The sequence below is a fragment of the Osmerus mordax genome, chromosome 8 (assembly GCF_038355195.1).
Source record: "Osmerus mordax isolate fOsmMor3 chromosome 8, fOsmMor3.pri, whole genome shotgun sequence".
In the NCBI taxonomy this organism is placed as follows: domain Eukaryota; kingdom Metazoa; phylum Chordata; class Actinopteri; order Osmeriformes; family Osmeridae; genus Osmerus; species Osmerus mordax.
Window position 1 is genome coordinate 4,298,230 of NC_090057.1, and position 67,673 is coordinate 4,365,902.

At 48.4% G+C, this 67,673-nt stretch overlaps 7 protein-coding genes across 11 annotated transcripts in view; 3 read left to right on the top strand and 4 right to left on the bottom strand.

Moving 5' to 3' along the window:
* Positions 1 to 3,627: 3,627 nt before the first annotated feature.
* On the top strand, positions 3,628 to 5,060 carry chac1 (ChaC, cation transport regulator homolog 1 (E. coli)). Its single transcript, XM_067241248.1, has 3 exons — positions 3,628 to 4,257; positions 4,363 to 4,398; positions 4,568 to 5,060. Exons 1-3 carry the CDS (start codon positions 4,087 to 4,089, stop codon positions 4,949 to 4,951), a joined length of 591 nt encoding a protein of 196 aa, XP_067097349.1. The 5' UTR covers positions 3,628 to 4,086; the 3' UTR covers positions 4,952 to 5,060.
* Positions 5,061 to 6,383: 1,323 nt separating this feature from the next.
* Positions 6,384 to 35,540, bottom strand: ino80 (INO80 complex ATPase subunit). Of its 3 annotated transcripts, none has more exons than XM_067241246.1 (38): positions 35,482 to 35,540; positions 34,114 to 34,180; positions 33,786 to 33,976; positions 33,289 to 33,446; positions 33,053 to 33,120; positions 32,782 to 32,928; positions 32,457 to 32,577; positions 32,145 to 32,338; positions 32,004 to 32,057; positions 31,681 to 31,884; positions 31,313 to 31,508; positions 30,685 to 30,752; positions 30,399 to 30,602; positions 29,970 to 30,050; positions 29,225 to 29,320; positions 27,802 to 27,861; positions 27,484 to 27,626; positions 26,847 to 26,931; positions 26,610 to 26,727; positions 26,310 to 26,395; positions 25,868 to 26,035; positions 25,588 to 25,727; positions 25,389 to 25,456; positions 24,950 to 25,043; positions 24,442 to 24,649; positions 22,725 to 22,865; positions 21,948 to 22,173; positions 14,183 to 14,310; positions 10,976 to 11,070; positions 10,233 to 10,305; positions 9,938 to 10,096; positions 9,674 to 9,776; positions 9,460 to 9,548; positions 9,074 to 9,232; positions 8,442 to 8,649; positions 8,073 to 8,288; positions 7,703 to 7,873; positions 6,384 to 7,506 (listed from the first exon to the last, which is right to left on the bottom strand). In XM_067241246.1, the coding sequence occupies exons 3-38, from the start codon at positions 33,932 to 33,934 to the stop codon at positions 7,472 to 7,474; spliced, it is 4,713 nt and encodes a 1,570-aa protein (XP_067097347.1). In that variant the 5' UTR covers positions 33,935 to 33,976; positions 34,114 to 34,180; positions 35,482 to 35,540; the 3' UTR covers positions 6,384 to 7,471. The 3 variants fall into 3 exon arrangements, with proteins under 3 accessions (XP_067097347.1, XP_067097346.1, XP_067097348.1); XM_067241245.1 differs by having other exon boundaries at positions 6,384 to 7,509; XM_067241247.1 differs by lacking the exon at positions 6,384 to 7,506 and having other exon boundaries at positions 7,654 to 7,873; positions 8,442 to 8,613.
* A 728-nt stretch (positions 35,541 to 36,268) lies between these two features.
* vps18 (VPS18 core subunit of CORVET and HOPS complexes) lies at positions 36,269 to 41,919 on the bottom strand. Its single transcript, XM_067242322.1, has 9 exons — positions 41,537 to 41,919; positions 41,214 to 41,355; positions 40,931 to 41,022; positions 40,345 to 40,595; positions 39,683 to 40,036; positions 38,304 to 39,566; positions 37,872 to 38,081; positions 37,327 to 37,563; positions 36,269 to 37,170 (listed from the first exon to the last, which is right to left on the bottom strand). Exons 1-9 carry the CDS (start codon positions 41,637 to 41,639, stop codon positions 36,874 to 36,876), a joined length of 2,949 nt encoding a protein of 982 aa, XP_067098423.1. The 5' UTR covers positions 41,640 to 41,919; the 3' UTR covers positions 36,269 to 36,873.
* A 429-nt stretch (positions 41,920 to 42,348) lies between these two features.
* rhov (ras homolog family member V) lies at positions 42,349 to 45,219 on the top strand. The gene is made up of 3 exons (XM_067242147.1): positions 42,349 to 42,651; positions 42,748 to 42,806; positions 43,393 to 45,219. Exons 1-3 carry the CDS (start codon positions 42,447 to 42,449, stop codon positions 43,837 to 43,839), a joined length of 711 nt encoding a protein of 236 aa, XP_067098248.1. The 5' UTR covers positions 42,349 to 42,446; the 3' UTR covers positions 43,840 to 45,219.
* A 9,998-nt stretch (positions 45,220 to 55,217) lies between these two features.
* Positions 55,218 to 57,213, bottom strand: pigh (phosphatidylinositol glycan anchor biosynthesis, class H). The gene is made up of 4 exons (XM_067242395.1): positions 56,773 to 57,213; positions 56,335 to 56,544; positions 56,118 to 56,201; positions 55,218 to 55,776 (listed from the first exon to the last, which is right to left on the bottom strand). Exons 1-4 carry the CDS (start codon positions 56,947 to 56,949, stop codon positions 55,681 to 55,683), a joined length of 567 nt encoding a protein of 188 aa, XP_067098496.1. The 5' UTR covers positions 56,950 to 57,213; the 3' UTR covers positions 55,218 to 55,680.
* Positions 57,214 to 57,497: 284 nt separating this feature from the next.
* On the top strand, positions 57,498 to 64,925 carry zfyve1 (zinc finger, FYVE domain containing 1). 2 transcript variants are annotated; one of them, XM_067242388.1, is made up of 13 exons: positions 57,498 to 57,621; positions 58,274 to 58,828; positions 58,932 to 59,175; positions 59,279 to 59,539; positions 59,794 to 60,008; positions 60,153 to 60,259; positions 60,449 to 60,557; positions 60,858 to 60,955; positions 61,097 to 61,214; positions 61,596 to 61,766; positions 62,015 to 62,195; positions 62,621 to 62,734; positions 62,857 to 64,925. In XM_067242388.1, the coding sequence occupies exons 2-13, from the start codon at positions 58,340 to 58,342 to the stop codon at positions 63,087 to 63,089; spliced, it is 2,340 nt and encodes a 779-aa protein (XP_067098489.1). In that variant the 5' UTR covers positions 57,498 to 57,621; positions 58,274 to 58,339; the 3' UTR covers positions 63,090 to 64,925. The 2 variants fall into 2 exon arrangements, with proteins under 2 accessions (XP_067098489.1, XP_067098488.1); XM_067242387.1 differs by having other exon boundaries at positions 57,498 to 58,828.
* A 53-nt stretch (positions 64,926 to 64,978) lies between these two features.
* The window catches only part of wdr21 (WD repeat domain 21), a 5,261-nt gene continuing 2,566 nt past the window's right edge, over positions 64,979 to 67,673 (bottom strand). For both annotated transcript variants that reach the window (XM_067242389.1, XM_067242390.1), the window contains exons 11-14: positions 67,501 to 67,598; positions 67,070 to 67,246; positions 66,575 to 66,689; positions 64,979 to 65,783 (exon numbers count right to left, since the gene is read on the bottom strand). In XM_067242389.1, coding sequence (XP_067098490.1) covers positions 65,509 to 65,783; positions 66,575 to 66,689; positions 67,070 to 67,246; positions 67,501 to 67,598 — 665 coding nt within the window. In that variant the 3' untranslated portion in view covers positions 64,979 to 65,508. The remainder of the gene's footprint in view (positions 65,784 to 66,574; positions 66,690 to 67,069; positions 67,247 to 67,500; positions 67,599 to 67,673) is intronic.

Consider the following 67,673-nt stretch of genomic DNA (forward strand, 5'->3'; position numbering starts at 1 on the left):
GGCACTGGGGCTGTTACTGGAGGAAGGGGAGGCCAGATGGAAGGCTACGGGTCCTCTATTAAGCCAAATCATGAAATATCACCGTTGGCACTATTGTGTGGGGGGGAAAGGTTTATGGACTTGTGAGAGCCAGTCACTTGGCCAGTCAAAACGGAAGTTGAGGGTGGACCACAAACAAAGTGTTGTATAAGTATAACTTATAAGTATAATAGTTAAGTATAATATAATTTTATTTAATTGGCCTTTGCTCACTACAACAAACCTCCGGCTATAGTTTCAGATCCTCAACGGAAAACCGGATCACATGAGTCAGAGCTCAGAAAACCCTTCTTGTTGTGCATCCAATCAACACGATTCAATCTAGTCAGCCTCTCCCAATCAACACCGAGCTGCAGATCTGGAGGTCTCTTCCTCGCACACATCCTGTTCATCTGGTCATCCCTGTCAACCCCCTCAGCCTTGGGGCTGTGTGCACGTGTGAAAAAGGGATGCACCAGGAAGTGAGCAGATCACAAGGTTTGGAGAGAAGGCTTCCGGCCTTGTCGACCAGGGAGAAAAACACACTTGTTATCTCAGCTCTTAGTCATCTGGTTAAACCCTTCGACTTCAACCTGTTACCCAACCACACCCAGCAGGCCATTTCAGCATCAAACACAGACACACACACAAAGACATACATGCAAACCATGAATAACCATGTATTCTTATACACACTGAGACAGAAACAAATACTAATATGTGAATAACTCCTACAACTCATCATAACTTAAACTCAATTACAAAAGCATTACAAACTGTCTCCTCATTCTCTCTCTCAAACCCACACAGACTCAAACAAACACACACACACTAAGGCCCTGTCCTTTGGACCCTAGGTCTCCATAGTATGGCCAAGCATTCTCATTGTGTTATAATCACAGCATCCTGTTTGTGACCTAGTGACATCAGTTCCTGTTTCCTCTCTGATTAAAAAATGCAGAACATGCCTGTGCAGGCCAACTGCTTTCTCACGCATCTCTTCCAGTGTACTGCTCCTGCTAACATGGATTCCTCAGCCAGTCAGGAAACAACCACAAAACAAGCAACGGGAGAGACAAACGTCTCAATCAAGTCTATTTACACTGTTATGAAATAAGGAAATGTGTGGATTGATGTCACGGCTTGGGAATGAAGAATGCGGAAAACACACTTATACCCGTGTGTTTTGTATTTTGTATAGTTGGGTGTGCTAGCCTTCGTCAAGGCGCAAAGTTCCTTTTTAAGGTTTAGGCAGGATATATTTGTTGTGGTAAAAAGTGAAGGTAATGGTGCCACAACTAGCTAGCCAGTCACAAACGTCACTAACATCAAAATGTCACGAAATTACCGATAGTACATCAGTTCAGTTAGCTTCAGATAGATAGCTAGTCTAGCTAAAAGTCTAGCTGCAAATAGTCAGCTGCAGAAACGTCACAAGTACGGGCCATGATGTTAGCATTGTGTAGCTAGCTATGTTTCCAGGCTGTGATACCAAGACCCAGTGTTTTCGCCCTTCGTACTGGTTAGCTCTAGCAATCCAACACAGCAGTAGGCTAGTTAGTTCAGCTACAAGTTACTTACCGGTCCGAGGGTCAGGTCTGATGATCATAAGTCCTGTAGAGCAATCGATGTCAATCAATATCTGATAGATTGGAGTGGATAACACTAAAAGCGAAACGCAGTTGTCCATACTTACAACGCGGATAGCCGGTCACATGACCCCGAGTCTTCAGACAGTGAAGTCGTTATGGACACTAGATGACGCTCCTTGGTTTGGAGGTGAAATTGTAACACACCTCACAATTTCCACAGAAATGGTACCCTTTCTAGTTCTAGATAGATGCAATCACCATCAACCGTTGAGATAATATTCACAAAATATTTTAGTTTTTACAAGTTAAACGTTTTTCAGCAACAGGATCTCAATTAGAATGTAGGTTTAAAAAATAAGAAACACCTGTGCATTGCACCCAACAAGTGAATTTGCATCCTTCTCACCATACAAGGTTTTCTTATTAATTAACACTAGGGGTCAGTAAATAGCCCAAACACTGGTCAGCACAGTTAAAAAACTGGACAGAGGTACCATGTCCACCGACTGATTACAGAATTCTTCAGTTCTATTTTTGGATTTCACTCATGTGCACACTAGGATCAGTGGTAGGCTTTATGAGATGGGCATTAAACTATCTGGCGTGACTGGGTTATATGACGCCAAGCAGAACAGGGGTTATGCACCATGTAGATCCTAAGAAGCTTATGTAAACACTTCTTGTCAACATCTTATCATACCAGCTAATGCCACTATTTATAGATCATCTTGTATTACTTATGGATGAGGCTTGAACTTAGCACAGATGCTGTAGAAAAACAGCTCTAGGACTGGGCTTGCAGGAAAGAGGATTGTATATTTTGAAATGACATACTAGCATATCTGACAGCACGTGTCAGGGCAAGTTTCAAGTATAACATGTGGTGGACATGCATAGCTCCACATGGGTTAGATGAGGGGGAGGGAAGAGGGGAGGAACATCCAGATGAAGGGAGAGGTCTTGCGAGACTTCTGGATTCACAAGATCACGGCCGTGCATGAATCCCTCTTGCCCAGCTTCAAGTTATTTGTTTGTACTCAAACCACAGTGGTGCTGACCAATCAGCCACTTTAGGATCTACTGGCAGCTATGGGTGTGGTCGAAGTTAGCTCATGATGGATGGCGATAGACCGATGGTTCATCCAATCACCTGGCAAGTGTATGTATTTTTTAAGACGCCTGCCCTTTTCCAAAGAAGTTTCCATGGATGACTTCCCAGATGGTTGCGTGTACCAAACCATCTGGAAAGTCAAATTAGAGCAAATGAATGGGAGCTGAAAAACATGACATGGTTGTTTGTGCCACTGGATCTTTGAACTTTCACTGCATCACACACGTAACAAATGTTGCTTTGAACAAAAAATAATAGCCTAAATTAACACAGGCAGATATGCACCACACTTTATCTAGTACGCTGTACATGTGCACTCACACAAATACAATAAGTCACACTATATACTTTTTATGCAACTTACACAAATTAACTTTTGGTTTGAGATGAATCATCTGGTGGAATATTATGATTACTTGTAGACAACACTTTAATACACACATCAAAAGGCACGAAACACCACCTTCAGACAAGTTGTGTTGTTATTTTCAAGGGAAGATTCAAGGGTCAGATTCAGACTGCCCTTATCCTTTCCTGAGTCTGATGCAATGACTCCGGCCGTTGCTTGAAATGCTGAAGCAGGTTGCATCAGCCAACTGCAATAATGATATGCAACATTCCAAAGAGCGACAACAGGCTTATCCAATCACATATCCTGTCTATGGGAGTGACGTTTTTTAAACGAATCCCTATCAAGAAAAGGCGTGATGATTGATTGGTTTTAAGCCAATAAAATATCACATTTGGTCGTAAATTGCCGCCTATTTTGGCGCACCATAGGTGGATTGGACAGATGGCTTGGACACCAACCTTCTCTCAAATGCCATTGGTCAGAAACGCAGTCATTGAGACACACCTATTTATGCTGGTAGCTACAAAAACGAAACAACATCCACGCCATTTCACCTAGGAAGAACGGAGAAACGTCTGGGAACCTTCTGCTTGTCAAAACATTTCTCAAGGAACGATCCATTTTTGATAATCGTCTATTTTAGACTGTATTGTAACCACTAAGACTATTTTTACCGTCTGGCTAAATAGCTAGCCAGACAGCTTGTTTACCGTTTGTTTAGAAAACGTAAAGGCTAGTAGCCATGGATTTTTAATTCAAGTATGCGGCAGCACTAAGGCATCGGTATGCATCTTGCAAGGCAAAACAGACTCCGTAATTCCACCTTCACAACTGCTAAGCAGTTGGGCTCAAATACCGTTCGCGGTATATCGGTGAGCCAACCTATACCGCTTCTCCTTGACCGACGGAAGCTAATATTAGCCGGCTAATTAGCCTAGCTGCTCAACCTTACATTAAACCTCATCAAAATTCACTACCAATACACTTGAACGTCATCATCAATATCAGTCAAAATGAAACCTCAAGACATCCTTGCTGGTAAGACTAGCTTATGGATCTTCGGTTATGGGTCATTGGTGTGGAAGCCTGACTTCAAATACAAGAGAAGCAAGGTCGGCTACATCCAAGGCTACAAGAGACGTTTCTGGCACGGAGACAACTTCCATCGTGGAAATGATGAGCTGGTAAGATGTCGTGTATACAGTGTATCAGGTTCATTACTGGTTTACTGCCACGTTGCGTTAGTCAAAACCCTTGACGTAAACCATTTCTCTCTGCCTCCCTTGCAGCCCGGAAGAGTGGTGACGCTCATTGAAGAGGATGACGTAAGTGGAACTTTGATAGTGGCATATATGCTGTGGGGAATTTCAGCTTGAAACGTAGAAGTGGGGGAACATTGTAGCTTCCAGGAACATGTATACTAAATGATGGTGTTGCACAGAAATTCTGTTTATTTTTGAGTCTAACCAGCAGCTCGTTCCTTTCCCATGACAGGCATCCACTTGGGGTGTGGCCTTTGAGGTGACTGGCACTCAGGTGGAAGAGTCACTCAAATACCTCAATGTGCGAGAGGCAGTTTGCGGCGGGTATGTCACCAAAGCTGTGGAGTTTGTCCCTGATGGAGAAAATGAGGAGCCCGTCCAGGCTCTAGTGTATATCGCCACCCCCGACAACCCCCTCTACCTGGGGCCAGCCAGCCCTGAGGTGATAGGGTCCCAGATAGCCATGTCCCAGGGCAAGACCGGCCACAACCTAGAGTACCTCCTCCGCCTGGCAGAGTTCATGAGGATGAGCTGCCCCCACGTTGAAGATCATCACCTGTTCTCCATCGAGGCGGCCGCCATGGCCCTAGTGCCGTACCTGTTAGGGGCTCAGTAATCTGTACCCTTCTGTCTCTCTACTGGAAACCTCTGCGTTTTAAAATACACACCAACATACACGTTGCCATCACTCACTTGTTGAAACCATAAAATGAGGTTTAATTGTCCTTGTGTTGTGTATTTGTGACACCTGTGCTTAGTGACACCTGTGCTTAGTGACACCTGTGCTTAGTGACACCTGTGCTTAGTGACACCTGTGCTTAGTGACACCTGTGCTTAATGATAGCTATACAAACAAAGCGGTACAAAGGGAAGCATGATTTTCTTTTTTTACGAGATGGTTGGGATTTTTTTTTTTTTAAGTATACAATCGTGATTACTTGTGCAATATTGTATGGTCAACCTCATGGAGATGTTTTGTGGATTAGTTGTTGGAATTTATACATATTACTGCTCACTAATGTACCCCCCCAATCGGATGCATTAATGGTTAATATTTGCAGTTGCCATCTCGTCCATTTCTTACCCACTGGTCACAATCTGGTGTCACTTCCTCTATCGTGGCTGTGAAGTGTCCTGCACTTCTGTGTACACCTTTGTTATAAAAGGTTGTATTTGGCATGGTTTTCATCTGTAACAGTAAATCCCAATAAAAGGTTAAAAAAAAAAAGTTCAGTTTTGAATTGTTTTCTCCTTATGAGAACAGTAAGGCTTGATGGTAGCAGTTCTGAAGGTGGTAAAGACTTGGGGTACAGATCATTTAGTTGATGCAGTGCTCTCTCACATACACTAGTCCCCCAACCACAAAACAGGTGGCGCGTTAGTATGAGCTGAATGTAAACAAGAACATGTGTCGGCCAGGGACGGCATTGCCGGCCAATCATAAACACGGGCAGGTGTCACCTAGCTTCAGTTCTCCACACCTCAGGTTACTGGCCGTGGACTCCCCATTAGGTCATAGTCACATGTTGATGGCCTGTGACAACACACCTAGAGTCCTGACACGTCATTGGCTGGAGCCGGCTACACTCCTCCCACTCAGCGCCGACCTCCAACTTCACAGGTCTCTGATTGGCCGGGGTACTGCTACCCTTTGACGGGACTCAAGTCAGATGTTTTCTAGGAACACATTCTTATGTAAGTTGTTGCCGGGGGCGACACGGGCCAAGGAAGTCCTGTGTTTATGATCTACCCCATCCAGGTGTCAAAGGTCAACAGGAAGGACATGTTGAAGCCTATATAAAGCACACAAAAAGACACAGCTCAATTATAGGTCCCGTTGCCACTTTTAAGTGTGAAAAATAAGCACAAGCTAAGGTTCAAAGATGTTGTTCAAATGTTGTGTTGTTTCCAGGGGTGGTTGTGCATAAACAAGAAATACAGTCTGAAGTTTGCCTTGGAGAATGAATTTTGCAATTCAGCGATTCAGTATGTAATCTACACTGGTCTGCAGTGGTAGTGTACTGTACATCACTCAAACAACAACACACTGATTTAGCAGTATTTTAATTGGCTTTTCCTGTTAGTAAAATGACCGTTTTTTTTTCCATATGTACACATGACCTATAAAAATAGACAAGCAAACTGGGGAGAAATAAGGAAAATGTCCCCCCTTAATACTATTTACACCAACAGAACAACACCATTAACCATCACAATGTCCAACACAAAACAAACTCATATATATATATATATATATAGTATGTGTAGTGCTAATTTCAGAACGCTGATGTGAACCATATCCAAAATATCAATGTCACAAAATAACGATGCAGACTTTCAGACAGAAAGTATAATTATTTTCTCTTCAAATAAAAATGGCTTCAATACAATTTACAATTTCAACAATTGTCATATATTACCCATTTTAACTTAAGCATTGTACAATCCAAACATTCTAAGTCTGAGAGGACTTATATTTTCACAAACAGATCAGAATCACATTTTTATAAACAGTGCTTTTATCTTGCAATCAATTTACCACAAAATATCCCAAATCTTCCATTTATTTCTCTCGGTTCTCAAAATATATTATTCTGCCTTTATTTCTGACTGTGCTGGGAAATACGTCATAGAGAAAATGTTTTTATTCAAATATGCCATATTGGTATGGATGGGTATTCTCTCTCTTCATACAAAAATAAGAGCTATATTACAAAAGCAGTCCTGTTTTAGTCATTTGGTATGCATTCACATTTTGTTGAAATTCCGTACAGACCAACCATAACGCATTGAACATCTTTATGGAACAATTAAATAATCTTAGCATTCATTTTCCTAAAATCAGAGGCGTTTCAACAGAAAAAATGGCTCAGTGCACGTGGAGAATCCACCTTTGGCTGACTCCATTGGAGAGCACAAGGTTATGAAGCCCTTATAAACACGGTGTTTAGGTTTGATGTAATATCACAACAATCATACAAATCAAAGAGTTTCATCTCACAAACATGTAAAAAGCCTTCGAAATACTCTGTCACAACCCAAACAGTCAAGGCAGGTTTTGTCCAATGACAACAGGTCTGTGGTTGGTGGTGAGATGAGGATGTGTGTGTGTGTGTGATGTACTCTGTCTTCTGGGTTAGCATGGTTCTTCAGTGTGAAACAGGTCTCTCTCTGCTGAGGGGAACAGAGACAGGTCATGGAGGGGTCACAGTGGGAGAAGGTCAGTGCAGTAGCTGATGTCACTTTGAGAACTGACACTGTAAAGAGAGGCCTGGATCCGTTGGACGTGTGTGTGTGTGTGTGTGTGTGTGTGTGTGTGTGTGTGTGTGCTATCGAGCCCCAGGCCCCCCCGGTCCCTTGCCCTTACGGCCTGAGCTGTGGTTGCCGTGGCGGTGGCCGTGGGCCATGTGTTTCTGGGGGCTGGAGGTCACAGCGCCCCCTTTGCCCTGGGGGGAGGAACTGCTGCTGGGGGTGAAGGCCGGGGCGGTCCCAGACCTGCCCAGGGACGGCTGCAGGGGACTGGCTGCAGCAAGCCCCGCTGACGAGTGGGGAGGAAGAGGAGATCAAAATAAACATCCGTACCAGCCAGTGTGAGTGAGTTGCCTGCTCTGTCAATCCAGCTCAAACTAGACACCCTGCTGATGGTTTAGACATGAAACCAGCACCGCAACAAGGCTTCCACCCTGCGTGTAAACACCGGGGTTACCACTGTGTGTGTGTGTGCGCGGAGTGTTTACCTTTTGACACGCTGTAACCGTAGGCAGCGTATGCTGCTGCTGACGCTGCCGCCGCCCCTGCCATCGCTCCTGCCATGGCAGCTGCACTGCCCGCCGTCGACTTGCGGCCACGCCCCTTCCCTGCCGACTTGGCCCCGCCCCCAGAACCTTTGGGCCGCCCTCGACTCCGCCCAGTCCGGCCCCTTCCTGGGCTCGATGTGTCTGGGGCTGAAACACCTGCGGAGGACAGAGGAATGAGTCAGGCAGGGTACTGGAGAGGGACAGGGGGATGTGGGGTGACGGGTGGGGTAGATCTCTGGTCTTTTCATTTCCTGTTTCTCCCGGGACCTGCGACAGAGCCCGGGGTGGCGGGCGTGTCTCCCCTCTCACCGTTCATGTTGTCGGAGACGGAGCCGGACAGCGAGGCGGGGGAGTTGGTGGCCCGCGAGGGCGGTGCCGAGGACACGGGGTCGTCCACGATGACCAGCATGTCACTGCTGCTCTCGTCTGCGTCCGGGTCGGGGGGCAGGGACCCCGGCAGCAGCTCGCTGCTCAGAGAGATCTGCTCAGGGACACGGGCACACACAGAGACACAGGCCTGGGGGTCAGCACCACGAGGGGAGGGGGCCACACAGGGGGGCACAGGGGGGTCGTATAGGGGTCGGGCGGCAGAGTGGGGTCGTAGAGGGGTCGGGGGTTAAATGTTAGGGTCCGAGGGGGGAGAAGTGGAAGAAGGGTGCAGGTGCAGGAGTGGTGAGAGAGAGAGAGAGGAGAACATGGAGAAGTAGGAAAGAATAACGTAAGTGTCAAGTTGGATGAGGTAAATGCAGGCAAGACTGGTTGAATGAAAGACTCCCACCTCCCTCTTTTCCTTTGTCATGCTATCCCTCCCTCCTCCCTCCCTCCCCCTTTCCCTCCTCCTCCTTTCCCTCCTCCCCCTTTCCCTCCTCCTCCTTTCCATCCTCCCCCTTTCCATCCTCCCCCTTTCCATCCTCCCCCCCTCCCCCCCCTCTCTCCCTCACCTCGCTGAAAGGGCTGGGCATGGCAGAGTCCATGTCCACACTGATGAAAGAGTCCTCTCCGTCAGCAGACAGGTTGGAGTTGTCAGCGGAGGGGGCGCAGGGCATGACCAGGGTCCCCTCCTTCCTCCTCTTAGGCTCGCACTCGTCATCCTTCTTCCTCTGGAGGGAGGGGGGTGGTAGGTGGGGGGGGGGGGGGGAACGGAAGCAGTCAAACATCAGAGTCCAGTGTCTCGGACCAGGTGGCTGGTGTAAAAACAGGTGAGGTCGATCCCCTCTGTTTACACTGCTTCTGGAACAGTGTTCAGAGAGTTGAACCTGAACACTTGAATTTACTCCTGGGTTAGTGAAGTGAATCTAACTGAATTCCAAGGGGGAGATGAGGGTACCTTCTCAGCGTACTTCTCCCTCTTCCTCTTCCTGTCCTTCACCTTGCTGCTCTCCTCCTGCTGCCTCTTCTCCTCCTGCCTCACACGCACTGACACACACACACACACCACAGCCAGTCAGGGCACAGCCAGGCCACCACACAGCCTATAACAGCCAGAGAAACCTCTTCAGAGGGGCCAATAAGGAAGTGTGCACGTGAGGTCATCCACTCACGTTTCTTCTCCAGCTCGACGTCGTCGAGCAGCAAGCTAACCACCTCTTTGGGCTTGAGGGTGTCTGGTTTGAAGTTTCCTCCTGAGATGACCATTCTCTGGATCTGAAGGAAGGAACACTGGGTCACCGCATAGCACCTGGAAACCACGTGTGTGTGTCTGTGTGTTGCCGTGAGTGTGTGTGTTGCCGTGAGTGTGTGTTGTGAGAGTGTGTGTTGCCTTGAGTGTGTGTGTTGTCGTGAGAGTGTGTGTGTGTGTCTCTGACCTCGCTCTTCTCCTTGGCGCGCTGCAGGATCCTCTCCTCGATGCTGCCCTGGCAGATCATGCGGTAGACGGTCACCTGCTTGGTCTGGCCCAGCCGGTGGGCCCGGTCCATGGCCTGCTGGTCCACCGTGGGGTTCCAGTCGCTGTCGTAGAAGATCACCTGGCAGGGGAGAGGAGCGCTGGTCAGGCCGGGCTGGTCAGGCCAGGCTGGTCAAGCCGGGCTGGCCCTGCTAACACAGCACCTCAACGTGCTCCCTGCAGGTGTGTTTGTGTTGTACAGGTGTGAAGAGACTTACGGTGTCTGCAGCAGTCAGGTTGATGCCCAGGCCTCCCGCCCTCGTGCTCAGCAGGAACACAAAGATGTCCGTCCTGCATGGGGGAGGGGGGGAGAGAGAGAGAGGGAGAGATAGAGAGAGAGGGAAAGAGAGAGAGAAACAGAGAGAGAGGGAAAAAAAATTGAGAGAGGGAAAGAGAGGGCGGTGGGGGGGCAAAGACAGAGACAGAATGGAAAAAAGGTCAAGTACAGTAAAAGCTCTTTGTATCAGAGCCAAGCCCTACACAGTTCATAGCCAGGGACGTTTGAATACAGTAAGTAAGTAAGTAAGTAAGTAAGACTTTATTTATATAGCACATTTCATACAAGAATTGTAGCTCAAGGTGCTTTACATAAAATCAATAAAAACAATAAGACAAGTGATAAACAATTCAAACTAAAATAAAAATCCCAATAAGATCTCTGTTCAAGAGAGAAAACAACTTTAAAAGTAGGAAAACCAGCACATAGTTCTGAACACGCTCTGTCCTCCATCAGGCCCAGAGCAGCACCGGCCCGTGGAGGCTCTGCTAATGCAAACCAGAACACACACACACACGTCAGACCAAGCCCTCGCTGCTGACTGACAGCACCGCAGGGAAGGGATGATTTACTGGCGGCCGTGTTCTGAAAACATACACACATCTAAACAGACACTCACTGACACACACACTGACACACACACACTCTCGCCCCCTCCTTTAGGGGGGCTGTCTGTGTACCCACCGGCTCTGGAAGTCAGCCACCATGTCTCTGCGCTCCGAGATCTTGGAGGATCCGTCCAGACGCATGTAGGTGTGCTTACGGTACACCATGTACTCCTGGAGAGGAGGGAGGGGGGGAGGGAGGGAGGGAGGGAGGGGAGGGGAGGGGAAGAGAAGAGAAGAAGGAAAGGAGGAAAGGAGGGAGGAAGGAATGAGAAACAGAAAATAAGGATCAGTTTACAGGATATTTCCCTGACGACTGCCCATGAGGCGTTTCTCCTGGACAGATCCTGAGGTTTCACCTCTTCTCTAGCTGGGACACAAATGTTCTCAAAGCATCCAGAGGGTCACGTAGACCAGAGATGTTTAGAGGACTGTTAGTTTCAACTGCACCCATCCAGGTCCCAAGCAGGGACTGAAACTGGATCTGTGTTTCTCAACCTCTGGTGGAGGAGCCGGTCCCACTGCTTAGTGAACCTGACTGTGTCTATCTGTTCCCCCGACACTCGTCAACAGTGACTCCCTGTGGAGGACATCCCAACAGGCCTGTCACTGATGCAGTGGGAGATGGAAAACAGAGGCATTCAAAGAGCTTATCTGGGACTAATCACCTTGTCAGTTTGGAAGCCAGAATCGAGCTTGAAATCAGATGATCCAGATGATGTTGAGAAACGCAACACGTACTATACTCTCCCTTCTGCCAACAGAGGTGATTCAAACAACCTCCATCACGTCTCACACACACCCTACCTCCCTCCTTCCCCTCCTCCCATCACCTAACTCCCCTGGCCCCCCCACACCCCTCTGTGCCACCCAGACAGCCAGACTCCGAGCCTGCCTGCCTGCCCCAGCCCTCCTCTTCTCCTGGTGACTGGCTCTGGTCCCAGCGCTACATCTGCTCCCACTGAAGGCTCCGTTAGGAACATTAGCCTGGCATGCGTGTGTGTGTGCAAGGACCATATTAGGATCATTAGCCTGCTGCCTGCCTGCAACTAACAAGCCTAACCCTAAACCATGTCTTCGATGGACCCCAGGGGCATGAAGAGATCTGACTGACTCATCTAGATCACATATCTGTCACCGATGTACCCGGATCTCATCACAGCCAGCAGAGCACCCATCAGGCTCTGCCCCCCTACTTGACCTCCTCCACCTCCTCCGTCAGTACTCCCCCCCCCCCCCCCCATCTCCCCCACCAGGAGGGTCTCCATAATGCTAGCCAGTTGCCAGTGGCAACATCGGACCTCTCTCTGAATTCGGGCCTGGAGTGCATTTCCCTGCACTCACAAGCATCTGGGACCACGATGGGTTAAGACCATCGAGCATAAATGTTACAACAGGTCTAAATGGACCGTACATATATGTCAGCAGCCCAAAGCTGTTGTAATATTTTGTGTATGGACAAGCACTTTGGGGAGACGACTCCAAGCCAGCATTCACTCTGAATATTGCTGACACTCCCCGCTGACCCGCAAGACCGTTCAGAGTTCTGGAAGACATAACAGTAACTGCTTCTCTTCCTATGGAGTAACCAGAAGCAGACTTGACTGTGCAAATCTCGACAAAGTCCTGTCTTTAATCTGTGTAAATTGCAGAGGTCTTTTCCTTCCTGTATGCTTATTATCCTGGGCCAGCCATGAGCCAGCCATCAGCTAGCACTGGCATGACTGTGCTGTAATGTAACACTGCAGACAGCTAGCACTGGCATGACTGGCGTGGAGATAGGTAAACCCCTCTTGCCGTTAACGAAAGCCAACCGCATTATTGGTCGTCAGATTGCCTGGGGCTCGCAGATCAATCAGTGACGTCACCGTGGGAGGCGGGAGCAGGGAGGGTTAATGACAGAGATTATCATTGGGCGCTCTGCGGCGCGGCGAGGAGGTAGCTGGGAAATCAACCCCGGCTGGAGCACGCTCATGCTAAACCAGCACCGTGTGTGTGTGTGTGTGTGTGTGTGTGTGTGTGTGTGTGAGCACAGAACATAGGGAGGAGAATACTGGAAACAGACTGGCAGAATTAAAACAAATTATAATAATGAAATAAAGATGTTGAATCTTGAACCCATGAATGTTGTTAGGAGTTGATCATAGAAAGCCGGTCTCTCCTGTCTCCTTAGTGACTAAGGGGACGGAGCAGGCCGGTCTCTCTGGTCTCTTTAGTGACTGAGGGGACGGAGCAGGCCGGTCTCTCTGGTCTCCTTAGTGACTAAGGGGACGGAGCAGGACAGGCTGTAGGATGGAAGCCTAGTCACACAACCCAGAGTATTACACAACAGAGATCCTGGTTGAGGGAAAAATCCCGAGCACACTTAGTAACCCTCCACTAGCCTCCCTAACAGTGGGTGTGGCACAGTCCCATTGAAGCCAGACTCCGGTGTGTTCTCATTATGTGAGCCATCAACACAGGCATGCTGTTCCCAGAGCCAGACGCTACCACCCCACGCTGCCTCAAGCATTCCGTGGTTCTCCATACACACAGGAAGAACAGGAAGTCACCTGGGCAGGTTCCCTCTGATCCGCCTTGGAACCTCCGCCATGATGACAGGTCGGGGGAGGAATTCCCGTGTGACGTCACGGAAGAATCTTTCAGAGCGTAGGTGGTGTTTGTGTCAACTCACGGAGCAACAATGCCGATGTTGCTGGGGGCTGCCTGAGTGCCATTGTTGTTGTAAAGGGCTGCTAGAAGCAGGCTGCCAGTTCCCACGCCTGGCTTTCAGCTCAGCCACAGTCCACACGGAGGAAAACATACCCAGCCTTTGTGAACACTCTCTCCCTCCCTCTCTCACTCTATGGGTACGTTGTTCTCCCTTCACCTCCGTTCCTCCATTTTCCTCCCGACACCAAGATCCCATGCCACTCCCATCCCCCTTTCTCCTCCCCTACCTCGCCCTCTCTCCTCCTTTCTCCCCCTTGTTCCCCCATCTGGCAGCCTCGCCTGCAGATGAGGCCCCTCTAATGACCCTGACCTGGTAATTAGTCTCTTAATGTGCTTGCTAACGAGACCCCACGCTGTTTAGAGGCTGTGGGTCTTGACACCCTCTAGTGGAGACAGAGCTCCACAGTTCCACACGGACAAACTGACACCCCAACACAACACCCCTAACAGACAACCAGACCAGAGATCCACCAGCAGACAAGCAGGAGTGTTGAGTGTGTCCGGTCAGAGGAGATACTGCTGTGCTGTCTCGACGATGTGCGCGCGTGTGAGTGTGTGTGTGAGAACGTCTCACCTCCAGCAGGTCGATCATGCGGGTCATCTGGGAGTAGATGAGGACTCGGTGTCCCTGGGCCTTCAGCCTGCACAGCAGCACGTCCAGGGTGTGCAGCTTCCCGCTGTCCGTGATCAGGGTCTCCTTGTCTGGAACACATGGGCAGGGCGGACACAACGTCAGCATTCACATCCAGTCCACTTTCAGGGAACCACAACACCGCTCTGCAACGTGTGAGCTACAGTGATAATCCAACAGTCACAGACTTCTTTTTATTCACTTAGAATTGACATTTTTGCGGCTGTTTTCCCCTCATGACGGGGGCTGTTCCCTCATGACACCCACGCCAGTCCAAAGAGCCTGCGTTTATCCGAACATGAGAAGGGTGGTTATTACGAAATAGAAAACCCAGTTCATCAGGATCAAAGACGATTATCTGTCACCTAATCAATGAGAGTCCTCCCTAAGCCGTGATAGAGCCTGGTAAAGACCAATGTAAATCAGCTTTGGGATCAATCCCTGCTAACTCCATCCCTGGTGGCCAACATGACCCCTTACGCAAAGAGAGCCCCACCCTCTCTGCTCCTCTACATAGGCTGGATGACAAGGAAGGGACGAGGTCCCAGACAATGTGTTACTCAGGAAGCCCTCATTATGAGGGGAGGGCTGAGGGTACACTAATCTGATCTCAGTTCAGTGATTACGAGGCTCACCCTCCATCCCCAGCTGATGAGGTATTAACGTCATTTGTCACCGTAGGACAAAGGGGGAAGGGGTTGTATCTGCCATCGATCCAGCAACGAGGTCACCATGGTGGCTGACCCCCGGGTCACGACCCTGACAGAGAACCAGAGAACGGGGTCAGGGGCAGGGGGAGTCCCGAAGGGGAGGCTGGCTGTTCTGCCCCTCTGGTTCTAAAGCACTGGTTCCCAGGCTAGAGAACATATTGTAGTGTCTCGAATCGGGTGAGCAAAACTATTTTCTACCTCAGACTTGAGCTGAGAATACCACAAAAAAAATCTAAAATCAAAAACCCTCACCATACAATTTAGAACAATAATAATAATAAAACATTTAGACGTTTTGAAGTAGGACCACTTCACGTACAATACAGATATTAACATTATCAACCTCTAGATCTGCAGCCAAATGCACTACTGCTGAGCTATTACCACACCAGATATTAGCTGTTTGGAAGCTCTGTTATAGAGCAAATCCCACCAGATCAACTCAAACAACTGTTAGCTGCCATGCTAATGTGTACCCAGGCTGAACCCCGACCTCTGACCCCGAGGGGTCGGCTGGTGACCCTGGTGAGGTGTTAAAGAGAAACTAATGGAACAGATGAAGGGTGAACACTCCAGGAAGGGGTCACTGTGGTACGAGATTTACAAATCCATTCTGACCTGGTCAAACACAGGAGTATGCTGCACATGTCAGGATGAGGGAGAATGAAGGAGGGAGAGAGAGCGGGAGGTAGGGAGAGAAGGAAGGAGGGAGAGCAGGAGGTAGGGAGAGAAGGAAAGAGGGGGGAGAGCGGGAGGTAGAGAGAGAAGGAAAGAGGGAGGGAGAGAGCGGGAGGTAGGGAGAGAAGAGGGAGGGGAAAGTTGGGAGATGAAGATAAAGGAGAAGGAACAGAAGGGGAGCACAGACAGAGGACGGGAGTGCAGTATGGAAAGAGAGGGAGAGGCAGATGGAGGGGAAGGTCTGCAGTGAGGACAGTTAACTCGCAGCGATGAAGTCTCCGCTTGAAGCATCAGTCATGTGACCACGGTGCCACCCACCAGTGTGTGTGTCTCTCTCGACGGAGGCCCCTGAGGAACCAAATAACCCACAATCACAGACCTGTAATTGGCTGTGGCGTCAGAGAGAGAGAGAGAGAAGTGGAAAGGAGGAGAGCAGGGTGGGTGGGTAGAGAGAGAGAGAGAGAGAGAGAGAGAGAGAGAGAGAGAGAGAGAGAGAGCGAGCGAGAGAGATGGGACGGTGGTGTTTATCTGTGGTTGCTGTTGTGGTACGGAGTTGACAGGCCTCTTCGCTGTGGTGCCAGCCCGGCCCTGGCAGAGCCACAGACATGTACACCAGCCCCACACACACCTAAATATAAGAGCATATTTTGGCACAGATGCAGAAGCTCTCTGAGACTCAGCGTTTCTGCCCACAGTCAAGGCAGCAGTCTGCTCGCTGGTGTACCAGCATTCACAAACCTCGGTGTGATATCCTCCTGCTGGTCCTATTTGGTACTAGCTAGGTACTCCAGTAGCTCACTGAGTAAGAGCATGTACCACTAAGGCTAAGGCCTAACTAATGGGTTAGGGGCATGGGTTCGAATCCCCTCTTCTCTCTCCCTGCATTCCTATCTCTAACACTCTAAAAAATTAAAGCTGAAAAAATATCTTTGGATGAGGCTGAGAACATTTAGTGTCTCAGCCCCAAGGAGGACACCCTGGGGTGCCTTGCTTTGCGTGGAGGCAGGCCGCCACATTGACTCTGCCGACAGAGGCAGCACGAGGCAGCAGCGACCCCTCTCCAGCTCCACAGCACATGATGCCGTCGCTTCTTAAAATTGAGGTTTCAAGCGAGTGAACTGAAAGCAGTTATATATAATATATATAATTAGGATATAGATTTTTATTTTTGAGAGACCTTAGATGGTCCGCTTCATTCCTCCAAGTTTGGCTCATGTAATAAGATACATATGTTTGCAGAGTGAAGAATCATGAGGCTAGTCGTAAAGTTGAACAAATTGGTTCCACAGAGCCAACCCACACAAAACCCAAATATAGAAGGGTTAAGAGGGATTAAACGAATAGTTTATGAAACGAAACTCGCCTTATGGAGACGTAAAAAATGGGTCTTTGTAGGATCACCAATCAAAGTTCAGGGTTTGTTTACTCTGGTTACAGCAACAACAGGAGTGGTTGATGATCCCAGAACAAAACCAGTCATGTTAGACCTCCAGGTCTAGCACAGTGCTGCAGTACACTGTAGGCGCCCTAACTAGCCCTCCACAGTCACACAGCACCCCCACCTCGGCACGGCAGACTCCAAATGTGGCTCGCTTTAACACCGTGGTTTCCATGGAGACCCAGATCGAGCTTCACCACCTGCCATGCCACTCCTTCACCCCCGCCCCCACCCATCCCCCCGTGTCCCTCACACCGACCCCACCCTCTCCTGCTGGTGGATTATACTCCCCCCCCCCCCCCCCCCAAAGCCACACACCCACCCACCTGCACCCTCATCCAGTACACCCCCCTCACTCTAGCCCCGCCCCTCCCCGAGCAGTGTAATCCAATCCCTGTAGGCCAGAGCAGGGGGCTGACCCGGGTCTGACCCAATTAAAAGCCTGCTGTCACTGAGCCCTGGGCCAGCTAATTATCCCAGGCCTGCTGCCTGGCGCCCGCTTACTCCAACTCCGCTGCTAATTTCATTAATACTCCCTCCACTCTCCCCCTTTCACTGCTGCTCTGTCTGCACAAGTGGTGTAGAGAGAGAGGGGGGGGGGGAGAGAGAGAGAGAGATGGAGGGATTGAGGAGAGCAAAAGTGGTAGAGGGTGTGTGAGACAGGGCAGGAAGGGGCTGATGGAGGGACAGGGGGTAGAGAGAGAAATGGAGAGAGACAGACAGAGTGAGATAATGATGGATATATATATATATATATATATATCCATCAGCTCGATCAGGCCTACATGACTCAGAGCGAAAGAGCCCAATGACAGGGGATAATCTTCTGGTTAGGACTGCTGATGCCTGGGTGTTTAACACACACTCAAGCCAAGGAATTTTGGCAAACGCAGAGAAGAGTAAACTATCTTAAAGCCCCTGTGTGTACGTGTGTGTGTGTGTGTGTGTGTGTGTGTGTGTGTTAGACAGCAGCTCCTCTGAGCTCAGAGTCAGTGTGTTTTGAGGGAAGCTCTCCACAGCGGGTCCCACCGCAGAGAGAGACTAAGTCCTGGGCGCCGTGGACGCTGTCATGAAGATAGATTACACTCTGCGGCGGTCTGGCCTCGCACACACCCCACGACCCAGTACGAACACTGGCTCTCACAGACCGGGAGGGGAAGGCAAACTCAACCCAATGATGGGTGCTGTCGCCTCCTTCAGGACGCATACGGTACTGCAGCGTGAGATCCTCCCGCTTCCCGAGCGCCTAAAAAAATATCACACCAACCACATGGAGCTATGGTTGCAAAGCGGACGGCATGTTTCCTACCCCGGGCGGAGCCCCCCCAGGTAAAGGAACCCCTCCAGGAGTGTTGTGGGGGTACCAGACAGTGAGCGGTGACGTGGCAGCGTTCTCCGTGTGGCCTGTCTGGGCTGGTCTCTGTCTGGGCTGGTCTCTGTCTGGGCTGGTCTCTGTCTGGGCTGGTCTCTGTCTGGGCTGGTCTCTGTCTGGGCTGGTCTCTGTCTGGGCTGGTCTCTGTCTGGGCTGGTCTCTGTCTGGGCTGGTCTCTGTCTGGGCTGGTCTCTGTCTGGGCTGGTCTCTGTCTGGGCTGGTCTCTGTCTGGGCTGGTCTCTGTCTGGGCTGGTCTCTGTCTGGGCTGGTCTCTGTCTGGGCTGGTCTCTGTCTGGGCTGGTCTCTGTCTGGGCTGGTCTCTGCCCCTCTATCAGAAGGCTGGGACACTTCCTGCCATTTTGCTGGAGAGCAGGAATTCTTTGAAGGGACAGGAAGACAGAGCGGTGTTTCCCACAGCCTGTGGCTTGGCACAGACACACACACACACATGTATATATACAAACACACACACACACCTCCACAGCAAACTGCACTCTTTCCAACCTCATTTCAGAACACAGAGAAAAGGGGAAAAGGCTAGCTATTGTGAGAAGGCATCATTTTGTGGGCTTGTTCTTCTAATTACGGTAAATGGAGCTGGAGCCACAAACACAGTTAAGTTGTATTTTTGAATTCTGTCGAATTTCCCACGGAACCGTTCGACTTCAGTGGAATTTGCACAAAGCCTCCCAATGATGCACCAGATGAGACGGTCACACAATGTGTATCCCAATAGGCATGATCAGATACAGATATCCATCCAGATTCACTCAGGAGGGGGTGAACTGTCCCCTCACCAGCAGGTGATAGGAGTCAGTTGGCTGAGCGGTGAGGGAATCGGGCTAGTAATCCGAAGGTTGCCAGTTCGATTCCCGGTCATGCCAACTGACGTTGTGTCCTTGGGCAAGGCACTTCACCTATACTTGCCTCGGGGGAATGTCCCTCTACTCACTGTAAGTCGCTCTGGATAAGAGCGTCTGCTAAATGACTAAATGTAAAATGTGATACAGAAAGCAGAGAATCCCTACCCCGCGGAGAGGGCACCACAGCAGCAACAGGGGATGTTTACCAAACAAACAAACTAACCCCAGCTCTCTATTTACCCTCCAAACTCTCCCACAATCAGCCAGGCAGCCGGCAGAACCCCCAGGCCCAGGCCAGTGGCCAGTGCCTCCATTGTTCTCTGCGAGCCTGCCTCCTCCAGCCCCTCAGATTAGATGGCTGGCCTGATTACTGGTGGGCAGTAGCCCTCCTCACGCAGCTCAAACAAACAGCATTCAGCAGCGGCCATTTGTTCTGGAGGTCTGGGGCTCTGGGCCCACAGGGGGGGGGTGGGAAAGCCCAGCGTCATGGCCATGTCGCTGGGCCTTGATGTGGCAACAATACATTTACATTTAGTCATTTAGCAGACACTCTTATCCAGAGCGACTTACAGTAAGTACAGGGACATTCCCCCGAGGAAAGTAGGGTGAAGTGCCTTGCCCAAGGACACAACGTCAGTTGGCATGACCGGGAATCGAACTGGCAACCTTCGGATTACTAGCCCGACTCCCTCACCACTCAACCACCTGACTCCCTGTATACAACAACAATACCGTGGTGGCGTCGGCCCTCCGCTGGCCCACTTCCTTCCGATCGCGCTGAGAAAGTGGGAGAAGGACTAGATCCCAGGTTGTCCCCTAGACTCTGGCTTCAGATCTGTGGTTTACGCCGTCATGGTGGAGGTGAGGATCGGGAGGGGGGGGGGGATGCTGGATCTAGGTCAGCTGTTATAAGGGATTGTCGTCAGAGACAGAGACTAAAGGCCGCAATATTCTTCTGCGTCTCCGTTTACGGATGGGCGGGCGCACGAATACGCACGGATACGGACGGATAGACTGCGTTTATGGTTCTCCGTAGGCTGTGGGTGCTGAAAACAATTCAACGCCAGAAGAGTAGGTGGCGCAACGGTTTTTTGTAAATCGTCGTGGAGTGTTTATTTACCTAGGTTATCGAGAAGTCGGAGCAAATTTACAAATTAGCCGTTTCATCAATAAAATACGCACATTTTCAGCAACTACACTGCCCATTTCTCGTCACATTTTAATTCAGATGCTGATTTACATGTACTGTTTAGCTGAAATATGAATTGTGAAAACTTACAGCAATGGCGGTCAAAGGATTCTGTTCGTCCTGTTTATCCCGGCAACCCCGCCCCCGCCCCTGACGCAAGCGATTCTTAATACTGACCAATCACAGGGGGTTAGTACTACTAGTAATACGGGGGTCTCCGTAGCTCTCCGTCGCTCACGACGGATAGTTAGAAAATTCAGGAGGTGCACGTCGAGCTCTCCGGGGCTCTCCGAGCGCTGACTGAGAGCTCGTAGAGGGCGTTCCTCGGAGAAGAGGGCGTTCCCATGTGTCCGTTTTTCGAAAAATGCAGAAGCATATATAAGCCTTTAAGCAAGGTGAGCCAGAGAGGCCTTAGCTGGTCAGAACACAACGCCACTCCATGAATGGGGTGAAACCACACACACACACACAAACACACACAAACACCAGTCTATTAGTGTTACCTAACTCAGCACTGGAACAATGACCAATAGTCAAACTTCCTCACTTTGTCCTGCCCCTGAAGAACTTCACAAGGGCTCCCAGACGCTTCTCACACACACACACACACGTCTGGCTTCTCACATCAACGCCACTAGAGTACACACACACACCAATAAACTGCCTCATACAGTAGATATACATTCAGCAAACAAATTAGTGTTTTTTTCTTTTGTCAGGAAAAAACTAAGAAGTGACATGTCATCAGAAAGAGCAGGGGTGTCTGTGGAAAGGTTTGGAGGGCTGTGAGAAGGGAAACGTGGTCTTTGTAAGGCTGTAACCCTCACAGGGCATCACTCATCTGCTCTCTGGCAAACCCTCAGCACACTGTCCAATCTGTCTGACCCCCACAGCCACAACTAATGGGTTTTGTGATAAGGAGTATCTAGACACTAAAACACACACACACACACACACTGAAAGCCAATTTTCATTAATGTGTGTGTGTGTGTGTGTGTTCCTGTTGGTGTGTGTGTGTCACAGTGTCTGGAGGAGTTGAGCTGGGACACACTGGCAGGGCCAGAGGAGAGTGATGAGCCTGCTCTGCAGTACATGACCCCAGGAGGTGCCCTGTGGGGATTCTCCCACGAGCTCAAGCCTGCTGCTCCTGCCTCCCACCCTGCTTGCTCGGGGCTGGGGCCAGGGCTGGGGCCAGGGCCAGGGCTGGGGCCAGGGCTGGGGCCAGGGCTGGGGCCAGGGCTGGCTCAACAGTCCTGAGGCTGACACACAGGGCCACAGGGTCTGGAGGGCATATACACACTGCACTCCCAGGCTAAAACACCCAGCTGTCTCAACACTCAGAGAGAAACGCAGGCACAACACTTAGAAGAGTATATAAAGGGACAGTTCACCCCAAAATCTGAACTGTCCCCGTAAAAGGGAGCCCATTTAAACAAAGACAAAGCCATGGCTCCTCACCAGGTATCCTGATGTAGGACCAGCCGTGACGAGGGTACAGGGCCATCGTGCCCCCCGGGGACTGTGCGAAGAAGGAGTTGGCCCTTGTGGACCAATCAGCAGCGAGATCAGGCGACCCGTACAGGAAACACTGCTTGGCGGCGACACTCCCGCCTCCGCGCACCATCCGCCAATCATACTCGGCACTTCGGTCGTCGCAGTAACGGTCCATGGGAACGGCCGTCACCTGTGAAGCCAATCAGAGAGGAGGGATGTGAGGATGGCTGGACTGTGTGGGAAGTGCTTTGTCGTCTGTCCCCGGTGCAGGACGGACAGCGTGAAGAGGGGGAGGACAGGGAACATTATGAAGACTAGAAACTTAGTTCTGTCCTTGCTGTTGTGATAAATGAATGAGCAGGATCTGAGTGTGCGCATGTGTGTGCAAAGATGAAAGGTAAATAAATACAGGGCCCAGTGGAGGACAAACAGAGCAGAGGGTCCTTTTCTTTAGAAGCAAGTGTTTGTTTAGTGTGCAGCTGGAAGCCACAGCAGGGGGTCCTCACACACACACACACACACACACACACACACACACACGTTCAGTGCAACACGTTGTACAGAGGAGCCCTGCTTGTTGCACGTCTCCATGACCCCCCACCGACACACACCCAGTCTCGTTTAGGCTGTCACACACACAGAGACGTCTTACCCTGCTTTAGAGTAAGACACATACGTCCCTCTGAACTGGGGCCATGATTAAGTCTCGTTTAGGCTGTCACACACACAGAGACGTCTTACCCTGGGTACGGCAGCCAAGAGGAACTTGGGAGGCTGTGTGGCCTGGCAGGGCCGGAGAGAGGAGGTGGATGGACGTCTGCCCTGGACCAGCACGTCCGTGTGGCCCACCACACCAGGCTTGTGACGGGTGAACACCAGGTCCTGACAGAGGCACAAGCACACACACACATTTTTGTCAGTTAGTGAGTACTTGCATATGTGCAGGGCTCGCAACTAACTTTTTTCCTCACTGTCCCTGTACCGTCCCAAAGTGCAAAATTAACCGTCCCAAACTGTAAATTTGTGTTAACTATTCCCCAAAAGTTTAGAAAGGTTTGAAAAATATTTTCACCCAAAAGTTTTAAAAGGGGTTAAAAAAAATGATCATTGAAAAATAATAAGTTTGCATCATTGATAAGTATTTGATGAGGACTGTACTAAACTCTACTGTACTCTGCTCTACTTTACTCTACTGTTTTAGGCTTCTCTGTTCTCCTTTCCCCTCTCCTTTCACTGTGTGGAAAAAAAGTTTCGAAAAAAAGTTTCTAAAGGTTGAAAACATATTTTTGCAAGGGTTTCGAAAGGTTGAAAAAACGTTTTGGAAAAAAGTTTGGGGAAAGAAAGTTGAATTATTTTTTTGAACGGTTAGGGTTAGTAATTTCACTGACGGATTCACAGCACCATCTTATGGTAGAGCAACAAACCGCATCCAACCAACCCGCCACCTCCACGCCCACCTCCCCATGGCTGGGCCTGAGAGCTCCTTACAGCCAATCAATCAACGTCTCCAGAAACCGTACTTCTCATGACGCTATCCGAGACCAGAGCACTCCACACCCCACAGTGATGACATCAGAGAGGGTGAGGTCTGCCAGGAGTCCAGGCCTCTGGCAGGGTACAGCTCAGAGGTCAGAGCCTACAGCCTTGGTCAGGGTATATTACTGGCTAGTCGGCTAGACTAGCTAGGACTAGATGAGGTGTGTTAGGAGCCAGAGTGTCTATAAAGACAGACTCAGACGGTCCCAATGCCAGATGGGTGAGGACCAGGAAGTGCTGGAAATCAGAGAGGGAGTCTGGGAGTCGGAGTGTCTGGGCTCTTTGACTACAAAAGGGACCAACTACCCACATGATTAAGTACCCACGTTGACACCCACTTAGTCAAGACGGGGGCCAGGAAATCATGACGGGACTGGAAGAAGTAAGACTTTCACCAAACTTGTCAAAGTGTCATGGAAAAATGTGCAAACTCGGATTAAAAATAGATCCTGACTTAATTTGGGTGTTTCAGAATGAGGTCACAGCGTACATCCAGTAACTGTGTCTCTCTCCTTACACCCCCCCCCTCCCCCCCAGCACCCTCCAGGAGGGAGGAACCTTAGAGAGACGCAGAGGAGAGACAGGAAGAAGCCTGGGGATGAGTTGGAGGGACCTGTGGAAGTGGTGGATGATGAAGGCAGGAGGGGGAGTCTGCAGGACAGAAGGTGAGAGACTAGGGAGCCTGGGAGAAGGACTGTAGGCTCAGGTCCAGACATGCTCTGCCATAGGCCTGCCTGGACCAGACTGTATAGATAAGCGAGCCCAGATCCTAGAGGAGAGGGATGCCTGGGGAGGACAACGTGATGTGTGGGCCGCTCAGAGCTTCGCTGGAGCAGAAGGATAGTGTTTCACCTCAGTCAGCATTTTCTCTCTGAAACATCTCCGGTTTCTGACACACACACACACACACACACAGTCTCACCTGCAGCACAGGGCTGGTGTGCGTGTTGGGGTAGGCCGTGGGTCGATCCAGCCACAGTATGAGACCTCTTCGAGACAGACCCTGAGTCCTTGGCTCCTCGCTCCCTCCTCCTGCCTCTCTCCTTCCCTCCTCCTCCTCCTCCAGGCCCCACAGGCGTTGCTGGTGGAGCCGGTATGCTGCCTTCAAGGACAGAAAGAGAGCCAGCCACCTGGAAGTGGGAGAGGTGGTGGAAGACATACAGGAAATGAAGCATCTCTCACACTGTCAAACACAACATGTCCGTCACTGATTTCGAAGTAATGCATTGGTTTAGCGTGGTGGTCTTCAATCCTGGTCCTCAAGGTGCCACTGTCCTGTATGGTTTAGATGTTTCCCTGTTGGAGCAGGAAAACATCTAGACCATACAGGACAGTGGGCTATACACACAGACCACTGGTTTAGGAGAGAAGTCAAGTCACTGGTTCCAATGAGCCAAAATAACCGTGTTGATAGAGGACAGAAGACCCACCTGACCAGAGTTCCTTGCAGCATGACGTTAGACATCTCTGCAGGAGACACGTCGATGAAGCGCAGGAAGGAGAAACAGCTTCCCTCGTGAGCCCCTGGAGGAGCGAGGGAGGGAGGGATGACTAAAGCAGCCTTTCCTGACCTTTTCCACTTTGCAGCCCACTTGCATAGCTCAAATATTTTTGCGGCCGCCCAACACATCCGTTCACTTAATTTGAGTTTATCACACATGTTTAACAACACCACGGGCGCCAAACAATACGCTTTCACAGCAAAATGTATTTCAGCGATCAAAGAAGACAGTGTCCATCAGTGCCACAGTAAGCACTGTGAAGCATTGTAAAGAGAGGTACCCTGCGTAACTACCACGGCCAGGCCAGGTCTAGAACCTCCGGTGAAGATGTCGAGGTGTTAGGCGTTAGTAAGACTGAGCCTCTCACCTTTCTGGTGGAAGAGAGACTGCTGGATGTGGTGAGGAGAGAAGGGAGACAGCAGGGCTTGGAGCAGTCTGGAGGAGAGACAGAGACACAGAGAGGACTTGGGGTTACAGGACTGTACACCTCCCGACAATACGTGTGTGTGCTGTGTGTGTGTGGTGCGTGTGTGTGTGGCGTGTGCGTGTGTGGTGCGTGTGCGTACTTGTTCCGGGCCAGGGTGTGCGGGTGTGCGTGCAGGAGGCCTTGGCGAAACAGGAACTTGGAGATGATGAAGGGCCTCAGGGCCATGTGGAAGGGCGAGCGAGTCTCCTGACGCTCAAACAGGTCTGGGTGGTTACACACCTGAAGGAGCACACACACACGTAAACAAGGCATCCATTTTCCTCGACACAGTTGAAGCTCAGCTAAAAACAAACACACGTGACTACTGAGACTAAAGAGCCTGCCTTGACTCAAGGCTGACCAGGGCCCCCCTGACCCACCTTCCTGAACTGCATGACCAGGTTCATGAGGGAGGAGGTGGTGTTGTGGGCCTGCTGGGCCGTGCCTGTGGAGGACTGCAGCAGGTCCTCGATGGAGATCTTGCTCCTCAGAGCTCGGTACAGCAGCCTCTGTCTGCACGTCAGCTGGCAGTAGGTCAGGATCTCAATCTGGAGGGAGGGAGGGGAGGGGGGGTAAAGAGAGGAAGAGAGGGAGTGGCAGGCAGGCAAAGGCAGGGAAAGAGGGAGGGAGAGGCGGGTAAAGAGAGTTTAGAGACGAGTTGTGCGTGCGTGAGAGCACTGAATCAAACATCTGTCATGGGCTCTCTTGCAGCACTACCATCACTCATGGGCTTATTTGGGTGTTTCCTCTGCCATGAGCTGGATGAAGAGATTGATGGGTGTATGTCTGTGTGTGTGTGTGTGCGGCGGAGTGGGACACTACCTTGTCTGACAGCTCATTCTCCACGTCCTTCTTGATCCTCCTCAGCATGAAGGGCTTCAGGATCATGTGCAAACGGGAGAGCTGGTCTGGAGCGCACACACACACACACACACAGTGAGTCAGTCTACTGGAGTAGGAGTGAATACACACGATCCACAGACACCCAGAGATGTAAACCTGAGGGAGCAGAGAGGCCGACAGGAGGGGCCGACAGGGCCCAGTGGATCCTGACATGTTAGTCTCAGAGCTGGAATCACTCTACCACCTGGAGGCAGTGCTCCGTCTCAGAGCTCAACTCACTCTCGTCGATGGCTCCCTTGTTCTCGGCGTGGCTCTCGATGTCCTTGGAGAACCACTCGTTGAACTCGTCGTGGGAGTCGAACAGCGTGGGCATGATAAAGTGGAGCAGAGCCCACAGCTGAGGGAAACACCAACATGTCAGCACGTCTGCACCACACACACATGAACACACACTCTCTCACACACACACACACACACACACACACACACACAAACACACTCACACACTCCCCTCACCTCAGCCATGGTGTTCTGGATGGGTGTGCCGGTCAGCAGCAGTCTGTTTCTACACTGGAACTGGAGCAGGATTTTCCAGCGCACGCTGCCGACACACACACACACAGCGTTAACATTCGTCATGACCAGCCATGGTGGTGTGGCCCAGGGGCAGGCAGGGGCATGGTGGTGTGGCCCAGGGGCAGGCAGGGGCATGGTGGTGTGGCCCAGAGGCAGGCAGGGGCATGGTGGTGTGGCCCAGGGGCAGGCAGGGGCATGGTGGTGTGGCCCAGGGGCAGGCAGGGGCATGGTGGTGTGGCCCAGGGGCAGGCAGGGGCATGGTGGTGTGGCCCAGGGGCAGGCAGGGGCATGGTGGTGTGGCCCAGAGGCAGGCAGGGGCATGGTGGTGTGGCCCAGAGGCAGGCAGGGGCATGGTGGTGTGGCCCAGAGGCAGGCAGGGGCATGGTGGTGTGGCCCAGGGGCAGGCAGGGGCATGGTGGTGTGGCCCAGGGGCAGGCAGGGGCATGGTGGTGTGGCCCAGAGGCAGGCAGGGGCATGGTGGTGTGGCCCAGAGGCAGGCAGGGGCATGGTGGTGTGGCCCAGAGGCAGGCAGGGGCATGGTGGTGTGGCCCAGAGGCAGGCAGGGGCAGAGGGTTACCTGGTGCTGCTCTTGAGGGCCTGGGCCTCGTCCAGAACCATGTACTGCCACTTGACCCGCTGGAAGTATTTGACGTCCTGCACCACCAGCTGGTAGCTGGTGATCACCACATGGAACGGAGCGTTCTGCGTGTACAGGGTCTTCTGAAGGGGGAGAGGGAAATGTAGAGAGAGAGGGAGAGAGCGAGAGGGGGAGAGAGAGAGAAGATATATATATGTCAGAATAAGCCTGATGCATTTTCTGATACGACTAGTTTCCTGAGTTGTTAACTTGATAGGACCCATGGCGTCAGAACTGCTGGCAACATTCTCATCTTACCTGGCTCCAGAACTTTCTGATCACTTTGCGGTCATGTGGGTTCCCCCAATATGGCAACACCTTAGGGACAAACAAAGTTGTGAATAATCTCTGTCTGGTGTCTGATGAGTCACAACAACAAAATACTATCTGGCTCCTGTACATTCCATAGTTCCCTATGACAACGACGTAACTGCAACATAATCTAAAACATTCTGATTCCAAAAGCAAACCACCAAGCTTTAAATCCTCTATTCATTGTTCCTCTGAAAACATATAAACTTTGACCGAGATGTTGATGTTTAATGTAATGTGAAAAATGTGCCATATAATAAGTCACTCAACACAAATATTGAGTTCAGTTCCGTTGTTATTGGTTGGGCTTTTTCAGCCTGTCTTTTCCAGTGGACTGTGACCTTATCTACAGCTTGTGAAATATGCTCCGTTAACACCTCATTAGAGAAACACACCGAACAGTTGATTTACTGTTTAAGTGGTGCATTGACGCTAGTGTATGTATGTGGAGTTATGCGACAACTTAAAGTATGTCTACCTTGAATCCAACCCGATTGTGTGAGACCGTACATGTTCACCCTGAGGTCTCCGTCCATCCCCAGCCTGTCTAACCCTGCTAGGACAGGCAAATACTGCCCCCTGGAGGACATGCTCAACCACACACGCACGTCTGCACCTCTCGACTGCTCTCCAGTGTTTCCCCTACCATTATATTACGGAGCGCCCCTTTTTTTATAGATAAAAAAAATATATATATATATATATATATTTTACAATATTTGTTTTTTTGATTTTATATATATATAGTTCTGGAGCCATATATATATATATATATATATATATATATATATATATATATATATATATATATAGAGCCCGATCACAAAATAAGTCATTTAAGGTTACCATTCCTATAAAACAGGTCTATGGCTTGCTCTTTTATTAAACAAACTAAATGGCCTTATGTTATTTATCTTATTTACACGACGGCGTGTCATTTACATTTAGTCATTTAGCAGACGCTCTTATCCAGAGCGACTTACAGTAAGTACAGGGACATTCCCCCCGAGGCAAGTAGGGTGAAGTGCCTTGCCCAAGGACACAACGTCATTTAGCACGGCCGGGAATCGAACTGGCAACCTTCAGATTACTAGCCCGATTACCTAACCGCTCAGCCACCTGACTCCCATTTCTGTCTCTACATGGTCGGGCAACCATGTCTCTACATGGTCCCCCCCCCCCCTCCCCCTCCACTACCAGCCTGCATGCCATTCCCCCCCCACCACCCCAGAGCCCCGTCTGAGCGGGGAGTTCAGGAGAAGAGGCGACGAGGACAGAGGGAGGAGTGAGGATGAGGAATGGTTTTCCCACCGGAACCAAGATGCTTCCGCCAGCAGTGTCGTGTCAGCGGCAGGCCGGTTGGGCTCACCTTGAATTTGGGCACGAAGCGGGAGAATTCCTGGTGCCAGTTGTTGAGCGTGGAGGCCGGGGAGATGATGAGGAATGGACCCCAGATGTTGTCTCTCTGCAGGGGGACAACAGCACAGGATCAGTCACCACGTCAGGTGTGTGTACGTGCGCGTGTGTGTGTGAGAGAGAGATATAGAGTTGGCAACCACTGAAAACAGTAACCAAGTCAGGTGTGTGCGTGTGTGAGATATAGATAAATCAACAATTGAAAACAGTCACCACGTCAGGTGTGTGCGTGTCTGTGCGTGTGACACCTAGAGAGAGCCGCCACTGAAAACAGGAAACGCTAAGCTGTAAGGCACACATGTCTTCCTGTGGGGTCTGCCTCAAAATCGGGGGATCACAAAATCTCCACAATGCAAACGTTTCCATGTCAGCACCACGGGGCCGGTGAGACCAGCAGACAGCTGGGGTCTCAACTTTCACAGAGACCGTGCTGAACAATCACTTGATCGTTTTCCGACTCATTCTCAACACTGCCATTGCATAAGGGCCTGGATAGGATGCAGGTGCATGGAAAAATCAATTTTTCGACACCAGCACAACAAAACTCACAACACAATAGCATTTTCCGGAGGTCATTAAACTGCGAGGTGATAGACCTCTGAATCACCCACCACTGTATCTTAGAATCATCTTAAAATTGAGTTCTCTCACAAACCAATCTAACCATGACCTGCAGCTGTGCCTCAGGGAGGTCTTACCTCTGCCAGGTGGGCCAGCAGGGCGATGCTCTGGACGGTCTTCCCCAGCCCCATCTCATCCGCCAGGATCCCATTGATGCCCTGCAGAGAACACAAGTTATCCAGCACCGCCTCAGGACCAGGGAACGTGTACAGAGTATGATGGACGTTGTGGGGAGTCAGGTGGCTGAGCGGTGAGGGAATCGGGCTAGTAATCCGAAGGTTGCCAGTTCGATTCCCGGTCATGCCAGCTGACGTTGTGTCCTTGGGCAAGGCACTTCACCCTACTTGCCTCAGGGGGAATGTCCCTGTACTTACTGTAAGTCGCTCTGGATAAGAGCGTCTGCTAAATGACTAAATGTAAATGTTGTGAATATTCAACATGCCATATTACGAGGCAGACCGGGAGACAGGAGAGGTTTGTCTGACGGGTGCTCGTGTAAGGCTCACCTGCTCATAAAGGTTGGCCAGCCAGTTCATGCCTTTGAGCTGGTATCCCTTCAGCTTGCCGTTGAAGATGGAGGGCTGGGGGATGTCGTCCCCGGCCTGGATGGAGGGGTTGGCCAGGCTGTAGCTCTCCCCGAAGCCCGAGCCTGAGGCAGCGTGCTGGGACGCGCAGCGACTGTCCCTCGCTTCCTCGTCAAACAGGCGAGTCTAGGAGGGACGAACGTGATGAGAAACTGGAGTTAGACCAGGGGAGTTCTATGTGTGTGTGTGTGTGTGTATGTGAACTTACCCTAGCCTGGTGGATCTGGTAGGCCTCTTTGGCATTCCTCAGGGCCTGGGACTTGTAGTGATCACTATCTGTGACGAGAAAAGACAATCACACACTTGTTACGCCAAAACGATATCTGAAAACAACACTGGTTTAATTCCAACTGGCCATAAACGGTCTCTACAAAAGTGGGGTGCAGTGTGGTATGATATGGGCTGCAGTGTGGTATGATATGGGCTGCAGTGTGGTATGATATGGGCTGCAGTGTGGTATGATATGGGCTGCAGTGTGGTATGATATGGGCTGCAGTGTGGTATGATATGGGCTGCAGTGTGGTATGATATGGGCTGCAGTGTGGTATGATATGGGCTGCAGTGTGGTATGATATGGGCTGCAGTGTGGTATGATATGGGCTGCAGTGTGGTATGATATGGGCTGCAGTGGGGTATGATATGGGCTGCAGTGTGGTATGATATGGGCTGCAGTGTGGTATGATATGGGCTGCAGTGTGGTATGATATGGGCTGCAGTGTGGTATGATATGGGCTGCAGTGTGGTATGATATGGGCTGCAGTGTGGTATGATATGGGCTGCAGTGTGGTATGATATGGGCTGCAGTAGGGTATGATATGGGCTGCAGTAGTAGGTACCGTAGTCTTCCTGTCCCACGTTAACCATCACCCCTCCCCCGATGTCGATCTGCCGCTGGGCCGAGGTGTCCTCCAGCTTCCTCAGAATGTCCTCCTGACCCTCCTCCCCCCCTCCGCTGGCCTTGCCCCCCATGAAGTGGGCATACAGCTCCGTCTGGGTGATCAGGAAGTTCAGTTTGCGCTGCTGACGCTTCGCCTGGGAGCATGGAGGATGAGGGGGGAGACAGAGAGACAGAATGTTGGTACGTTGGTAACGAAAAACACAGCTCATTAAAGCACAAGCCGTGCCATTTAAAGCCTGACGTTGGCTGTGGAGAACCTAGACATCGACGACAACTAAACAACCGTGTCACATCAACGGCCCCCACCTCTCTCATCTCCTCGTCCAGCTTGCGTTGTTCCAGAGCCTCCTTCTCTGCCCTCTTGCGGTGCTCCTTCTCCACCTTCTCGTACTTCTTCCAGTACAGCATCATCTCCTTGGTGAGGCGTCTGGCTCGGGGGAGCGTCTCCTTGCAGTTCTTCTGGGCCTGGATGGCGGCGCGGCGCACCTCCCGCATGCACTGGTGAGCAAGCTGGACCACGAGAACAAACACACACACACACACACACTTAAGTCTCTAGGAAGACACTGGAGCTCTACTTAGACTGAAGATTTGAAAATAGTCATCGCTAAATCTGATTTCCCCTTCACCTTTTTGGCGTTGGTCAGGACAAGGTTCTTGGCAGACGTTTTCTGTTTGAAGGTCTGAAAGACATGATGAATTATTTTCAGAAGTAGGTGATGAAGCACTGAAAACACAGAGTTGTTCCACAGTGGTGTTCCCCAGCGTACCTTGGGGATCTCCTTCTTGGCGATAGTGAGCCACACTTTGCGTCGGCGAGCGTTCAGCTGCTCGACGGTGAGGTGTTTCTTCTTCACCATGGGCAGAGAGGCGTCGTGGGAGAATTTGGCGAAGTACGTCCGCCCCTCGCCTGAGAACTCCCCCTCCCCTCGTTTCCTCTTCTTCTTCACCTTCTTCAGTTTGGCTGAAACGAGGAAACGTTACAGTCCTGATTGATATCTCGATGAATTCTAATCCAGCAGCGAATGACATGATTCTAAACGACAGAAGTCAAAGCGGAGCGCCGGTTGGCTCAGACGTACCCTTGAACTTCTTCTCGTCTTTGATCTTTTTCTTCTTGGGCACCAGCAGGTGACGCTGCTGCTCATAGAAGGGGTCATGGGTGGAGAGGAGGCCCGTGCTGTAGTACTGGTACTGTTGAAGCTGGTTAGTCACACACACACACACACACACACACACAGAAGTTTCAAGTTGAGTCATACACACTGAGACGAGCAGGTTTCAGAGAGGTTTGCTGTGAGGCAACTCCAGGACTTTCTCACAAAACAACAATCTGTCATTAGATTCATTAGTTTTGTTATTACTGTGTGTGTGTGTGTGCGCGCGTGTGCGTGCGTGCGTGCGTACCTCGCGGTCTGAGTGGAACTTGCTCTGGTGCTGCCTGGTGAAGCGGTGCAGACGCAGCATGTCCTGCAGCTCCTCTCGAGACAGACAGAAGTCCGAGTCGTCAGAGTCTGTGTCTGAATCTGTGGTGTCATCGCTCAGGAGGATACTCTACACAGGAGAGAAGCAGAGGGTGTGGACAGAAGGAAGCAGAGGCAAGAACAGGAGGCAAGATTAAGGACCGTAGATGAGGTACAGAATCGGATGTGTTAGATAGGCCTACAGATATTGATACCTTGAGCCACTTCCTACTCTTCTTGAGCTTGGAGAAGTTGTAAAGGCTGGTTTTATCCGTCTTTTGTTCTGTGGACACAACAGATAGGAAGCAGGTAAACAAACCCCAAAAAGCCCAGGAACTGTTAAGTGCCTTGTGCCAGTGAGACATGACTAAACACAGTCACGTGTAGCATCCATAGATGAGAGTGGATGACGTTTCATTCTTCACTTAAATTCTGCCTTTATTTGGCCTACCTTTGCCTTGAAGCAGCGCACCATTCAGAGGGTTGCCCTCAGTCAGCCCCTCCTCTGTGTCACATGACTCTTCCTTCACTGCCAGGGGGGTCTGAGGATTGGTTGTCCTCAGAGAAGGACCCTCCCCCAAGGCTCCGTCGCTTTCATCGCTGTCATCACTACAAATGACAAAAATGCACCCTAAGCCCATAGACATAACCAGCCATCTATTTCTGGCTTATGAAATGTGCCCAGAATAGGCACCTAGGGGACATCAAGGGCTCTAAAACCTTCATTCTGTTTAGTGTAGCCAAGGCAACGGCACAAAAATGACATGTTGCAAACATCAGTCTATCACTGTGATTGTGAATCTGCTCTAAAGTATGACACCAGTCTTCCTTTCTGGGTGTAGCTCAGTGTAGAACATTTAACTGCAGATCAAGAAGGTAAGAGGGTAAAAGTGTCTTCTAAACGAACACAGTACATCCCAATGCCTGAGGAATCCATAGCCTCCCTACCTGGTCAGGTCTCTGTTGAAGATGGAGGCGGTCTGGCGCAGAAAGCCGTCTAGCCTCAGGGACCTCTCCAGGTGCTGGAGGTGCAGGGGTTTGGCCAGCCCAGAGCCACCCGCGGCCCCAGCCAGCACGTCCCCCTGCCCAGACGCCATGCTGGCCAGAGATACCTCCACCCAGCAGGGCAGGTACACTCACTGAGATGAGACAGACAGTGAGAGGGGATTAAATGGGAGACTTAAAGATTTTATTTTAAACGTTTTATGTATGTAGGGATAGGCACTCTTTTTGTCAAGCCTTGACCAAACCTGATTATTTTTTTATGAAGACCTACCTTTTGAGTATGGGATACCATTAACCTTCCTTCCAACTCTCACACACAGTCCCAATAATGGAAAGACCTAGAGAACAGATAGTGTGTCAAGTCAATTCAATTGAAGACAGATACTGATCATTGGACATGAACTAAAGTAGATCTATTTACTGTCTATTCATGACTTTGTCTATTTGTTAACACTGAGTTGGGTCTATTAAGGACCTTGCCCTAAACTCAAAAGGTGAAAGAACCTTGTAGTTGACCCAATAGATAGCATAAAGACACATTAGTAGATTAGTAAACTACTGCAAACCTTGCTCGACTGCAGAATATGTAAATTAAGTGCAGCTTTCTAAATAACACTGTTTTGCTGCAGAATTACCTGGCCATTATCGACATTTATGTAGGTGAAATACAGTGCAAGCATGTTGTTTTTTGTGTGTTTTTCATAATTAATTGTTTCATTTCAAATTAACGTAAGACTGAAATGATATTTGCAAATGTTTAGTGATGTACTTTATTGATCAAATGTCCCTGGGTAATAGCCTGACCAATTCAACTTTACAGCAAGTGTTAACGGTTTGCCACCTGTGAAACAGTAAACTATTAATATGTCTATTATTATGACAAATAACCGTCTTTCAAAATTATTTTGCCCCTTCACCTATTCCGCTAAATACCTATAGATATTGGTAGTGTAGCTCTAATTAGTTTAATGTTAACTACCCGTAGTGAAATACAACACCCAAGCTAGTGACTCACAGTCGAGCGGGTGACATCGGAAGACCAGCAGCAGCTAGCTAGCTTGCCCGCTAACGCATAACATGAATAGTGTTAGCTTGCTAGCTAGCTAACGAATGAGCTAGGGTCAAGGTATGCAGCTAGTAGTAGCTGGCAATCCCGTTCGCAAGCAACATAGCTAGCTAGTTACAATACACATTGGCTGGTGAATGGTTTTGCAACGCAAGACTAACTTAGCTGGCCAAACACCAGGAACTATGCCAATTTTCACATGAAACGAGCCTCCTTTGCTTTGTTATAGCTAGCTAGCTGCCAACCTTTGATTAAGTCCATGCAAATCATAAATGTTGCAAGTAGGTATAAGTCCTGACTATTTCAATTATTTAAATGGGGTCTGTCTCTTTAAGACCACCTCCTCAGGACAAAGGACTGTTATTGTAGCAATAAAATACATTATTAGTAATTGCTATTCTGGCTGCTGCAGAAAGGCCTAGAATGTATCCCGAACCTCTCGTACCCTTGAACAGGCACGAGGGGAGTCACCGCAGCCCCAGTACTCCGATCCCCTACGTTCTAATTCTTTCTCCCTACCGGCCATCTTTCCCTACTGCTCCTTCACCATATTACTTCTTAACACTTTCTCACCTTGGCCCCGTGTCCCCCTTTTACGCTCTCTCGTTGCTGCTGCCGACTCTCAGTTCTCTCACTCCAAAATGGCGGTTCTAAGCAACGAGTGAGTCTGTGAGCTTTGGGTCGACAGCAACAGAGAGGCGGCCACTTTCTGTAACTGAGAGAGCAGGGACACGGCGCCATGGCGAGGATAGAGCAAGGAGCAGGCATACTAATCACATGTAGAAAGAGCTTCGATAGTCTATCGGAGTGTCACCGCAACTTTCCCTGTTGGATGGCTCCAGAATTTGTATATATTCATTAGTATGCTATACTCTGGGTACAGATGTGCTTTTTTGTCACATTTGGACATATTTAGTCCATATCACAGTTCGCTATCCGAATTCTGTTGGTATAGTCTGTTCATCACGAAGTTTCCCGAGCTGTATGTTACGTCATACCAAAGGAAACCGTTATAACAAATATCGCGAGGTCATAAAAATGGTCATGGGATTTGTATATATATGATTTGCTGCTTAGAATCTCTGTAGAAATATTGTATAAATCAGATGTATTTTGGTCACGTCTTACAATTTACGCAGCATAAGTTACATGACGCTCATTAGAAATGTGATTCTTTTTATTGCTTTTTAGATTTTACTTTTAGATTAGACTCATTACGTCCTTTTAGGGTAAATTACAGCTGTCAAATGCATTCAAACTTTTTTTTGTTGTAATAGTTCCTTTGAGGACACAAGCAAATCAATCATACATTTTACATATAATACCAAACAAGTTTGAGATTATTTTTTATTTAAGTTAGTATATGTACAAGACAACCATGTTGACATTGACTGATTTGAAAACAGAAAAACAATTAGCAGGAAATATGATAATGTATTCAATTTAATTCAAAACATTTGAAGCCCATCTACTAATTTTAATAAATGAGAGCATTAGGGATAAAAAAAAAGATGCAGCATTTTCAGATTGCAAGTAGAGCGAGTGCAGCACAGAAACATGTAAGTGAATTGGCCTACATGGCCTTAAACATCTGGGTTAACATTTGGAATACGAGTCAACAAGAGATTGCGGCCATTTTCCAATCTGCAGCATAAGCAAATAACCTACTTCAACTCTCGTGTAATTCAATATCCCATCAACAGTAAGAGTTGACCCCCTGCCCAACAGTACCGCCAATGCAAACTGCTCAGAAACAGTTTTCTCAGTGTTTTTTGGCAAGGCCTCCAATCTGCAAGTTCAAGCTCTTTTATATATACCAACATTTTCTGTTGAAATTACATAAACGCATGCCATTTTAAGACCTGGCAAGATGGATAAATGAGAGAGGCCACCCAGCTTGACTCATAATGGAAACGATGATTTCAAAGCGACAGGTCCCTCTCACAAACCACTGAACACTTCCATTCAAAGCCAGCTGCTCCTCTCCTCCTCAAACTTCAGAGGGTCGATGAACGGCTTGTCAATGGACTTGATCATGAGCTCTCCACAGTACGCGCACTCGCAAGCGATGATGTCATCGATGTCCGACTTGATCTGCTCTCGGCTGACGTTTGCACTGGCCTTCCCCAGGCTGGCCGAGTCGCCCTCCTCCTTCGGGGCGAGTCTGTGGCGGGACTTGGAGGTCTGGGTGGCAGCAGCCAGCTTCTTCTGCAGCTCCTCTAGACGGCCGTGCTTGTAGGCCGACAGGTGAGGGATAACCTCCTGGTTACAGGAGGTTAAGAGACGTTCATTACTAGGAGAAATATACAGATAAACAAATCGAGGACAATAGACCTATAGACAGATGGATAGAGAGCGTACAAAGTTGTTTGGTAAACAACTGTATAGTGGCCAGGACTACACGCCACGCTCTGTTACCTGAAAGAGGCAGTCGTAGTGGAACATGTGTCCACACAGGAACAGGTAGAAGGGCCGGTTGAGCAGGGGGAAGTCGCAGGCAGCACACTTCTCCTGTGACTCCACCACGCCGTACTTGTTCCTCATCTCCTGGATGTCCTCGCGAATACGCTTGGCGCTCTCCGTCGCCTCCTCCATCTCCTGCTTCAGCTCATCAATGTGCTGGTTGTACTCCTCCAGAGAGCTGCAGATGGCCTCCTGACATGGGAGGAGAGGGTTGAGGGTTTAGGTTGGTTGAGGGGCAGTTCTATGGGTGTATGTGAAGCCCTCTGTGACATGCTTGCGTGTGAAAAGGGCTATTTTTTTTTGATTTGAGAAGAGGGATGGATGGATGGGAGAGAAAACATCATGGCTTTCAAGGACCACTGGGAATTCTCTCTTAAGATCAACCACTGCTAATATGACCAGTTCAAGGAAACAACTAATGAAAAATAACTAGCCTAAAGTACCTCAGAAAGACTCTTGTATCAATAGTGGTTTCTAAGACTTAACAGACGAGTTCTGACCTTGAAGTGATCGATTGTGACAAAGTCCGGGAAGAAAGGCAGGATGTCCTCGATCTTGAGCAGGTTGCAGCTTGACAGGCAGTTCATGGCCTTCTTCACGTCCTTCTCCTCCTGCACGACGTGACGAGCGATCTTCAGCCACAGCTTCTTCCTCAGCTCCTCGTCATCCTCGGGCAGGTCCGCACACGACTTGGCCAGGTCCACGTCCACCTGGGTTTGTGCGAGAGCACAGGTGACGAGAGAAGACATGCACTTTAATACTCTGATCTGGGAGCCCTACACCTAGAAACGACTTAGAACAATTGACCTAAAATGATGACAATTCCTGTCATTTGGATACCCAGATCAGATGGATCAGATGAATTGATAGATACTTTATTCATCCCCTAGAGGAGTTTCCGCACAATACTTTTAACACAACATGCTACCTACTTGTAAAGCCAGGTCCACAGCCTCCTCATAGAGCTCCATGATCTTGTACACGAGCACGCAGGCCTGACTGTAGCCGTGCTCCGAGCACAACCTGAGGGCGTACTTCAGGTCGTAGTGGATGTCCGAGGCGTGCGTGCCAGCTTGCTCCAGGTACCACAGCAGGGAGTCGGGCTTGTACTTGGCATACAGAGAGAGGAGGTAGTTGTGGATGGCCTCCTCCGTCACAGTCAGCTGGTACACACAGAACTCCATGTAGCGGATGGTCTCGTTGATCTGCTGGGTGCTGCCCATCTGGCTGTAGTTCACCAGGGCTGGGATCAGTCTCTTGGGTTCCAGGCGGTTCCCCATCTGTATCCACGCATCCACCACCTTTTTGGGGATGTGCTGCATGAGGACAGGGGAGAACTTATAGAAAAGCTTCTCGTCGCAGTGCTTGGAGAGGACGTCCAGGGCGGCGCTGTAGTTGTCGTGCTGGCAGTGGTGAGAAATCACCCTCTCGTAATCCTGCATGATGACGGAGAAATACACCATGTCGTCCACGTTGCCGTGGCTGGCCAGCAGGTCGTAGATGGTGGTGCGGTTGTTATAGAGACACTCCTTGTGTTTGGAGCTGCTAAGAAAGCGCCGGAACTCCTCCTGAGTCTCCTGGAAGAGGCCGTTCTTTCCGTTGGCGTCCAACAAACCCAGGCTGTTGAGGTAGAGCTCGGTCAGCCAGGTGACCAGCAGCGTGATCTGGGTCCTCTCGCTCTGTTTGAGGTTGTTCAGCTTCTTCAAAAGGAACTCCTTGAGGGCCTCTTCCTGCTTGGCCTCGATGAACTTGAGCGCGATCTCCTCAAAATAGTTCTGAGTCAGCGCGTAGCACTTGGCGCTCTCCAGGTAGCGCTTGTTCTGGAAGCAGTGCTCAGCCTCCTTGGCCAGCACCATGTCCATGCACTCGGGCCTGTCCCTGCAGTACTCCTTGGCCAGGTCAAACTTGTTGGTGCTCATGTACATCTGCCACACGTCCCTGGCCTCCTTCTGGATGTGGTAGCGGAACACAGCCTTCTCTGTGTAGATCCAGACCAGGCCTCCGGATGGGTCCTTGATCATCTTCTTCAGGGTGCCAAATTTATCCGGGAACACGTCTTCGTGCACCGCCTGTCCGTTCAGGGTGCAGATGGCCTTGATGCGGTCGGGGAGGAGAAGCAGGAAGTGGAACTGGGTCAGGACGATGGAGATGGGCTTGTTGAAGCTGAAGTCTATGTCTGGAGTGTACTCCCACACCTAAAGCAATGAGAGAGGGAGGTGAGGAGAAACTGAGTTATATTACAACAAACTGTAAATGTAGAATATAAACACTAATCTCAAATATCGAAGGCTGAAAAAAATGCAAAAGATACCTGCACATCGCTGAAAAGAGAGTCGGGTCTCACGTAGTCCAGCTGTCCATAGAAAACTCCATTACCCATCATCCATGCAAAGGCCTTGGGCTTGGAGCGCAGCTTGGAGGTGTAGAAGGTGATCTCACTGTAGCCCATGTTGAAAGGGAACTCCTGAAAGCTGGGTAGGAGGTCCTGGTTCTGGGTGAAGATGGAGCTGAATCCCTGCTGCTCTGAACCCTCCGCCACTCGGCCCACAAACTGGAAGAGACGTTTCCGCGTGGTGGCGATGATGAAATACTTGTTCTCCAGCCCCCTCTCCACCTCCAGGCAACAGACTGGTGCTGGCTTTCCATCCTCCTCCAGAGAGTGCACCTGTTGAAAGGATGGAGAGCACGTCAATAACAAAATTGTATTACATTTAGTCATTTAGCAGACGCTCTTATCCAGAGCGACTTACAGTAAGTACAGGAACATTCCCCCGAGGCAAGTAGGATGAAGTGCCTTGCCCAAGGACACAACGTCATTTTGCACGGCCGGGAATCGAACTGGCAACCTTCAGATTACTAGCTCGATTCCCTAACCGCTCAGCCACCTGACTCACTGACTCTCCTTTCACTCATACTGTACGTGAAACCACATGCTTCTGTTCAGTGTGCTTCCCTGTGCCCATCGCGCCTGACCTGTCTGAAGTACTGGTCCGGGTTGGTGTTGAACAAACTGCCCTCGGAGGCAGAGATCTCTGCCTCAAAGATGATGCCCTGGCTGGTGCCCACAAGGACAGGCCCGGTGTTGGTCTCAGTGCCCAGGAGTTTGTTCCAGCCCACGCTCTCAATCAGGTGGCCTCGCCAGCGAGACAGGCTGCGCACCTTCTGGGTGTTTCTGTTCAGGTACAGACACTCGCTGGTGCTCAGGCAGATCACCAGGTGAGACCCTGGAGGAAGATAGTAACAAAAGGGAGATTACTATCTAAGAAGACAATGTAGTACAGCTAGGAGTTACTAGAGAGTTTTTCTAACCTGGTAGTTAGTATTTTCATTTTAGTATTTGTACAGAATAAAGCACTACAAGCATTTAATGGGAAATACAATAGGAAAGGGACTCAATGAACCCCCCTTAGAAAACCATCCATTACAGATACATATATTAGCACTACTAGAGCATAGTTTGATAGAATTAAATAACACATCATTCATCATTTGGGCCATTAAAACATGTATGCCTGTCTGTGTGTAACCTGTGAGAGGTAAACGTTTCAGCCATTCTCACCTGTGGGGTCAAGAAAGAGTCTGTGCACTCGACTGTCATCTTTCCTCCCCAGCTCAATCTGATTGGGTTGATCTGGTTTCCCAAGATCTATCCTGTAACACGAGAAATTTACATTCATTCATTTCAACAGACATCTCAATGGAGCCACTCCTATGAATAGCACTGGCTGATCATTTTGAATGATTGATTTCGATTAAGACTAATCCTGTCACTTCACAATCATGTCAAAATACAATCTGAACTCAAACTTGCAAAAGAAGTGTTGAGGAAAACAGTTACTAACCTGAGAAGAGTGTCTTTCCCTAAGCTCATGCATAGCTGATTGTTGCACACCGCAAAGTGGTTGATCTTCTCAGGAGGTGTGAAATCGATCCTCTGCTTGTTGAAGATGGGCTTCTCTTCCTCCAGTCTCACATTCACAAAACCTGGGTGGGTGAAACGTGGGGGATAATGTAAGGATCACCGCAACAGACTAGTATCAAGGCAATGATCAAATCCCACTCACTCCACGGACACACATGATGATATTATCGATGAGCGATGACAACATTTCCGTAAATTGCTATCAAAAGGCCCCAACTAGCTGGCTGATCAAGCCCTGCTTACCCGAGTGAGGTATCCCGATGTTGGCAGCTGACAGACGGCTGTGTTGTTGCACTGGATGCCTGACATTTTGAGAGTCCTCATACTCATCAAGTATAGAAGCCATAACACCACTTCTAAGTTTGACTGATAAAGACACAAGCCGACACAAATAGCTAAAACTACAAATCGAAGTATACCATGACAGTCGTCAACTCAAAGGCAACAGCACGAGCCAACTAGCTAGCTAGAACTAGCTAGATAACTTCCCAAGAAAGCAGACTTAAGGGCCCAATATAGTTCGTCCCATTCATTTTTTTTAAACGTTCAAAAACGTGTCTTAAAATAACCGACAGAAATGTCTATGCTTTTATCAGTTGTATAGCGCAAACAAATGCGCCAATTCATCGTCAGCTTCCGATCACAGAAGGTCAGGTGATGCACGATTTTCACGTGACTAAAAACAACACAGAAGTTTCACATTTTGCCACTTGGGGGGGCAGGTTGTCCAATTTACGAATTTAAATAGTTCAATGCACTGGACCTGGAATATTATTCCCACCGCTTGTAACCCCTTCTAATGACAGCTAAATTAATTGATAATACGTTATGTTGTAAATCATAGCATACGTAGCGACGATTACATTTGAAGGATTTTCTCTTTCCCTTTCCGTCAGAAGGACACTATGTAGTAGATAAACAACTAAACCAGAGCTTCACTGGGTCCTCCTTCACACGTTTTACTTGCGGTGGGAGTGGCTATGCAAATCATAACCTGTTAGAGTGGAAAGTCGTCCAAAACCAGATGGCATCACCGGTCAGATCACAGAAGCTGAACCACCGGAGTATACATTATCCAAAAACTTCGTGAGGCACGATACCGATTACATTCTTGGCTCTTATGTTAATTAAACGTTAACTTTGAAAGTTGGACATGCCACCTCAAATGGATTATTTTTATGAAGAACCTCGAGTCCCGTCCGCTTGTGGGCTGACTGCAGCGGACGAACTGGAGCCAGCGGCGATCAGCTGTATGCTGGTCGGCGATGGAGCTGTAGGAAAGACAAGTATGATTGTTAGCTATACAACAAATGGATATCCCACGGAATATAAACAGACAGGTTTTGACGTATTTTCAGGTACGAACGCTTAAAGAAACATACTATTAAATGAGTTGGAAAAGGAAATGCCATTGTTGCATGCGTGTACTAATTCTAAATCAATTTCTCAAACAGGTCAGGTACAAGTTGAAGGAGCCCCTGTAAAAGTTCAGTTGCTCGACACAGCCGGCCAGGTAAATTTATGCAGAAAATCCGTGAATATGTGTGTTAATTTGTCTTTTTTTCTTAACGTTGTAACAGGTAGCGTCTTGATTCTGTCACAATGTGCCTTATTGTTTTGTTCGGTTTTTTTTATTCTCCTGTAGGCTAATGGCACATAGCCAACTCCAAGTTTCAAACATCGAAACCTACTGTGGATTTTAATCTTTCCAAATGTGATACACAGTCACACACTTAGTACTGCTCACAGCTTTAGGTCAAGCGGATGAACCTTGGAATGTTCTCAATAGCCTTTATGTGACAACCTTCATGTCACATTTACGTTAGTCATTTAATTAATTTAGCAGATGCTTGAATCTAAAGGGACCGACAAAAACTGCATAGAAAGTACAGAAGATCAAAGATCAGAAGTGCATAGTTCCACAGTATTTCAGTGGTCAGAGAGTCAAGGAACAGTCATTCATGTTTCTCACAGCAACCATTGATTCCTCCCACACTGCCTTTATGTGTTTTCTGAATAAGAGAACACTTTTTCAATCCCCAGACAGGAACATTTAAGAAACACACTTAACCTGACCTTTCTATCTTTTGCCATTCCAGGAAGAATTCGACAGCTTCCGCTCGCTCTCCTACTCCCAGATAGACGTCTTCATCCTGTGTTTCAGCGTCGTCAACCCCACATCGTTCCACAACGTCACCAAGAAATGGATCCCCGAGATCAGGGCCTGTAACCGCTCCTCGCCCATCATCCTGGTCGGCACCCAGTCGGACCTCCTGCTCGACGTCAACGTGCTCATCAACCTGGACCGCTGCAAGGTCAAGCCTGTACTCAGCTCCCGGGCGCGGAGCATGGCAGACAAGATCAGGGCCGCGGACTACGTGGAGTGTTCCTCTCTGACTCAGAAGAACCTGAAGGAGGCATTTGATGCGGCCATCTTTGCGGGTATTAAACACAAGACCAGGAAGGGGAAGAAGAGGAGCCTGTCGGACAGACGCACCAAGGCCTTCTCCAGATGCAGCTGGAAGAAGTTCTTCTGCTTTATCTGAACTCACTGATCATCAACCCTATGGGTCATGGAACAAAGCTATTATTATTTATTAATCTACAGAGACTATTGATAAAGACTTATTTTGGTGTTATTAAGGTGGTGGATGCAGTGATGCTGAACCAGTGTGTCTGGTTTCTGGTCTTGGTTGATCTCAAAGATGAAGCCAAGTTGATTACATCCAAGTGTGACACACATGCATGTCTAATTTCTATTTCTGATATGATCATGTCAGGAACAGCAAGCGTCTCAACGCTGGGAAGGCTGTGCATGGCTAGCCACGATGACAGGAAGGAACATCCTGTCAGGAGTAGCCATGTAAATGTAGTGAATTTGCATTAGCTGGGACACTGCCTACTGCGTTCTGACTGCTGTGTGTATCAGGGACAGGGAGTGGGCTAAGAGAAGGCTCAGATGAGTCACTATTGTGTTCAGCGCTGCCTAGCTCCCCAAAGCCATTCACATCCCAGCTGACAGTGCAGTGCCAGGGTGTCACCTTTTGACCTGTACGTGAACCAGTGCTTACCCACGACACTATATTGTTTACTAGGGGTTGATTCAATCAGTTGACAATATCAACACCGTTCCACAACCAGCATTTTTGAAAACACAAGGTTCTCCTTAAATGTCTGTTTGACCATGAAGGAGAAGCGGGGAGTGATTGACTAAAAGGAGAAGAAAGCATTCCCCTTTCTTGGTATTTTGCACATGGTGACCCGGGTAAACTGTTTGCTAACTAGTGTACTCCCTGTAGCCCCGACCAAGGTGACTACTCTCTGTCTGGGACTCCTTTGTCTCCTGGTCATCTCCATGTGTAAAGGTGAGCACTATGGGAGGGCTGAAACAGCCCCTAGCTGAATGCGGTCCCTACCTGTCTCTGTAGTGAATGAAAACCCCCCTGCACCAGAGCCACTGTTTATGAATGATCAACTCCCTGCTTTGTCTCCGGGTTAAACTGCTGCTCGCCAGGCCACACCGTGTACGTCATGTGGGGACCTCTGCTTGAGAGTAAACGTTCACCGTTAACGTCTATGCTACTCTCTGTTTCTGTCAGTTGGGTTGTTTCGGCCAGACTGTCCGGATCATGTTATGGAGGACTGGCACACGCAGGCTAAAGCTTGTTATGCTTCTTGTAGAAGTGAATGCTGTATATGTCGAATCTATTCTGTTTTCTTGAAACAGTTAATGGAAAGTCAACATTTTCTTTGTGCATTGTGATGATAAAATGATAATCTCATTTTGTTGCAGTAATCCTTGAACAATACATTTGTTGTGTGTGAAATTGTTGCCAATCAATTTTAAAATCTCATGCTCAGCCCACACTTTGTTGGAATGAAAGTAATGAAAATAAATGCATTCAAATAAATGTAAAAAAACAAACAACAAAAAACTCTTGTCTAATTTGTCTGAATAGTGGAGTGAATCTATCTGTAGAAGAGTGTATATTTACACTTCTTGGGAGCTAATACACATGTCTGTCTGGAGGGTAGATAAATTGGAAGATTCTTGGTAATTAGCATAATTCTCCACAGGGAGGCTAAACGCTTTCAACTCTGGGTTCCTGACCTGAGTAAATCTCTTGTCCAAATGTATGGCAACAGCATTTACATTTTAGACACTTTTATCCAAAGCAACGTACAAACGGTGCATATAGAAAGTACAGAAGATCAAGGATCAGAAGTGCTTTATTCTACCAGTATTTCAATGGTCAAAGTCCAGGAACCATCAGTTTTTCCAGGCATATTGCAAGTTCACATATCTCCTACTACTTGCCCAATTAACAACATGTTGTTCTTTCAAAAGACAACATGACTGATGTGGAAGCAGTGCATGTCATCGCTGCATGACGGGACTGGACGATCAGTTCAGTGTCACCGACAACTAATCTGCAGATGGGGAAAGCGAGGGATTGTGAGTGAGTCACACACTCGGCACAGAGCCACTCATTCAGCCTCACTCACCTGAACTCACACCTGTAATCTGTGCTGTTTCTCTTTGCGTACCATCCATGTTGCACAAGGAGTATACATGTGTCATAGTTTTTGTTGGAAGATGCAATATTCGTGGGAAAAGCAGACCCTGCCCTATCCATAACTGATGATGACCCAGGAAGCAGCAGTAGAGAGAAATTAAAGAACATCTGTTTGATTCCCGGTTTCATTCCCGGCCTTGTAAATGACGTTGTGTCCTTGGGCAAGGCACTTCACCCTACTTGCCTCGGGAGGGGGGGGGGGGGGGGGGGGCTCTGGATAAGAGCGTCTGCTAAATGACTAAATGTAAACATGACACGGTCACACTACACCGCCGTCACAGGAGAACCCATGCTGAACTCAGGCCATATGTGGACCGCAGTCACAGTGACATCTGAACTTCTTAAACTTCCGAAGGATCCAACTTTGGTCTGTGGGATTCTGTTTGACAGAATAGTTTTATTTATTAAAAAGAAGAGTTCTGTTTGCCTCTGTGTCTGGGTTTTTGTTTATGTCTTTGTCTGAAAGCGGAGGATGTCCTAGAGACACATGGAGCTGGAAAGGTAGGTCAGGCAATGGTCGGGCCAAAGGTTATCTTCCCTCCAAGGTTCTCAACCCTGGGTCCCACAGGTATACACAAGCAGGAACTTGACCAAACAAGACACACACACTCAAACACCAACAGACACGACAGGCTAAAATGTCAAGTTAGCACTTTCTTTTCTCGCTAGTCTCGATCCACCGCACTCACGCGCGCACACGCACCGATTGAGCAATGGACTCGGAGTCACAGGACAGGTTTTACGTTCCCATGGATGAGGTGTTCCTCCTCTCTCCTCCTCTCTCACCCACAGTTAGTCATCCCTTTGTTCCTCTCCCACAAGCAGGGCCCGTCTTTCCCATCGCTCCTTTGCTCACAGCAGCTCGCTTGTCCTTCTGGCACCGTGCCACTTTCAGTCCGTCTCAGTTTCGCTCAAATTAACGTCCGTCCCTGCCGGTGCCAGTGACATGCTTACATCAGGTGCTCAAACAGGTCTTCACACAGACAACAGGAACCAATTGGCTTCTGCCTGTGAAGGTATCAATTTTGACAGTTACATGCTGAGGGAACCTAGAATCGGTTGGTGACATCACCTTCACACACAAATACACACACAGACATGCACAGTTTTTGTACAGGTTGTACGGTGTGTGGGAAACAGGCTGGATTGTGGATGATTTGTGTTTGTGTTGATTTGGTGGTGAGTTTATCTTTCAATATGAAAAGATAGCTTGGAATTCAAGTCTTAATCATAACAATTTTGTCATCTTTAAAGCCACAGGTTTCATCCCAGTCTAGAATAACCACTAAAGTAAAATTATACAGAAAGAACCGGAATGATGTGATAAGATAAACAGTCACCTCAGGACGTTCCATAGCTGTGAGAGAATATGGTGGAATTTCTTGATGGTAGCAGTGAGGACAAACTTGACCTTGCAGTACTTTTTCATTAACATTCCATGAATACACTGGCCAAAATGGCCAATTGATTTTGAAACCGTTTTTATTGAAAATGCATTGTTTGAATGGGTTCTTACAAATCAATAATCTACTTCTATGTAGATTGAGAGAAATCTGTTCTCACAGTTCAGCATCAGACATGTTAATCAGATGCTAAGAAACATATCAATCTTTTCCACTATACTGGCAGGTTAGAAACTGCTAATCACTTCCATGGGAATAAACTGCCAGTTTCATGTATTTGGAGAAGTCTATGGGAAGTATCCCAGAGGCTGTCTCTTACTCTGCCCCCAGGCAGCAACAGTCATTACTGTCCTACAGTAAAGCACTCTCCCATACAGACCCAGTTTCGACAGAACACAGAACGTGTCTGTGCGTAAGGGGGGGGGACGTATGCATGTGTTCTAATGTTGTTTTTGTCAGCCTGAACAAGTGTGGCGTGAACTGTTTCTCTTCCATAATAACAAGCGTGCCAACAATACAGAGCCAGGACAGTTACACAAATAATGGGCTGATATGACACACTTTTTAGTTTTTTGTTATTGAAAATGTTTACGGAAATGTCAAATTAGGCTGTAAGTGCAAAATAAGCCTAGTTTGTATTGTTCTGTTCTACATTGTTGTAAGTTCTACATTGTCTGATTCAACATACTTGAACACATGATTAAAAAGGAGATATATACAATATTTCAAGATGACCATCACAGACGAGGCAATCACAGCAATGTAGGACTCTCACCAGGTGAAGAGGACATTTAGCACACAGGAACTGATTTGTCTGATCACCACTTCAAACGGACAGCATGAGGCCTCATTACACCCTCGTTGATGACTGTGAGATCTCAGCCATTATCAGCTCTTCACGACTCATCACGTCATTGCACAGGAGGTGTGAAAGGCTTCGTGTCCAGAGTGAAAGAGATAGGCAGAGAGAGAGTGAGAGAGGGCGAGAGGGAGAAAGAAAAAAATAGATTAAAGACAAGAACCATGCTCCCATTGGGCTTTTAAAAGCATGCATTAGCAATCCACATGGAATGACTCAGTGGCAGTAACCTGCATCCGTTATGAAGCACACTAAAACTGAAAACATTTGGTTCCGAGCCAATTCTGAGCCAAAATAGTTGTCTGCTCTCTGAAGATCAACGTTGAATGTCACATTTTATTTCTAACAAACATGTTGTTCATGAACATTCGTGAACAACTTTCGCCAAATGTACGTGTTTTTAGTTTCACTGTCTGTGCCACCCCAGCTTAACACCTTAACTTTCTCACCAAACCCCCCTCTCTCTCCTCGGCCTTCACTCCAACAGCGGATCCCAAAGCACACTTTTCACCACACTGACAACGATGCCAGCATCTAGTCAGCATACACTCAATCGAAAGAGCCTATTCAACATCTGAGGAGACACGAGTAATCATGTTATCTTTTCAGAACGGCATTGTGAGTGTCCTGGCTCGGGTCTTCACACCTCAGGGCTTCTGAATGCTGTTTGAATGCTGTTTGAATGCTGTTTGAATGCTGTTTGAATACAAACATCGACACTTTGACACAAGTATTGAGGGTCACAGCAGATGGCCAGCGTGTCAGCCCTTAGGGAGTTGGATACACATTGACTGCTGTTAATTAGAGGAAGGACAATCCAACAGTGGTTGGTCGGGTCTGGATACTCTAACAGCAGAGGCTTAGTCTCTCTGTAGCTTTTGTACAAGGAAAGAAGTCGTGACCAGCATTTTTCAGTTAAATAAATATAGACATTGGAGACAGACCAGGAATCATCTTTGTCTAGGAGTGCAGACCAGTACAAAATATGACTAAATTAGGATCCAAGGTGATGCATTAGAACATATATTATCAATAGTTTTGTAAACACGTCTATTACCCCGTGATATAACCCTGTGTTTTACCCCGTGTGGAACCATGTGTTTCGTAACCTGTTTAAATGTTTTTTCCCAATCCTATCTTCTGCTAAAACACCACAGTTTCCCTTTCAGGATCAATATAAAGTCCCCTCTATTACAACAACTACTTATCAAATACAGGGAAAGAGGAGAGAAAGAGTTCTGGACTCTTTTTGTTTTTACCAGTCATCACTTCAGAGGCAGTTAGACACAAACATCTGCATCTGAATGTATGATAAGTGATGTTTGCATTTGAGTATGCCTTACCTTGATTGGCTGTGAGCTCCTGGATGGGAGGTGTTCATGTCTGGGAATCAGGGGGGGGTGATGTTCTCACACAGAATTTGGGGGAGGAGGGAGGAGCAGGGAGGTGTTGTGACACACACACACACACACACACACACACACACACACAAGACACACGTTAGCTAAGTGGCACAACTGCAAGTGAGGACTTGATGCCACTGCCAACTGACAGTGGCTTGAGCACCTCAAACACACACACACACACACACACAAACACACACACAGGTGCACTCGCAAAGGTAATGACAGCATGTGACATAAGCCTACAAGTTTGTTTACAAAATGTGTCCTCTTGATGGAAGACAGTGCCACAGGGGTCTCCCCATGGAGGAGTGTGGCGACAGTCTCATGTGGGCTTGTGGTGGCATGTTGTGCTGTCAGTGACTCACAGAGCCTCATGTCGCCGGCTGACTCATCTCCTCCTTCTTCTAACGTCTGCCTCAGCAGCAGGAAACATAATGTCATCGTCTGTTACTGGAGATACAGAATGTGTTACAGGACTGGATTTGACCAGACAGTGACCTGAATAAAGCCAAAGCAACAAGGCAGAACTTAATAGAACGGAAAAATAATGGAATCATTTGACCCCTTAAGAAGATTCATTCCATTCACTCGTGTAGGAACAAACTAAAGATCTGTCCCGCAGAATACGGTTTTACAACACAAAATCTATCCAATGTTCCATCTCAGTAGGTAGACAGTTGAGTGTGTCACGTCCACATCATTGCCCCAGATCTCCACAGATCTTCCCAAATATCCTCAAACATCTCCAGATCCCTTTTCCAGACCCCCCCCCCCCTCCCTGATCATCTCCTCTGGCTTCTGGTATACAGGTTACAGGGCACCGCTTTCATGTTATAGTGATGCTCCCCAGGATTAAACCAGCCTGATGTAATCATAGATATATAATAAAGACTAGATGTCTCGTCCGCACATGGCGGCCATCTTGCTACAGTCAACTCGCTCACCCATAACATTGTGTTGGTGCTACATGTACTTTTTAAATGACCATAACTTTCTCAATTTTCCACCGATTTTTAAACGGTTTGGTTTGTTATCAACGTCAGAGATGTCGTTATGCCACTGCATAACTGCCGTAAGACATCTAGCCTTTATATATATCTATGGATGGAATCACCTCCATATCATCTCCTCTGGAGTCTGGTATCGGACTCATGCCAGCTGACACTTTAATGTCTATCTCTCCAGTGCAATGGAGACTTGGCCTTGGCCTTACTGACTCTCAGATGAATGTGATGTCACAGTAAGCGTTTGTGAATGTCAGGTATGTACCATAGGCATGCAGAAGCTAGGGGTGTTTTTGTACAGATGACATCTTTATGAAAACCTCTGCTTTGCAAACCTATCTTATCCAGCATATATGTAGCATGACTGATGCTTTACAAATAGAAAGAAGACCAGTTAGACCAACTTCACAGTGGTTTAGGATACAACTTCCTTTGTGGAAGATGATAGGGAGACATAAGGGAGAGTAAAGACATCAACCCAGTAAATGATTGTGAGTTTGCTGTTTGTCTGCACACTGCTCTCTCAAGGCTCATTTACAAGGATGATTACAGTGTTGAAAAATAGGTGATATAGGTCATGTGACATAAGTGATGTGAAAAAAAAAACTTTCAAAACAGGGCAGTTTGAAGAATGTCTGTAAAAGGTCATCTTTGATTAAATTGACTTGGAGAGAGAGAGAGAGAGAGAGATCGAGATCGAGATCGAGATCGAGATCGAGATCGAGAGAAAAGAAAGCCTCATGCCAAAGAGAAATACTTAGGCTTCTCTGTGCTCCCCAGACAGACTGGCTCGGCAGGTTCACTCTCATCCGCCACCAAGAGAGACCCACAGAGTCTGCAAAGCTGGTCTGACAGGTAACACGTATCACTTCATCGGAGGTGTGGCCAGTAGATGGAGGGGTTCATTGTCACTCAGTGGCGGTTGTACATTGACACCGCATTCAGTGAAGGAGGGTCACAACTGACTCAGGAGGGACAGCTGTCACATATCCTTATGAGACCCAGGAAAGGAAAAATTTCACATTTTAAAGGACAAACATTCTGATATATAAAATAAACAGAGGTTCAGGAAAGGAAAAATCACTAAAACATAGTTTTCTGAAATAATATATTTTGGCATTTATAACATTGTTAACTAAGTAGAATTACATGGCTCTTCCTGAGGTCGTTTAGAAATCCCAGGATGTCCTCCTAATTGTACAGAATAAATGAATACAAAGAGCACAAAGCCCAAACGAGCCCAAAACTAGAGTTTACTATAGTAGACAAGAGGTGCTGGGTCTCAGGGGGACGTGTCCTAAAACAAGAAGTATCTGGACCAGCTTAAAGGGAGCACCTGGGAGAAGGCTGGCTTAGGTAGAGCCATAGGTAAATAAGATCCTTATTGACTAACATCAACACTGACAAGTATGATGTCTGAACAGTGGTTACTACAGGACTTTCCTGTCCAGGGAGGAAGCTGACACTAGTCACTGGACAAATAGAGACTAAATCTCTCTTCAGACGAGTAATGAATCATTCTGTAAAAACCAGACTGTGACAAAGGCCATCTTGGTGTTCTGTTTGAATAATCTTAGAGGGGGGAGGGATAGTGTTGCAGCAGTGACATTGATGATAGGCCGCCCATTTCCTTCACTACACTGCCAAAACAGAATATGGTCAAACGTTAATCTAAAAGAGTCAATTAAAACATTAGCGGATGAACAGGAGCAAACAGTGACCATTCTCAATGTTTCATAGCAGTCTGACAGTATGTGGGAAGTGTGTGGCAACATTTCAAGCCTTCACAAATTAGCTTACAAGCAAGTGTAGATCACATTATATGTCTTGAGCCCCACACAAGGACACACCCTGCTCGCAGTTGCGGGACAATGGACAGCAGTTGCATCATTTGAATAGTGAGGATATGTTGTGGGTTCTGTTGTGTGACAGATGGTTAACGTTTCAGACTGCCAGCCAGCTAGAAAGCCCATCACACAGGCCCCCAAAAAGGGGGGAGGCAGGGGGGAGGCGAGGGGAGACAGGGGGAGACAGGGGGGAGGCGGGGGGAGACAGGGGGGAGGCGGGGGGGAGACAGGGGGGAGGCAGGGGGGAGGCGGTAGGGACTTATATAAACAGTTGAGAACAAACGTTAAGAAAGAAAACAAGGGACAAAGCTGCATCCGTTACAAAAGTGGAAGTTAAAATATTGGCAGGATTCCCAGGGCTCAGGTGACTGGTTTATCTGAGAGAGTGACAGAGAGATAGAAGGAGACAGAGAGAGAGAGAGAGAGAGAGAAGGAGAGAGAGGGTGAGAGAGGGGATGAAAGGAGGGGAGAGAGATAGAGAGAAGTTGGTAAGAGACTAGAGGCTTTACACACCACAAGTTGATCTCTCTGGAAATGAAAGAAACAGATCGAAAGAAATGTAAAGTGTCTAAAGGACAGATGGAAGAGAGAGAGGATGAGAGAGAAAGAGGCAGAGAATACGCGGAAATTAAAACATGGAGGAGGTGGCACGTTTCAAACAATGCAGTGTCACGCTTCAATAGCCGTCTGTGGACATAATAGTTCATGGTGAGAGATGGGTTATGGGGCAGTTGCCTCTGAGTTCCCTCCCATGTCACCTAAAATCTTTGCAATTACACAGACTAGCACTGCATCGTCATGACAACAACGTCAGTACTCTCTCAATTCCACAGCTACTCTGTTGACTGTCAAAACAGTTTTGTGTGACCTTTCCCCTGAGCCTTGGAAAGTGGAGGTGGAGTGTGTAAGACATGGCCACCACCTCAGTGTTGCTGCGCTGAGCTCATGGCCTGTGAATCTGACACGGGCAAGCGAGGGGATGCCGTTGGTTGTGTGTGTGTGTGTGCAGCAGGGGGTAGGAGGAAACTCCCTGCTCGGCTGGGTGCTAACCCTCTCACCTCAACCCAACCCTCAGGCTTTCACACTGCAACAACATCATCCACCCATCAGTCCAACACAATACCATGAAAGTATCCAAAAATATCAAGTTTTCAAATAACCTGCTAACAAGGTTACAAGGTTAAGGATTTTCCTTCTCCTGTATCCAACACCTTACTCACATAATTCAATCATTAGCAACAGAACATGTGGATAAGACAACACTCCACTGTTCTCCCGGTCAGGTGACTTTATGGGTAATATGAGCCCTGCTAATCAGCTACAGGGGGAGATTATGGTAATTAACCATGCTGCTCTACCTCCTACCGGGGGAAAGCTCTTCCCCGTCCAGACCCCCCCCCCCCCCCCCCCCCCCCGCTGGGACTGATTTATGGTCGGGCCATGCTCTTTGGTTTTATGAGGCCCTGAGGTGTGGGGGGGTCATCATTCCCCTCCCTCGCTGGTCTGGTTGTCGCCTCTGGGCTTGGTGCCTGACTGTTTCACACCTCTGGTCAGGACCATTATCCAATCAAGAGGGCAGGGAAACAAGGGTTCCTCTGAAACCACACCCCACTGCTTGTTTTGGTGGCCGGGGAGAAGGGCCCACAAATGGCTGTCAGGAAGGAGGGAAAAGCCCAACAGTTCCTATTTAGAGATGAACCAGTTTCCTGAACTTTAAACTGAGGTTGAACTGGTTCCCGTCCCTCAATGAGTTCTTTATGCCGTTTTGTTGTCAGATTTGTCGCTGAGGAGATGCCCTTAAACTGAGAGCTAACCTGCATATATATATAACCCCCATAAAGAGTAGAGCTATGCTAACATAGCTTTTAAAGCGATAGCTAAACCTGAATAACCACCTTGCCTTATGAAGATGAACAGACTTCGAGGAAGCAATAAATCGAGGGTTATTTCAAGGGTGGTTAAATAATAAGACGTGCGAGACTGAAAGTGATTCACTCAACTGTCACAGAAAGCATTGTTAAATGACTCCAGACCTTTCTAAATTATTAGCTACGTAGGACAATATTGTGCAATATCATTGATATTAATATATAACTCCATGTTCATTGAACATCTCTAAGGCCTTTGTCCTCATCACGAAAAGTATGTTATGCAATATTGAAGCATCATCATGTGCAAACAATAATTGAAAACACGACCACAAAAGTATTGGGTCTACTGATGTTTTAAAGCTCTATAGCTCTCAACTTCTCAGTAGTTTCTGGTGTTAAACTAAACCTTCAAAAGTGAGCGTCAGTAGTGCTTTTGGTAGTGTATAGCTCAGTTTAAACATTTGACTGCAGATCAGGAAGGTGACGGTTCAAATCCTCCCATGTATATTGCTTTGGATAAAAATGTCCTAAATGCATTAATAATTGTGATATTCCAATGGGTATTATTTCAGCTATACCTCAAGTAAACCTTACTGATTCAAAAACGTTATCTGATGTCCTACTTAACTGTCAGACCTGATTAGAAATATCCAATTTCCTAGACAATTAACTAGTATTTTCCCCACTACGTAGAAATCCATCCCAAATAGTTAAATCTGAGAGGATTTAAACTGGAGCACCAAAAGGTTGCTTTGGACCCCAAATAATGTTAGTCAGGGATGCTCAGTTGACCATTTGAAGGCATAACAAAATAAAAACATGAAGAAGAAGAACAGACAGATTTCACTAGTGGGTCAAAAGGAAAAACTCCGCTCAGAGTTGTGAGATTTTCTCAGAGTTGTTAGTGCTGCCCTCTACTGACAATAAAATATACAACGTAGGAAAATAAGGGTTTAGAGCAGTTTATTACATTATAGATGAATAAATGTAAATGTATTAAATTAATGGATAGGGATGGATGAAACAATCTTCATCTCAAATGGTGAAATCCATTAAATGATTTGGATGAATAATATCATCCACTTTCCATACAGTATTAAATGAGTACAAAATGTTATACACAATAAGACCTAGCAAAATAATCGGGCTAAGCCCTTAAATAGCAGTATAGTTTATAGTTGGACAGTCATTGTCTACAGCATGTATCTTATTGGACAGCTTCTTATAGGCATAGTCTACAATGAATGTTGGCAATAAGTTACAACTATTGTTTTAAATAATTCCCATTCAAGGAAAATGTCATCCATAAATTTAAAAACAAACTTGTATAAACAAATGCATTTCTTTTTGTGCAGTGAAAATGGCAACATGGAAGAAAAAAAACATTTAAAATATGTAGCATGACTTGAAACAATGGCAGTTAAGCAGATTTGTTGTCAAGACTATCAGGACAGGCAAGAATCTCCTGACAGCTCTTGTATACTTTCACCAGGCAGTTCAGTCGTGGCTTTGAACTCTAGAAGAAAATAGTGTATCATTAAAAACAGGATTTAAGATGTGGAGCAAGATTCCAAAGTGAAATCTGAAATTATGTGGTCTTACGGCAAAGACTCCCCAGAACAGGACCTTAAAACAATCAAAACAGGTTCAGTAGTCCTCTGCAAAGTCAGGTGGCTGAGTGGTTAGGGAGTCGGGCTAGTAATCTGAAGGTTCGATTCCTGGCAGCGCAAAATGACGTTGTGTCCTTGGGCAAGGCACTTCACCCTACTTGCCTCGGGGGGAATGTCCCTGTACTTACGGTAAGTCACTCTGGATAAGAGTGTCTGCTAAATGACTAGATGTAAATGCAAAGCTCACCTGAAACAATGGCACCACACTAGAGACAGCTTCAGGGTTGGAGGAATCCTTGAGAAGGATGCACAGGTAATAGATGATGCTTTGCTGAAACAAAAGATGATCAAAAGACACTTATCCAGTCATTCTTAAAGGTTAATGGAGCTGCTGATGTCATCTGGCCATGAGTTAATTAAGATAATTATACTTGAATTACTAGAGTTGGCTAGCTTCACCGTACCATGTGAACTGCTTCATTGATAACTATGTCTTTGATTTTGCTCATCTCTATGAAGGTGGTGCTCTCTCGGCCAGAAGCATAGCTGGAAGACACTTGGACACCCAAGGAGCCGATGATGAGTAAGGTCTCGTGGTCAATTTTCACAAAATGGATGTGAACCATCATTCCAACTAGTGTGACCACTATGGCACTGGACAAAACAGCAGTATTCTGGAATGACAAGAAGATGAAAAAAGTTACATTGGTGACGGCAATAGATCTATCTAGTTAAATACTAAACTAAATCCAAAACGCAATACGACCCCTGAAATAACTAGATTCGTTGCGTCTGCAAACCAAGCGGCACTGGATGGTTCAGTTCGAGTCCTTCTCCCTTAATGCCACATATTTGTGAATGCACAGATGAAAGTCTAATACAATTCGGTAATCAAACCTTACCTCTGTGAAGAAAAAAACGGCGTAAGCAAAGAGCCACACGGCGCAGGTGTACACCATTATTTTGCCTATGGACACTTTGGCCGCGCTGATTGTGAATTCCCTACAAAAGCTTGAGTGGCTTTGGCAGTCAAGAGATATGATTTTCCCATCGATGTCGCTGAAAACCTCTTCTTCCATATTGAAATTTTAGGGGTTCACAATACACTATCGCTAACTAGCTAGTTCGGGATGTCAGGTTTGGCGTGTGTGCACGCTGGCTAGCTCGAGCTCCAACTTGCAAGTAAAGCTACAAGACAAGCTCACAACAGTTGTAGCTCTAACCAGCTAGCATCTTACTGAAGTATTCGCTTACGCTGGAATAAAAAATATTGACCAAAATATTGATATTCCGTGACTCAAACTAGGGCAGAATAAATTAGAAAAGCTGGTTGACCTTCTTTCGGAAATTTATAAATGTACAGTGCATTGTGTGGAATGAAGTCACATTAATTTTTTCTTTACGGACGTTGATTTTATTAATCTAAAAAGTGTCCCTGAAAAATCAAGAAGCATACTCATACTAATAAATACATAATTTTAAAATGTGTGTATTTGTAGAATTATTCTATAGTCTTTCATGCAACGTTACTACTACGACTGATAATACTACATTTCCCAGAACACCGTGTGGCTACCTTTGACCTCCTAGACCTTGGATGAAAACAAGCCGATCAGCTGATGTAAACTGGAAACAACATCCAAAAAGATCCAGCTGTCGGGTACCGAAATTATACATTACAGCCATCAAAATAACGGCGTCTTTATTTTTCCAAACAGTACTATTTTAAAGCTTTATGAATCCATTAAAAGGTTGACATCTATTCGTCTACTGTAGCAACATGTTGGGTTAGGAAAGAGGGACGATGTGTTGTGTCTGTACAACTGGCTAACTAACTAGCAAGCTAACCTGCTACCAATAAGCTAGGTCAATGGTTGTTGCTACATGAAGGTTGCTGTTGAGTTGAATCTTATTAAATGTACATTTTATGTGTGTTGTGGTAATGGAATAGCTAGAGCTAGTCACCGCATCGTCTTATGTTCTACTGCAGGATTTTCACAGACCCACTTAGATCTAATTTTAGAGTGATGTGATACTAGTGATTAAGCAATAGTGACTAGTGTTTGATATTGTTGGTAAACAATTGCGAAACTCTTCACTCCTCTTGCCAGTAATACATTATCTTTTTTAGCTACCTACCTTTGCTTTATCGTTAAATAAGCAGAGTAGCATCGAGCTAGCATGCCTTTCTCAGTTCATAAATCCATATTTAATCTTAGCTTCAAGCCAGTCCTTCATTTTTGACAATAAGTTGAGTGAGTGTTTGAAGGGCATAAAGGGAATTAGGTTAGGGAATCCAAATTCAGTTGGTTGTCCAACTAAGAGGATTTATCAACGGTTTTATTCCTAGTTAAAAAACAAATCGATTTTGCAATCTGTGTGCTTTTTATTTTTTATTTTTAGAACATCTCACAGCAACAATTCAAGCAGGGTTATAATTGCAATAGAGCTTTCTGAGCTAGACTGGAGATGAGCGGGCAAGGTCCACCTCTAGAAAAGGACATCAACGGCATCCTGGTTTGTCAGGAGAGCTACGCCTGCGGCGGCTCCGATGAGGCCGCGTTCGAGTGCGACGAGTGCGGCAGCCTGCAGTGCGTCCGCTGCGAGCTGGAACTCCATCGACAGGAGCGCATGAAGAACCACGACAGGGTCCGCATCGCCCCGGGCCACGTCCCCTTTTGTGACTCCTGCAAGGGGGACGGGGGCCTGGTGGTGAACGGTGGCCGGCTTCGAGCAGTGGTTCGCTGCCAGGGCTGTAAGATCAACCTGTGTCTGGACTGCCAGAAACGCACCCACAGCGGAGTGAACAAGAGGAAGCACCGTCTCACCCCATACCCTCCGGTCAACACGGCCCAGGACAGGAGTCTGACAGCTGAGGATGGAGAGATGGAGGCCCTGAAGGCCAAACTGGAGAAGGTGTGCAGCTTCCTCCTGGTTGATGAGAAGGAGGAGATGCAGGTAAGCGGCGGAGGGACAGGATCATTGCTGGAGGCCCGGTTCACAGTGATGATTCAGGGCAGCCATTTCAGAATCATGAATACTTCCTGCTCTCTTCCTCCAGCTGAACGATGAGGAAGACTTTGTGAGCAGACTGGGATGCATGCCGGATGAGCTCCTAAAGGTGGTCTCCATCTTTGGGAACACTGGAGAAGGGAAGTCCCATACCCTTAACCATACCTTCTTCCTGGGCAGGGAGGTGTTCAAGACCTCCCCAACCCAGGAGTCTTGCACGGTGGGGGTGTGGTCAGCCATGGATCCCATCCACAGGGTTGTGGTCATTGACACAGAAGGGCTGCTGGGATCAGGTAAGGAACACAGATGGAGGAGCCATGTTAACTTGTAGACACTGTGTTACAGGAGATATCAGGGTGAGATGACTTTCGAGTGTTCCTTGTAATCGGTCAACAGGAAGCAACCAGGGCCAGCGTACCCGCCTGCTCCTCAAAGTCCTGGCCATCTCCGACCTGGTCATCTACCGTACCCACGCCGACCGTCTCCATGACGACCTCTTCAAGTTCCTTGGCGACGCTTCGGACGCCTACCTGAAGCACTTCACCAGGGAGCTGAAGGCCACCACGGCCCGCTGTGGACTGGACGTCCCTCTGTCCACCCTCGGGCCCGCAGTCATCATCTTCCACGAGACTGTTCACACCAAGCTACTGGGCTCAGGTACCACACACTCTGAAGCAAGACCCACAGGGCTGCTTTATTAAATACTGCCTAAGGAAGATTGTCCTCTGAAAATGCCTCTCAGTTTGAGACCACACAAAACCTGTGTTACGTCATGCTGTCTAAACATGATAACATTCTGATAGTGTGTTTGCTATATTCGCTGTAGTGATTGGCTCCGGTCTTATCCTCCTTTGTATTATTTCTACTTTATTAGTCATTCATACCCATACTCCCTCCCTCCCTCCCTCCAGACAAGCCGTCCGAGTCGGCCGAGCGTCTACTCCAGGAGCGTTTCAGGAAGCTGGGTCTCTTCCCAGAAGCCTTTAGTTCCATCCAATACCGTGGGACTCGAACCTACAACCCTCCTACAGACTTCAGCGGCCTGCTCCGGAGTCTGGAGCAACAGCTGGACAACAACACCACCCGCTCCCCGCGCTCTGCTAGCGTCATATACAAGGCCCTGCAGGTAGGCCTCTCTCTCTGTGTGTGTGTGTGTGTGTTGGTGCATGTGTGTGTGTGAAAGGATTTGGTGATTGGAGAATATATTATGAAAATACAGTTGATTTGTTATTGCGAGTGTTGATGGTTCACCCTGTCTTATCTTTGTCAGGCGCTGAGTGAACGCTTCAGTGGGGATATCCCAGACGAGCACCTGGTCAGCAACTCCTTCTTCCCAGATGAATACTTCACCTGCTCTAGCCTTTGCCTCAGCTGTGGGTGAGTGTCTATCTTGCTGCCCCCCCCCCCCTCTCACTCTTAAAAAAGTAGTCATTATTTGATTTGAACCTGCAACTGCACTAAAATGTTCTACCACTGAGCTATACCCCTCCCTTGTGGTTGGATCTTTTGGCTGTCTAGCCCTCTGGCAGGTTGGTCAGTGTGCCTGTGTGTCTCCCTGTGTGTCAGGTCTGCCTGTAAGAACAGCATGAACCACCTGAAGGAAGACGTGGATCATGAGGCCAAACATCGCTGCCGTTACTCTGCACAGTATGATAATCGCATTTACACCTGCAAGGTAGGATCAGACCCTCACCAACACACACGCACACACACGGCAAAAACTGAATGTGATACATCTGAGTGTGATAATCTTGTTTTTTTAATTTAAAATCTAGATACATTTAGAGTATAAATGGCTTATCTAGTCACTTAAGAAATTGAATCAAGTGAAATGTATTTATTGCACTGGCAGGCAAATGTACTTGTTTTAAGGATCAGCAAGCTCATAACTAATATTTTGCACTTAAATTTGATAAGGCATTTTTGCAGTGCATTAACCTGCCACCAATCAGAATCTCTGTGCTCGACTTGTCAGGCCTGCTACGAGGGAGGGAAGGAGGTGATCGTGGTTCCCAAGACGACAGCTTCCTCTGACTCCCCTTGGTTTGGTCTGGCCATCTACGCCTGGTCTGGGTAAGGACTAAGAACGGATTTTCCCATTCTCAACGTGAGAAAGCAAACATTAGAAAGCAAACATCCCCTTTTATGAAGTGACGTGAATGACAACGTTTTCCCTCCTTAAAAGTAAAACTGACTGCATGCTTTATTCAACAGGTATGTGATCGAGTGTCCGAACTGTGGGGTGATCTTCAGAAGCAGACAGTACTGGTATGGTAACCAGGACCCAGTGGACACGGTGGTCAGGACTGAGATCCAGCACATATGGCCCGGGGTAAGATCCCAGAGATCCTGCCCTCTTTGCCTCTAAGAGTACATCTGGCAGCTAAAGGGCCCAGACAAAGTCATGGTGTTATTAGCATCTGCTAAATGAATACATGAGGTCAGTATGACCAGTACAGTGAAGTGCTGCATCTATAGCTCAGTAGGGTTCTGACACCAGATCACCAAATACATTTTTATTTATAATGTCACAGAGGGCTTCACATACGGCCATAGACCTGCACCTAAACCAACAATGTCATCATCATGTGTACTGTATTCTTCTTATCTCTCTCTCTCTCTCTCTCTTTCTCTCTCTCTCTCTCTCTCTCTCTCTCTCTCTCTCTCTCTCTCTCTCTCTCTCTCTCTCTCACCCCCCCCCCCTCTCTCCCAGTCTGACGGGTTCCTGAAAGACAACAATAATGCAGCCCAGAGGTTGCTGGACGGGGTCAGCTACATCTCCCAGTCTGTGTCTGAGCTGAGCGTCAAGCCTGCCAAGGCTGTCACCTCCTGGCTCACTGACCAGATCGCTCCGGCCTACTGGAAGCCCAACTCCCTCATCCAGGTCAGGGTCCACACACACACACACACACACACACACACACACACACACACACACACACACACACACACACACACACACACACACACACCCTGTACACCAAACACTGATGCCATTGAAGATGAGTGAAGGAAAACAACATTTATATCTCCTCTGATTTTCTTTACATTTCCACTTTCTTTCTGTTGGAATTAACCTTATTTGTCCCATAGAAATATATTTACAAAGTTTGTGTGTTCATGTGTGTGTAGAAATGCCACATGTGCGGGGAGGTGTTCCAGGAGAATGACAACAAGCACCACTGTCGTGCGTGTGGGGAGGGCTTCTGTGACGGCTGCTCGTCCAAGACCCGTCCTGTCCCGGAGAGGGGCTGGGGCCTGGCCCCCGTCAGGGTCTGTGAGGCCTGCTTCCACAACAGAGGCATCCCCACAGGTAGGATGTTCCTCACCGGCCTGTCTGGAGTCCTGATGTTGTCGCTGAGATCTTGGTTACTGTTGCAGCGTCTGGTTGGAACACAGAGCAGCCCGTGGCACCAAAGACTGTTATACGTGGGCTTTTCTTGTTATTGATTATCAGAACCTACATTACTGCTAGGAAGCTGTACGTACTATATGAAATATTTCAGTGTATGTCTTTTAGTAAAAGCGTCTTGCTATGGGAATGAAATGTAATGACAGTTGGTCAAGTCTACATATGGGATTTTTCTGTTTAACCTCAGGACAGTCAGGACCAATATAACAGTGGATAGATCTTTTTTACCTTTCTATCACATACTTTTTCCTCCAACTTGAATATCAATAACCAATACTTTGAGGCAGCCTTTTGATCCTTGTGTTTCTGCTTGTGTGTGTGTGCAGAGCTGCTGGACGCTGCGTTGGAGGAGGAGGGGGGTACGCTGATAGCCAGGAGGGTTGGGGAGGCGGTTCAGAACACCCTGGGAGCAGTGGTCACAGCTATAGACATCCCCCTAGGTGAGTCTCCTCACAACCCCACCTGCCAACAGCACCGCAAGCTCCCTCCAACACCCGGTCTATCTGCAGAGACATTGTGTCACTTCCTGACGTTGTGCCCTTTGAACTGTGACCCCCCCCAGGCCTGGTGAAGGATGCAGCGCGGCCCGCGTACTGGGTCCCGGACCAGGACATCCGCTGCTGCTGCGAGTGCCAGCGTAACTTCTCCGCCCGCCTATCCATCCACCACTGCCGCGCGTGCGGCCAGGGCGTGTGCGACGACTGCTCCCCCGAGCGCCGCGCCGTGCCCTCCAGGGGCTGGGACCACCCTGTGCGTGTCTGCCACGCATGCTTCCAGAAACCTGCGGAGCTCTAGCAGGAAGAGGAACGCAGCAAAGAACAGTCCTCACGACACCATGGACACCTGGAACCCCCACCCCCCCACTCTCCCCCCCTCCCCCTTCTCTGTTTTGTGGGCCTGTGTAAGCCAGTAAGATTAGATGGAAGTTGCCTCTAACTGCTGACACTGTCAGATGTTAACTCACCACCAATCTGGTTCTCTTTGTTCAGGCCTTTGGAGGCAGATGTGACCTCTTTAGCGAAAGGCGACTTCTCACATATACACTATCGTATCCTTTTCACACAGAAGGAGATGGGATGACAAGGTATGGCTGCTGGGCTGAGGGGAGGAGGAGCTTGTTTGGCCCCAGACTCCCAGTCCAGAGGGAAGACCCCTGTGTTTGGCCCCAGACTCCCAGTCCAGAGGGAAGACCCCTGTGTTTGGCCCCAGACTCCCAGTCCAGAGGGAAGACCCCTGTGTTTGGCCCCAGACTCCCAGTCCAGAGGGAAGACCCCTGTGTTTGGCCCCAGACTCCCAGTCCAGAGGGAAGACCCCTGTGTTTGGCCCCAGACTCCCAGTCCAGAGGGAAGACCCCTGTGTTTGGCCCCAGACTCCCAGTCCAGAGGGAAGACCCCTGTGTTTGGCCCCAGACTCCCAGTCCAGAGGGAAGACCCCTGTGTTTGGCCCCAGACTCCCAGTCCAGAGGGAAGACCCCTGTGTTTGGCCCCAGACTCCCAGTCCAGAGGGAAGACCCCTGTGTTTGGCCCCAGACTCCCAGTCCAGAGGGAAGACCCCTGTGTTTGGCCCCAGACTCCCAGTCCAGAGGGAAGACCCCTGTGTTTGGCCCCAGACTCCCAGTCCAGAGGGAAGACCCCTGTGTTTGGCCCCAGACTCCCAGTCCAGAGGGAAGACCCCTGTGTTTGGCCCCAGACTAGACTACCAGTCACCTCAGAAGGAGTGTAGGGACACTTCTCTTTTAAGCCCCTGCCCCCTTTCATCACTTGCCTTCATTCATCTTAGCGTCTGCTACACAAACACATTACGATGGTGAGAGACAGAGAAAATGGAGATTCAAAAAACGAGATCAGACACAATGTTCCCTGCGGCCCTATCAAATCTGTTTGTGTCGATACACAGAAAAACTGAATTCCCCTGACAATCTACTAACATGGCAGTAGTCAGAGCGCCCGCCGCAGGAGGGGACGATCACGCTGGGAGCAACAGCAGCCTCTTGTGGCTGTGCCTGGCTGGACGAGAGACAGCACCCGGTCTGCGGAGCGCTCATGCATTCCACACTACGCTTAGCAGCTAGCCTACCTGTTTACTTTCATTCAAATGGGTTTAAAGAATGATCGAGTAGCCTTTTGTTGCTGCTTGTCAATTTAATGTTATTGCATATTCGTATATAATACATAAATATATTGAGGGAGAAACAAAAGTACTATAATGGGAAATTTGTGAGTTTTTTTTAAATGTCAAATTGTTTTTAAGATGTTATACTACCACTGGTGTATGTTATTGGACTGTAGCGGAGATAGCTGGAACACAGTAGAGGCAGGACAAAAGCACTAAAGGGCTGGACCCTCTACCTTACTCATCCACGTTGAAGTATATCATAAACTGCGAATAATCATGACAGTATCATCTCAGACAGTCAGGTTAATATACCGTCAGTTAGATAAAGCTTTTATGTGTAAAGTAACTGACTGGAACGGTGTAGCGAGGTCTCAACACGTTCGGTGCTGTGTTGCCGTAGTAACTTGAGAGAGACTGGTGCTTTAAGGAGAAGGGAGAGAACGCCGATATCAGATTGAAGACATTTGATTACCGTTACAATCATCGTACTCTGTATGCTCATGTAATAAACTGGAGAAGCTGTACAAGGTGTGTGTGTATGTATGAAAGCAGAATACTCTGAATGGTTTTTAAAAATTCCTCCTCATTCAGGGAGGTTTTATTCATTTCAAAAAACGACAATGACATCATATAAAATGTACTGTCTGTCTATCATAAACACTTTAGAATCATTATTGAATCCATTCATAAAGTTATGTACAAAAACGGCTCCTCGCAGAAGAAAATTTCAGAAAATCAACTCAAAGGGACCACATCATCAATTGCACTTTGAGAGGAAGTGTTTCAGCAGGCTAGCGATCTGGCTTCACCCACCGCTGAGAGCCCTGACAGGGAATCAGCTAGCTTTGTTCCACCACAGTTTTGTGCCTACAGCGCCCAGTGGCCAGGCCTCCACCCAGGCCACAGCCACCAGAGTAGGGATAAGCCTTCTGGCAGCCAGTCTTGTCCCAGTCTTGTCCAACCATAATCACAGCAAGGGCAGACCCGAATGGAGAGTACATCTACGTCTAAATTAGACCCGTTCCGTTAAACCCATGTTCCTCATTGAATCTCTCAGAGAAGACAGCGAGCGGCCTGTCCCAGACCAGGGCCCCCGGTTCTAACAGACAGCCTCTGCAACCACGGAGGCCCGTCCCTCGCCCCGTCCCTCGCCCCGTCCCTCGCCCCCCTCCTGGTAGTCGCTGTTGTAGGGGAAGTAGTAGAGGTCGTGTCTGACGGCCATGAGGAGGCCGGGGAGGCCCCTGCGGCCCCCCAGCTGGGAGGAGAACACCACGCTGGGGATCAGGTCCTTCCCCGCCAGGTGGGGGGACGGGATGGTCCGTAACAGCTGGCCGTCCCCCAGGCTCCACACACGAGTGTAGCAGTCCTGACCCACTGACGAGAGAGAGAGAGAGAGTACACGAGAGAGAGAGAGAGCGAGAGAACACGAGAGAGAGAGAGAGCGAGAGAGAGAGAACACGAGAGAGAGAGAGAGCGAGAGAGAGAACACGAGAGAGAGAGAGAGAGCAAACGAGAGAGAGAGAGAGAGCACACGAGAGAGAGAGAGAGCACACGAGAGAGAGAGAGAGCACACGAGAGAGAGAGAGAGCACACGAGAGAGAGAGCACACGAGAGAGAGAGAGAGCACACGAGAGAGAGAGCACACGAGAGAGAGAGAGCACACGAGAGAGAGAGAGCACACGAGAGAGAGAGAGAGCGAGAGAGAGAACACGAGAGAGAGAGCACACGAGAGAGAGAGAGAGAGAGAGCACACGAGAGAGAGAGAGAGAGCACACGAGAGAGAGAGAGAGAGCACACGAGAGAGAGAGAGCACACGAGAGAGAGAGCGAGAGAGAGCACACGAGAGAGAGAGAGAGAGCACACGAGAGAGAGAGAGAGAGCACACGAGAGAGAGAGAGCACACGAGAGAGAGAGAGAGAGAGAGCACACGAGAGAGAGAGAGAGCACACGAGAGAGAGAGAGAGAGCACACGAGAGAGAGAGAGAGAGAGAGAGAGAGAGAGAGAGAGAGAGAGAGATAGACAGGTGAGAGCTCACAAACCATGTGTACAGTGTTGGTCCTAGTAGTATGTGTTCGTGACAGAGAAAGACAGACGAGTACATTAAAAAGAATAGGGGACTGTGAGTATGTTTGTAAGACAATCGGAAGTGTGTGTGTGTTCCTACCTGCCAGCAGCAGCCCCTCAGGCTCGTTGACGTGGAGGGGCAGGTAGGCGTGTTGGTTATGATGACCCTTATACTGCTGCACCGGCCGGCTCACACGAACGTCCCACATCTTGATCTGAACACAGGGGAGAGACCACACAGGGGAGAGACCACACAGGGGAGAGACCACACAGGGGAGAGACCACAAAGGGGAGAGACCACACAGGGGAGAGACCACAAAGGGGAGAGACCACACAGGGGAGAGACCACACAGGGGAGAGACCACAAAGGGGAGAGACCACACAGTCAATATGTTGTGATGGTTGCTAAGGTCTACTTTGGATAAAGGCATCAGCTAAATGAATCAAATGTAAAGAATCAAAAGTCCTGTAAATGATATTGGTAGTAAGGGTCCAGGGTTGGTCGAGGGTTGGTACAAAGACAGGGTCTAGGCTTGGTACTAAGGGTCCAGGGTCGGTCCTAGAGGGGGTGTGGTAGGTGCGTGGCCAGGCTGACCTGGCCCAGCATGTCTGCAGCCAGCAGGTAGTTCTCATCCTGCAGCAGGCGTACGGAGGTGATGGCTGAGTCCTGGTGGAAGCGGCTGGCCTTCCAGCTGTGGTCCCGCCGGCCGCGCTGGCGCAGGTCGATGCTGAAGATCTCCCCGGAGCGGCAGCCGTTAAACAGCACCGGGGCCTGGCGGGGAGGGAAGTACAGTGGGGTAGGGAAATTGACTTTGTTACCGACACTGTGTGTATGACGTGGTCAATTATTCATGTCAAGTGTGTTTCGGTCATCTTTCTAATCTGCAGATTGCTTAACACTTCTAAACCCAGAGCCCAACTGAATAATCACACCGTTCCTGAAGAGACAGAACGTTTCTCCATCAACAGTTTCTGACATGTACAGTCTAGGAGTTGGGTCTTATTTTCAGATATATTTGGACTCACCCTGAGAGCGAACTGCTGAGCCAGCACATCACTGCCGATGCCATATGTCTGTCTCCGGCCCGTCACGGCGTCCGTCACGATGACACGACGAGAGAGGCCTGCCACAGCATGTCACAGTGTCATCACTTTCCAGGCCAGGCTGGCTTCTGACTACACAAGACTTACACAGGGTG

Excerpts from the sequence above, each read along its gene's own strand:
- ino80 (XM_067241245.1), bottom strand. The coding sequence starts at position 33,934 with ATGGCGTCTGGGCAGGGGGACGTGCTGGCTGGGGCCGCGGGTGGCTCT. Across the intron at positions 26,396-26,609 it reads CAAGGGAGCCATCGACGAGA|ACCAGCTCTCCCGTTTGCAC; the intron begins GTGAGTTGAGCT and ends TGTGCGCTCCAG. Across the intron at positions 22,866-24,441 it reads ACACCAGCCCTGTGCTGCAG|GACCTGGTGTTCACCCGTCA; the intron begins GTGAGACTGTGT and ends TGCCTCTGTCAG.
- pigh (XM_067242395.1), bottom strand. The coding sequence starts at position 56,949 with ATGGAAGAAGAGGTTTTCAGCGACATCGATGGGAAAATCATATCTCTT. Across the intron at positions 56,545-56,772 it reads CCGTTTTTTTCTTCACAGAG|AATACTGCTGTTTTGTCCAG; the intron begins GTAAGGTTTGAT and ends TTGTCATTCCAG. Across the intron at positions 55,777-56,117 it reads GTGTGGTGCCATTGTTTCAG|AGTTCAAAGCCACGACTGAA; the intron begins GTGAGCTTTGCA and ends ATTTTCTTCTAG.
- vps18 (XM_067242322.1), bottom strand. The coding sequence starts at position 41,639 with ATGGCTTCTATACTTGATGAGTATGAGGACTCTCAAAATGTCAGGCAT. Across the intron at positions 41,356-41,536 it reads CATCGGGATACCTCACTCGG|GTTTTGTGAATGTGAGACTG; the intron begins GTAAGCAGGGCT and ends TCACCCACCCAG. Across the intron at positions 40,037-40,344 it reads CGGACCAGTACTTCAGACAG|GTGCACTCTCTGGAGGAGGA; the intron begins GTCAGGCGCGAT and ends TCCTTTCAACAG.
- rhov (XM_067242147.1), top strand. The coding sequence starts at position 42,447 with ATGCCACCTCAAATGGATTATTTTTATGAAGAACCTCGAGTCCCGTCC. Across the intron at positions 42,652-42,747 it reads AGGTTTTGACGTATTTTCAG|GTCAGGTACAAGTTGAAGGA; the intron begins GTACGAACGCTT and ends TTTCTCAAACAG. Across the intron at positions 42,807-43,392 it reads TGCTCGACACAGCCGGCCAG|GAAGAATTCGACAGCTTCCG; the intron begins GTAAATTTATGC and ends TTGCCATTCCAG.
- chac1 (XM_067241248.1), top strand. The coding sequence starts at position 4,087 with ATGAAACCTCAAGACATCCTTGCTGGTAAGACTAGCTTATGGATCTTC. Across the intron at positions 4,258-4,362 it reads ATCGTGGAAATGATGAGCTG|CCCGGAAGAGTGGTGACGCT; the intron begins GTAAGATGTCGT and ends CCTCCCTTGCAG. Across the intron at positions 4,399-4,567 it reads CGCTCATTGAAGAGGATGAC|GCATCCACTTGGGGTGTGGC; the intron begins GTAAGTGGAACT and ends TTCCCATGACAG.
- zfyve1 (XM_067242387.1), top strand. The coding sequence starts at position 58,340 with ATGAGCGGGCAAGGTCCACCTCTAGAAAAGGACATCAACGGCATCCTG. Across the intron at positions 59,540-59,793 it reads CACCAAGCTACTGGGCTCAG|ACAAGCCGTCCGAGTCGGCC; the intron begins GTACCACACACT and ends CCCTCCCTCCAG. Across the intron at positions 61,215-61,595 it reads TCCAGCACATATGGCCCGGG|TCTGACGGGTTCCTGAAAGA; the intron begins GTAAGATCCCAG and ends CCTCTCTCCCAG.